The 59110-nt window shown below is 37.2% G+C and overlaps 3 protein-coding genes and 2 pseudogenes across 5 annotated transcripts; 2 read left to right on the forward strand and 3 right to left on the reverse strand.

Moving 5' to 3' along the window:
* Window positions 1-5044: 5044 nt before the first annotated feature.
* On the forward strand, window positions 5045-6377 carry LOC137719331 (fatty acid elongase 3-like pseudogene; annotated as a pseudogene). Its single transcript, XR_015956403.1, has one exon. The product of XR_015956403.1 is annotated as a fatty acid elongase 3-like pseudogene (transcript).
* An 11673-nt stretch (window positions 6378-18050) lies between these two features.
* On the forward strand, window positions 18051-22313 carry LOC137710008 (uncharacterized; annotated as a pseudogene).
* Window positions 22314-27541: 5228 nt separating this feature from the next.
* On the reverse strand, window positions 27542-30294 carry LOC137714751 (calcium uniporter protein 3, mitochondrial-like). The gene is made up of 2 exons (XM_068453890.2): window positions 29626-30294; window positions 27542-28279 (listed from the first exon to the last, which is right to left on the reverse strand). Exons 1-2 carry the CDS (start codon window positions 30199-30201, stop codon window positions 27782-27784), a joined length of 1074 nt encoding a protein of 357 aa, XP_068309991.2. The 5' UTR covers window positions 30202-30294; the 3' UTR covers window positions 27542-27781.
* Window positions 30295-33875: 3581 nt separating this feature from the next.
* EMB3111 (Tetratricopeptide repeat (TPR)-like superfamily protein) lies at window positions 33876-36767 on the reverse strand. The gene is made up of 2 exons (XM_068455081.2): window positions 35922-36767; window positions 33876-35301 (listed from the first exon to the last, which is right to left on the reverse strand). Exons 1-2 carry the CDS (start codon window positions 36676-36678, stop codon window positions 34298-34300), a joined length of 1761 nt encoding a protein of 586 aa, XP_068311182.2. The 5' UTR covers window positions 36679-36767; the 3' UTR covers window positions 33876-34297.
* An 863-nt stretch (window positions 36768-37630) lies between these two features.
* LOC137740712 (UPF0496 protein At4g34320) lies at window positions 37631-40243 on the reverse strand. 2 transcript variants are annotated; one of them, XR_015957080.1, is made up of 3 exons: window positions 39995-40243; window positions 38419-39855; window positions 37631-38116 (listed from the first exon to the last, which is right to left on the reverse strand). XR_015957080.1 is itself a non-coding variant. In XM_088686543.1 (3 exons), the coding sequence occupies exon 2, from the start codon at window positions 39705-39707 to the stop codon at window positions 38535-38537; it is 1173 nt and encodes a 390-aa protein (XP_088542669.1). In that variant the 5' UTR covers window positions 39708-39855; window positions 39995-40243; the 3' UTR covers window positions 37631-38116; window positions 38523-38534. The 2 variants fall into 2 exon arrangements, 1 of the variants encoding a protein (XP_088542669.1); XM_088686543.1 differs by having other exon boundaries at window positions 38523-39855.
* Between the last annotated feature and the right edge of the window lie 18867 nt (window positions 40244-59110).

Raw genomic sequence — 59110 nt, forward strand, 5'->3', positions numbered from 1 at the left:
GTCATAGAAGCTGGGGACTCTGGAGAAAGAAAAGAGAATCAAGCCAAAAAAACTTCTTTTTGAGCATTGGGAAACTGAAACAAGTCTAATGGTGTTGGGCACCCCAAAACACATGAATTGGTCTAATAAAAAATAATAAAATGTGGGTTGGGAAAATTTCGGCGGGAACTAAAAAAAAATTTTGGCACCAAATTGTCTATTGATTGACTAGAAAAATTTGGCTTGTTTATAACATAATAATTTTCCAAAGTTAGAGTCATTATTTACGACATGTAATTCCTGTCATAAAAGATAGGGACACAAATATATGAAAAATTCACATTACAACATAACGTGAAGCCTTAAAAGAGAAGGAAAGTGTGTCGTATAAATTGTCAAATACGACACACAACACTTAAGCCGTAAATATTTGTGTTTAACGACTTGCACGAAAGTATTGCCGTGAATGTGAGATTATGCACAAGTATTATAACATGAACTTTATGAATGTCGTGAATGATATTATTTACGACATACCAGTACTGTATGTCGTATTTGCCAAGTCGTAAAAGAACTAAAATGTTGTAGTGAGGGTAACATATTTGGACATGCATGCATGATATGTATATCCAATACATAACCACACCTACATACATATGCATGCGAAAATATCATTTTTATTATACGATTCCCTCGGTCTATTTCAATAATAAATCGGAGAGCTATTATTCTAACAAAACTTGAGTCTCATAGGACAATATATAGTAAAACCATGGCAACCACGCAAATGACCTAAATATTGTCTTTGAAGAACCTTCGATTTTTGTACGTATATATAATTCGGCCTACGTAAGTACAATTACCAAAAGTCTCATGCATTTTCTTAGTTCGTGAAAAGCAAGCATATATATGATATGGCAATATTACAGTCACGATCTGATTATGACCATCACTTAGAGCAGTTCCATCGTGGGCAATAGCCCGGTGGACTGGCTCTCAAACAGGGTCAGAAAGTCCAAGTAACTTGGTCTAGCATGTGCTTGTGATGGAGCCCGAGCGGGCCTGAGGGAGAGGCCCGGTAGGAGTTGCCAGCCCGAGAGCCCAAAGGGCATATGAAGCAAGGCTGACGTTTGGGCGACGTCAGCCACGGGGTGGACGGACATGGATTTCCCTTTCTCTCTCTTAACCTTCATTGTTCTTGAACGACGTCGTCGTCTCACGTTGTATGGGCGACGGCGACGACGACTTTCCCCAATGCCTCCTCCTTCCTTTGTAAAACGATGCCCAACCGGAGTCCTCCGCATCCGCGACACGTGTCCCACAAACTTGCCGGAGTTTGCTCCGATGAGGTGACCAAAAACTAGGCAAGGTTTTAGGGAAATTGCAAGGGGTTAAACCTCTGGTTTCAAACTGGAAAAACACCACAAATATTGTCCCAAGCAACATTAAGACATAATGAAACAAGATTTTCATAGAGAACCTCACCTGGGTTCGAGTTTTAGATCTTGAAGCTCTCGGCTTCAATGGTGGTTTACACCGTGATGGTCCGATGACACTTGCAACAGTATAGCTAGGATCCTTTAGTCCTAGAGATTAAGGTTTCATGGTTTTGGAGTCTGATTTGTATTTTCGAAGAGGAAAGTGGGTGAGAGCTCTTGGAGCTCTGAGAGAGAGAGAGAGAGAGAGAGAGAGAAATGAACTTCAGAAAAATGGAGAGAAGTGAGAAAGATGAGTGGAAAGAGAAGGAGTGACGTGAGGGAGTGGAGAGTGCACAGGAAATTCCAAGCAAGTTGCAAAAAATACTATTATTTTATTTACCTATTGCCAGGGCTATTCAAATGTAGGGATGGAGATGCAAAAGACAATTACTGTTCATTAAGGACAATTATTGTTTACTAGGTAGATTAAATAGTGGATAGCCCTAATGGGCTTTCCCACGGTAAAACTGCTCTTATGACTAGACCCCATATATATTCAAACTTTTTGACCCACAATTTGATCGAAACTTAGGAAAGTTGTCACTCAAGAAGTTGGTTTGGACATTAGCCAAATGCCATTATTCCCTTAATTTAAGTCTCTACTGCTCTTCTTCAGGATATATTCAGCAACTGCATTTGTAGAGACATCCACCTGCCAAATTTTCAAGACACCGAAAGAATAGATGGCTGGCGCACCAATATTTGTAGCCATAAAATTGGAAAACTAATGAAAAGGGTTTGAAAATTTGAGTTTTAGAGTTAAAATGTGGTTTTTCGTTAAAATGAACAGTATCGGGAGTGTTTCGTTAAAGTTCCCGAAAATTCATTAAACAAGACAATTGGAAATGATTTGAGTGCGTTGGTACGATGATAGTGTTATGGTGAGTCGTCCACGAATGCATCAATTGTTGTAAATCGTTTAACGTGTGCGACTCACGAGTATACGTACTGCGTGCAATATTTTAATGATTAATTAGACGTTTAATGCATTTATGGTGAGGAAAAGTTTAACGCCCCTATGTTCTTATTGATATATGATTTCTTAAATATAAGTTGGAGTATGATGATCCATCATAATTCATTCGTGATTTATCTACATTACATGATTAATATTGGACCTTTCCGGATGAGATATGATTTTGATGATCCATCATAATTCATTCGTGATTTATCTACATTACATGATTAATATTGGACCTTTCCGGATGAGATATGATTTTGAATCCCTAAAGCAACCAAGTAATTGAGAACTAGGAAGACATTTGGTGTAATAAAGTTAGTGGCACCACCATATATCGATATCTTCCGCATGCAGCCACACCAAACAATACGTTGTAGAGGATGGTTTTTCTCCTGATGGCTTTTACCATTGAAAGATGACGAAAACACATAATTAGATGGAAGTCCAATGAATTTTCTTACGAACATTATTATCGTCTTCCAAATCAGTAGATATAGGGTTTTTAAAAGTTTAGGGGAAGATTGATTACTCTAACTATCAGTATTAGAGTAATACTCACAATCTTGAGCCAGATGAATTTACACGTGGCATTTAAGTGTGAGTTGTCACCGTTATGTATTTATGTAGGATTTACAAATTGCGCAACAACAATGACTGCTGGTAGCAAAAATCAAACTTTGATGGGGCGACACACAAGGCTATGAATTTACCAACTGAGCCAATCCTTGTTGGCTTCAAATTATTAGATGTTTATTGTAAAGGGAAGTTATTTTCACATTTTTTTTTACCTTATATTCTTTTGTTTTATAATGTTTCTTGATTCTTTTTTAATTTATTCAATCTAATGACTAAAAATTCACACAAAATATAATAAGAGATCATAAAATGTACATAAATCACTCCACATAATAAAAATCTTAGTGTAGGCCGGAATCTGAACATAGTTGGCCTGATTTAAGTTGAATGCACCAACGCGGAAATTTTGACATCTTTGGCCTATTGTTCCTATACGTGCTTCTCATCACAAGTGTAATTAATTAAGGAGTGTGTGGATTGTACCCCCTTTTTTACTTCTCACACATCTCTTGTTAATTTATGTCATTTGATTTTCTTCAATTCATTCGATCTGATGACCAAAAATTAGAAAGATGTATGAAAAGTAAAAAAAGTGTGTAGATATCACACCCCTTAATTAATAATTATTTTGGCACTACGTGTGAAATTTGTTGAGAGCATATATACAACCTCAAATGTATACACTATATAGAATCAAAACATCATATATCCAATTTTTTTTTTTAACAAACGATATTATTATTATTATCTACAATAAGAATGTAGAAAAGTGGACTAAGTCTCACAATAGACTATTAATAATGTGGTTCAAATTTTATCACATATATCCCCCGTTATATTAGATTTATGTAACAAGAGAAGGGGTCCTTCTAAGATAAAGCATGATCATGACGATGAACAGTCCATTTCCTTTCCTATTTGCATTGTTTTATGTAATTAATTAAGTTGTGGAATTTTAAGCTCCAATTATACCAATACGTTCACGACAAATGTTTGATTCATTGAGCTTAAGAAAACCTAAAGCCTAATTTGATAAATGGTCCACGTGGTAATAAGGAATTCAGAACATAAACTCTATGGTAAAAAAATTCGGATTTAAACCCCTGTAGTGAAATCTGTTAGGATTTATACCCAAAACTCAAACTTCCATCTTTCCCCATTAGTAGCCAGCACATAAGGGTCACATGTGAGGCTAAGATGATCAATTCATCGTTAGTAGTGTGCCCATAACTAAAACCCTCATTCCTGGCGTTCCCAATTCTGAACCACGGAGAAGAATGCATGGCAAGATGGTAGGAATGAGTCGCGGGGATGGAACCAGATGGGGGGACAGTATCACTCCACCAAAGGGTTGGGATAATGGTGTCAATCCTTGGGAAGGAGGCTGTCAGGATGTTGCCTCTATGACAGGTAGTAGATGGGCTGATCAGAAAATTAATTTGGGTCCTGTGAAAATTGGGAGTATGTTCTTAGTCAAAACAGCAGATCTCTAAAAGATAGAGAATGGAAAGATCGTGGGGTAGATGAATGGGGTCGAAAACAGTGGTAGAGCCATAACAAATGGGACAATAATTTGGATCTTGCAGCACTAACATTTTCAAAATCCATTTTGATTCCTGAGGGTGATTGCGATTACGATTTCACCGTTTCACACCGATTTCTAATGATGATTGCGATTGCGATTTCGATCTCTAAAATCGACACTGCAATTTTATCACCCAGCTGCAGAAGGGATGGAGAACAACTATAGAAGGCATGAAATGATCATTTTAACCTCACACGTGACTCTCGCGTGTAAACTATTAGCAGAGGAAAAACCAAAGTTTGAGTTTTGGGCATAAATCCTAACCGAATTTATCATAAAGGCATAAATCCTAATGGAAGGATGAAATGATCAACAGTCCATTTCCTTTCCTATTTGCATTGTTTTATGCACACAAACAAACCTACTTACCAAAACAAACCTTTATTTTAGACATCCCACACGTGCGGAACGAAGAATTCACACGTACCGCCAAGCAAAACCCTGGACGTGTCCTCCAAAAGTGCAGTTTTTTCCCACACTATTTATTGGCTTCATGCCGACCGGTCATTTGATTCAGTTTCCAACTTCTACTTGTCCATCCACTTATCCATCCATCCCCAAAAAGACTCAAATTAAAAGACCCCTAAAATTCCCAAACCATAAAAATAAATGTTGGAAGCAAAAATTGTGAATGAATGATTCGATGTGAGCCAGACCCACCAGACCCACCCGCCACCGCGTGAAGGGCCGTCTCCCGTCGTTTTCTCCGCCCCCTAGAACGACGAGACACGTCACTTCTACCGTCTGATCCGTCCCCAGCCCGGCAAAAAATAATGTCGGGTATCCAGGCCCTCACGTTCTGGCTCTCGGAGCACCCCACCATCGTCGGGTTCCGGTGGTCCCACACCCACTCCTGGGGCTCCACGTGGTCCTTCCTCTTCACCGCCATCGCCGTCTACATAACCCTCTCCCTCCTCCTCCACCTCTTCCTCCTCGCTGTAAACCGGTCGGGTCGACCCGTACCTCTCGGACCTATTCCCGCCGTCCACAGCCTAGCGATGGCCCTAATATCGTTCACAATATTCGCCGGAGTCACCCTATCCTCCGCCGCAGAAATCCGCGAGACACGGTGGTTCTGGCCGCGGTCCAAAACCCCATTCCAGTGGCTCCTCTGCTTCCCGCTGGGGACCCGGCCGTCGGGTCGGGTCTTCTTCTGGTCCTACGTGTACTACCTCTCCAGATTTCCCCACATGCTCCGCACATTCTTCACCATTCTCCGCCGCCGCAAGCTCGTCCCCTTCCAGCTCTTCAACCACTCGATCCTCACCGTCATCTCGTTCCTCTGGCTCGAGTTTTCGCAGTCGATTCAGGTCATGGCGATCCTCTGCACGACGCTCGTCTACTCCGTGGTTTACGGGTACCGGTTCTGGACCGCCGTGGGGCTGCCGGGCGCGTGTTTTCCTGTGGTGGTTAACTGCCAGATTGCGCTGCTGGTCTGCAACGTGGCCTGCCACGTCGGCGTCCTGATGGTGCATTTCATGAAAGGCGGGTGCAACGGGATTGGCGCATGGGTTTTCAATTCCGTCCTCAACGGTGTGATTCTGTTGGCTTTTTTGAATTTTTACGTCAGAATTCATCTGGGGTTTTTTAATAAGAAGGGAAAGGGAAGGGGTGTTAGCAGCGGAGCTGGCGGGGCCGACGCGGCGGCCAAGTCTGTTGGACTGAAGGACAAGGAGCTTTGATGGTGTAGGATGTAATTTTAGGGGCGGAAATTTAAATTTTTGGGGGAGTGAACGTTTTTTTTGAATTTGTACAATGTCTACAAATTAATACAATTACGATCACGAAAATTCTATTATATTCAAGTGTATAATATGTGCTTTGAAAGAATAGAGTGTGAATATGCAGCTAAGATCATTCCTAAAAGAAATGTTAAATTATAAGAATAAAATTACAATTGATAGTTGATGGTTGATGTGATAAGCTGAAGTTTTCTGCCAAATTTCATACTTCTTCAACCGAATGATCAAATGTTATTTTATTATTTAAATAGAATTTTAAATGGTTGTAATTATTAAAAAAATATTGACACAAAATATTTATTGGTTGATATGTTAGTGGAACAAGAGATCCACCATTAAAATGAATTAAAAATAAATTTAATGTTAATATCAAATTTGATTCCAAATCACAAAATCTTTAAATTCAATCAACAAATAACGCTTCAAGAAAAAAAAATTTAATATTAAATGTGCATAATGACATTCTACCTAAGATTTTGATATTTCATTTAAAAACACTCTGACAATCCAACAATCAAGAATCCAACTATTACAGATGTTGATATCTAGTATCGGTAGTATCCACACGTGGTAGCATCAAACCGCATCACATTGTGACAGAATACTCTACTTCACACCATTCCTTTTAACTATTAGATGTGACGGGTTCATCTTATCCCTCTTCAACTTTAGATTGATACTTATCACCAAATATGCAACTTTATGCTTCTTAAAAAATCCAACTAACACAAACATTAACGTTCGGTAATTGTATTGTTTAGTACATTAGCGAAATGATCTTTAATTTGCTGCTCTAACTAACACTATTACAATATTAACTTTAGATGGCGAATGATAGTGGCAGATATTAGAAAAATTATGTCGGATAAATTATATCCGACACATCATTTAATTAGTGACGGATATTAGAAAAATCATGTCGGTTATATCTGACATAAAATCCTGGCGGATATCTAAAAAGTCCTGTCGGTATTCTTGAATCTTTTTTTTTTCTTTTAATATTTTTGAAGATTCTGACGGTTTTTAAGTTAATGATGGTAGTTATAACCGACAGAAATTGACTATTTTATTATTTTACTTTCTACCGGTTATTATTTTAGTATTCTGACGGTTATAACCGACTTAAATGAAAATTTATTATTTTAATATGTTATATTGATTAAAAATAAATAAATAAACACATATTTAAATTTTTTTTTTCACCCATGACCCTAAAGTCTAATGCACCAAATTGTCACGAGCCATAAATTTTCTGAGAGAATAATAACAACAGACTACAATCTGAAGCTCTATCATTTTTGTAATAAGGATTACGCTCCCTCACAGGCAAGTAACAAGATACAAAGAAATTCAAACAATTTTTTTCAATGCGCCACAAAGCACATTGTCTGGCATATAAACACACATGAATATCTGGTGTACTCTATCATGTCTTATTTTATTATTTTAAAATATTATATTGATTCAAAATAAATAAATAAACACATGGTTTAAATATTTTTTTTTTTCACTCATGCCCCTGTCGGATATAACCGACACGAACAAAGAAAAATTTTGGACAATTGCCAGAATAATCTCTGAATGTTTTTTCTTTTTTTTTTTTTTTTTTTTGCGATTTTTTACACATGCTATCTCGGAGTATATACAAACATATTTGCCGGTTGGATCGTTGAAACTAGTTTCGTAGAATGCATATCCTATCAAATTGATAGATTTAACAAACACTTAAGAGAAAATGTTATACGTCCATTAAGTATAAAATAAGATTTATCCACTAGTGTAAATATTTTAAATTGCAGATCGAATTCATTCATTGCATTCTTACAGGGTTGAGGAGTGTAGTTGTAAAAAATCATCAAAATCGGAGCTAAAATAACCGTTAAATTGTGATTTTTCGTGTATAACCGTTGAAAACTTTTGTTCTGTTACCTAATCTCTAAATGTTTGTTTTTTGTGATTTTTTACGTATGCGATCTCGGAATGTGTACAAACAAGTTTGATGGTTAGATCATTGAAAAAAATTTCGTAGAATGTGTTTTGCGTCAAATCGGTAGATTAAATAAACACTTAAGAGTTAATGTTATACTTCCATCAAGTATAAAATAAGATTTTGTGGTATCCTCTAGTGTAAATATTTTAAATTGAAGATCAAATTTATTATTGCATTCATATAGGGTCAAGGAGTGTAGCTGTAAAAAATCATTAAAATCGGAGCTAAAATAACCATTAAATTATGATTTTTCGTTTATAACCGTCGAAAACTTTTGTTTCGTTACATAATCTCTGAATGTTTGTTTTTTACAATTTTTTACGTATGCAATCTCGGACTGTATACAAATAAGTTTGACAGTTGGATCGTTGAAAAAAGTTTTGTAGAATGCATATCGTGTCAAAACGGTAGATTAAACAAACACTTAGAGTTAATATTATACTTCCATCAAGTATAAAGTAAGACTTGTGGTATCCACTAGTGTAATATTATTTGTTCAATGCATTCTTATAGGGTCGAGGAGTGTAGCTGTAAAAAATCATCAACATCAGACCTAAAATAACCGTTAAATTGTTATTTTTCGTTTATAATCGTCAAAAACTTTTGTTCTGTTACCTAATCTCTGAATGTTTGTTTTTTGTGAGTTTTTACATATGCGATCTCGGAGCGTGTACAAACAAGTTTGACGGTTAGATTATTGAAAAAAAATTCGTATAATGTGTATCGCGTCAAAATAGTAGATTAGATAAACACTTGATTGTTAGTGTTGTACTTCCATTAAGAATAAAATAAGATTTTGTGGTATCCACTAGTGTAAATATTTTAAATTGAAGGTCAAATTTATTCATTGCATTCTTATAGGGTCAAGATGTGTATCTGTAAAAAAATCATTAAAATTAGAGCTAAAATAACTGTTAAATTTTGATTTTTCGTTTATAACCGTCGAAATTTTTTGTTCCGTTACATAATCTCTGAATGTTTGTTTTTTTACGATTCTTTACGTATGCGATCTTGTAGTATCTACAAACAACTTTGACGGTTCGATCAATGAAACTAGTTTCGTAGAATGCATATCTCCGTTAAATTTGCCTAAATTTTTAAGTGGGAAAAGTAATTTGTGCTAAATTTTTATTTGTGTTTTTCAAGTGTTGATTAGACAGTATTTAGTTTGTGTGATGACATTTTCATTGTACAATTATCTTTTTGTTTCTTTATTGCATATTTTACATGGGCTATTATCTATTAAACCAAACAATTATTTATTTAATTTTTAAAAATGTGTTCTATTTAAATACATATTATTTATTGATTTATTAAACCAAATAATTATTATTTTATTTTTTTAAATTGTAACAATTTTTTTGGGGGGGGGGGGGGGGGGGGGAATTAAGATTTAAGATTTTGGGAGGGAATTTAAAATTTTGGGAGGGAATGTTGGGGGGATTTTTGCCACCCTTTTTATTGATATCGGTTATAACCGACATTAATGAAAATGTTTCTGTCACTTTTATATTTTAAAAAATGTTTCTGTCGGTTTTAACCGACAATAATGAAATTTTTCAAAATAAAACCCCTCAATCTCTTCCTTGCACCGGTGCCTTCTCCCTTCCCTTCCCCATTTTCTCCTCTCCTAATTTCCTTCTCCTTTTCTTCTCTCCTCATTTACTTCCAGTTTAACACTTGCAACCAAAGTTCAGAAACCCTAGCTTTAGCTATCTCGAATATGGCGAAGCGCTCTGATGACTCCACTTCTTACCGTTGTCGGATGAGAAGAAGGTAACACTCTCGCTCTCTCTTTCTCTCTCTCTCTCTCTCTCCCCTTCCCTCTGTCTCCCTCTCTCTCTCTATGTGTCTCATATAGGGAACTGTGTTTCCGAATTTAAACTTGCTAAAATTTGTTAGTAATTAGTAGTTACCCGACCGAGAGGTGATACAAAAACTTGAATAATTTTGTGTTGTTTGTTTCAGTGGGTTGGATGTTGTTGGTGATGGTGTTAAGAGAGGATGTCGTTGCTCAGAATGGTTAGCACAACATTATGGTGTTGATGCTGCTTGAGACACCTCAAATATGGCCAGCGAGGTCACAAAGTATAGGAGGAAGCAGAGGAAAATTGCTGCTCAAGGTATATGCGTGTGCTAGACATGGGTTCAAGCACATTTATTTAAGATAACTGTAAGAAGCAAACAATAATGGATGTTGTTTAAGATAAATAGTCCATACAAATTCTTCCCCTGTCAAACATGTTGTCATCAGAGAGGAAGGATTTGAAACATGTTGAATATGGAAAATGCAGTGAATATGGAAAATGCAGAAAGTGCAGTGAATGTAGTGAATATGGAAGGATTTGAAACATGTTGTCAAACAAGTTGAAGATGCAAAAAGTGGTTTATATCCGACAATGCAGAAACAGGTTGAAAATGCAGAAAGTGCAGTGAATGCAGTGAATATGGAAGGATATGGATTATTAATATATTTTCTACCGGTTTTACCCGACAATAATGCTTTTATTTATTCTTATTAATAAATTCTATGTCGGTTATATCTGACACAAGTTCTGTCGGTTTTAGTATTTTCTATCGGTTTTAGCAGACAGACATGCTCTTATTTATTTATTATTAGTATATTCTCTGTCGGTTATATCCGACACAATTTCTATCGGTTTTAGATTATTTTCTGTCGGAAAATTCATTTCCTGACGTAGGCAATTCTGTCCCTTAGGCCATCTCCAACCGAGGGCTGGCCAAAAGGCTCGTTTTAGCCCTTTGGCCCTCCAAGATTCTCCAATATATTAATATTTTAATGAACAATACATGGCCATATTTGCCTCCGTCTCCAACCGAGAGCCAGAGGGCCAGATGGCTCGTTTTAGCCCTGCCACAAAAACTGTCTCCAACCGAAGGCCAAAGGGCCATAGGGCCAAACATAATTTATTATTTAAAAACTACAACTTAAATTCAAATCCAACGGCTAAGTGACGTCAGCTAACCATTGAATTTGAATTTTTCTTTTGCTATAAATAAGGTGGATATTGGGCTATAATTCACACAACTTTGAATTCAATCTATTTCAATTCAATCTCTTTCAATTCAATCTATTTCAATTCAAGTTTGCAATGAATTCCATCTATTTCAATTCAAGTTTGCAATGAATTCCAACTTTAGATCCTTTTCAGATTCCAACTGGGGGTCCTCATCCAATTTCAAATTGGAAGCAAAATGGGCACAAATGAGACGAGAAGATAAGGAGTGTGATGAAGAAGTTCAAGTAAGGCGCAACAAACAAAACATAGCAACAGCCATGGCTGCGGCCATGGTGTGTCAGCCAACTGAGGAACAACCTCAATGGGGTGGCTCTATTGCTGGTTGCTCTTACAAACCACGAAACAGAGCGATGTCGCATACCAATATGATGAACAACTACTTCAACCCTAACTCGATGTACACAGAAGAGGATTTCAGACGTTGCTTCCGGATGAGGTGACATGTCTTCGAGCGTTTACTTCGTGATGTCCAACAAGTCAATCCATACTTTCAACAGAAGCTGGACAGAGCAGGCCGCCCTAGTTTCTCACCTCATCAGAAGGGTACTGTTGTACTTCAATGATGACCTATGGCTCCCCAGCTGATTCGATGGATGAAACCCATGGTATGTCTGAGTTTACATGCCTTGATACTCTTCAACAATTCTGTGACACGATTGTTCAGGTTCACAAAAACGAGTACCTCTGCGAGCCAAATCAAGAAGATCTGAATTGGCTCATTCGCAAAGCTGAAGACCGTGGGTTTCCGGGCATGATAGGGTCATTAGACTGCATGCATTGGGATTGGAAGAACTGTCCCACCGAATGACAATGAGGCTTTAGCAGAAGGTCGAGAAAGCCAACTGTTATGTTAGAGACGGTTGCCTCATATGACACATGGATTTGGCATGCTTTTTTTGGAGTCCCTGGATCCCAAAATGACATTATAGTTCTTGGGCGTTCACCCCTCTTCAATAACTTGACGGAAGGTAAAGCACCTCAACTTCACTACTACATCAACAACCGTCAATACAATATGGGGTATTACTTGGTAGATGGCATCTACCCAAAGTGGGCGACAAAGCAATTCCAAACCTTAGGAATGACGCAGAAAAGTTGTTTACCTTACACCAAAAGGCATACCGGAAAGATGTTGAGAGAGCTTTCAGTATTCTACAAGCACGGTGGAAAATTATTAGCGAACTGGCAAGAGGGTGGAGTTGAGAAAATTTGGACTCCATCATGATGTCTTGCATCATATTACACAATATGATAGTGGAGGATGAGCGAGATGAGTATATTGATGGAGAGTCCGATGACGACCAAGAAGATCCAAATAGGTCAAGAAGGGCTCGTGCAAAAATATATGATAGGCCTAATTTGCCTTTTAATCCAAGAACTGGTAGTATCTCTATAAATGAGTACATGAGGCGCTATAGAATGATACGTTCTCGTGCCACAAATAAGTACCTACAACATGATCTTGTTGCACATCTTTGGGCCAAAAGAAGCATAAAGTAGGCGTTTGAGTTTTATGTTGTTAAATGTTTTTTAAAATATTGTTTAAGTTTCATGTTGTTAAATTTTTTTTTTTTTATGTTGTATAATTTGTATGTTGGTTAATGTTATTTCATATTGTTTAATGTTGTTTCATGTTACTTAATTTAATTTAATGTTGTATAATGGCTTAGGAAGTTATAGGAAAAAAAATATAATTTAAAATAAATATGAAACAAATTTTGTGAAATAGAAGTTATAGGATAAAAATAGAATTTAAAATAAAATAAAGCAACTATGTGAAATAGAAGTTATAGGAAAAAATGGAATTTAAAAAAAAAATGAAACAAATTTTGTAAAATAAAAGTTATAGGAAAAAATAGAATTAAAAAAATATTAAAAATAGAAGTTATAGGAAAAATTTTGTAAATAAAAAATAATAATAAAAAAAAAATTCAAATGCAACGGCTAGCCCTCTAGCCCTCTCCGATTACGTGGGGCCCTCTCAGATTCCAGAGCCCTCTGGTCTAGCCCTAGGTTGGAGACGGTTTTCGGGCTATTTTCAACCCTCTGCCCCTCTGGACCCTTCGGTTGGAGATGACCTTATTATATCCGCCACTGCATCCATTTTTTGTCGAATTTTGCTTAAAATCCAACAGTAATATACGTTTTTTGTCGATTTTTGGACCACCAGTTATAAATAATTTTATAGTAGTGTAAGACCGATGATATCTTCTAATGCGTATAATTTTGTAATACTGATTGAATTGATTTGGCAAATTGGCATCATCGATTGAATATATCCTAGTTCATACTTCATAGTAAGATATGTGCTAAACTTAAATAGGCTGGAGACAAATTATGGCGCGTATGAAACCCATCACAAACAAATTTTATCTACGCACACATACGTGGATTAGATTTTTTGGCCAAATTAGTATTATTGTATCTTTATTCTAAGCTTGATATTCTTTTCTTGAAAATTAAAGTAATTTCGAATATCGTTGTCACACAAAACAAATATAATTCAAGATTAATAGATTAGCAAAAAAAATTAATAACAAAATAGCGTTTATGTAAAGGGACCTGCACCTCTTCCTTGTTAGACAATCTGGTACGTGCATGATTAATCAAAAGCCCCGATCTGGTGATCCTTTTATAAGCCTTGTTAGACAATCATTAAGCTATTTGTGCTTTTCTATACAATGGTCTACTACTATTTGAGTGGGGGAAATCCGACTTAAACCACACAATGAACAAACACTAACAGTGAAATATTGAATTCATTATTTGTGTGAGTCGAAGTTGAAATCTCTTAACGAAAACAACTAAATCATAATGCTAATTACTAAATTATCAAAGTTTTGAGTACAACGCATTGTACAGATAACTTAGTTTTATTTTGTATTTGGGCTGGTGCGATGTAAGTCGAGTCATATATACTTGTTGTATAACTATATATTTTGATTAGGCCTACCCAAATTCATGATTGCGAGAGCTCCATTAGTTATGTCTTCGTTATTAGCTAGTAGTCATTTTAGACCATATTGCGTTGGATAATGCATGCCCTTATAATGGGACTTATTTTTCAGTTATGGTTAACGATTTTTAATTGTCCGAACATTATAATCGGAACCATTTATTCTCTTTATCATCATCTAAAAATTATGTACACAAAAAATTATTTAATTTTGAAAATCGTTTAATCATTCATATGTGTTAAACCAATCAACAATTTTGGTGGCAAATAATATTCTCATGATAAACTGTCCATTTGTTTTATGCATATAGATGACAAAAAGATCTTCAAATTGAACAATTTTTCGCATATTTGATCTAGATCTCCAAATTGAATAATTTTTTTTGCATATTTGATCTTTAGATGATGATAATGAAAAGAACGAATAATTCCGTTATAGTATTCGGACTGTAAATATTTGTTATTCATTAGTGGAGAGACAAGTAAGTCTCCTCATGGAGGAATACGCAAGTATTATCCTGATAGTCAATCTCAAAGGCGGGAGTTTGGATATAGAATAAGGAAATTTACGTGTCCCTCCACTCACAATAACGTATGAATAACTAAAACAATCTCCACTTACAATTAAATCTCTCATTTTTTTTTTTTCTGCGCCATCTCCCATCTGAACCAATGATCGATACATGTTTGTCAACAAGGGAATATTCACAACGTAACAGCTCGCTTTCATGAAGGACTCACAAAGTACAGCATATGATATCCTTCACATCCTGATCAAGTCCAAACTCTAATTTAAAGAGACTTTGTACCACATTGATATAAAATTTAATACATGGATAATGCATCTATTCTTTCCTACTTGTCCATCAACTTATGATTAAAGTACTTTTATCCTAAAAACATTATAATCGGAACTGTTCATTTTCTTTAACATCCTCCAAAGATCATGAATGCAAAATATTATCCTCATGTGCGTGGCACGTAACTCATTTTAACATACATTCTAATGAAGTTGACGAAAATGATCATAGTTGCACGTTTTGATGAGTTAAGAGACCAATGGTCATAAATTTTTAGTTGAAGAACCTTTGCTCAAATTCAGTTAAAGTCGATGGACCATTACTACAATGTCCTCTTATCCATGTGTTAAATTCCAAATCAATTTGGTGCAAGGTCACTTTAAATTGGAGATTGGACTAGATGAGGATGAGGATGTGAAGGATGTCATATGCAATAATTCATACTTCGACCTCAAGTTTTTGAGTCCATGATAGCGAGCAATTTCGCTGCGAATGTTCCCATGTTAATAAACATGTATCGATCAGAGCTTCAGGTGAGAGATGGCACAGAAACTGAGAGAAAAAGTTACATTTACATTTTGATTTGTTTGAGATGCTGAGGTTACCAAGCCCATGGAATTTCATAAATTGTTTAATTAATTGAGTAGTTATTTCGTTGTATGCCCCTACATTTTGTCTTGGTATTACTATTTACTTAAACTTTCACTCTGAATTGACAAGTGACTTACTCGGTAATGAAAAGGTGTAGTTGAAAAAGTTGGACCAAAAATAAAATAATGACTGAGGCTCCGACCACATGAATGTATGGAAATTTCGTGATCGTTCATCGTACATTGTAAGGTTAGAAATCATTTTAAATTTTAAATTTTAAATTAAATATAAATAGTATCTAACGAAAAAGGATCCGGCGATGATCATTTTCCATTAAGATTAAACTTTTAAATTGGTCCCTGAATTTTTATAATTTTGGTCTCTAAATTTTATTTAACGTAGAGCATTTGAGTTTGACTTAATATATGAATGCATGCTTTTGCATAGATGAGGTTACCAAGACCATGGAATTTCATAAAAATATGAACGCATGCTTTTGCATAGCTGAGGAGAATATGGCATAAAATAAGAAGGCGAAAAGAAAGCTATTTGAATGGGGAAAGTTCATATCTGAATGAAGAAATAGGGCTTAACCTTAGGATTGATTTTGGGCGTAAAATGAATGGGTTGGACATCGTATTTGTGTTTTGAATATATTGGGCTTAAATAAAGTCTCTCCAATTTGTATTTCTTGCCAACCTTTATCAAATCCAATCAACCATATATCTAATTCCACATTATTCTGTATCAAATTTCGCAATTGTACTATAATCTAGTAATAATTCTCTCAATTGTAAGTGAGAGGTTTTAAGTATGATTAATGCGACTTTAATACTAAATTATTGTTGACTTATTGTGCAGCTTAGCCCCCCCCCCCCCCCCCCCCACCTTTATATCGTTGTATGAAAAAAAAAAAAAAAAAAAAAAAAACTTCACCGTCCATAGATTTAGTTCCAACTTTTTAGGGCCCCTTTATTTCAATTATTTTTAAAATGGCTGAAAATTCCTCTTGATAATAAATTTAAAAAATGTTTCTAACAACATTCAACAAATTATTTTGAAAGCACTTGTCGAAGCACTTTCTGGTGAAGTCCATAATCAAGAAGCAAATTCAAGTGCTTTTCTAGTAAGTCCTTGCATCTTCAACAAAAATTTCAATATGTATATATGAAAAGCAATTTAAAAATAAAAATGCTTCAAAATAGAAGTGTTTTCTTTAAAAACAGTCTCATCTGGTACGAGCCCTTAGCCTCCCTCAAGTTCATATAACAATAAATTCATACCATCTCACTAAAACTTGAAGAAAACAGAAATCTTTTGTCTAACGGAAGAATTGGAGCCATAACTTTCTGTTTACTATTTTTATCAATGTGACATGCGGGAGTCGAGTTTGAGAGCTCGTACAATGGAGAAACGACGGTCCAGACTACATGCTTCATTACTTTTGTTATGAACAAGTTCCAATCATTTATCTTACTTTAAATAGGTAAGTCATTTAAACCCTACTTCTAGCATGGTAAGGGTAGAAAGCAGAGACAGCCGAATAACAAGGAAATTAAACAAAGGTTTCGTGTCTGTTTTAATGGCAGAGATCTCGGCCGGCACAATCCCTCTGATCCCTCTGAACTGCCAAACATGAACATGGTAAAGAAAGACATCAACTGCAAGTGCAGGGAACATTGTCAAATATATGAGGCCATCCCCAACTGATCTGGCAAAAAGGTAATAGACCAAAAAATAGCCCGTTTTGACATAAAAATTGTCTCCAACTGAGGGCTAGGCCAAAGGACTCGTGAGCCCCAACCGGCCAAGGGGCCGGCAAAGAGCAGCCATCCAGCTAGCTCTATAGCCCAGCCCAAACACATGTTACCTCACATCGTGCTGACGTCAGGTTACTGTTGGATTTGACTTTTTTTTTTTTTTAATACGAAATTAAATATAAATACTTAAGCCATTTCTACCCTATTTCTCACATCTTTTTCACCATTTCATACTATCATACCTCATTTTATTTCAATTCTTCACCAATTTTTCACATCCTTTTCATTATATAAAGATAAGAAATACATGTTGAGAAGTCAATGATATCATTCCTGATATCTTGGCTTAGTTTTAGGAAACTATCTTGTAAATTGTTTGTAATTTATTTGTGATTATCTGTAAACCCTAGAATGTAGGATAGGTTACTTCTTCGGCAAGTACTCTCTTTGTATAAAGTCTCTTAGTATCAATTGAAGAAATTAATCTTCTGCAAAATATTCTTTGCACTTTTTACATGGTATCGAGAGCTAGGCTGAAAACTTAGTTCCTTCCGCTGCCTTTTGTTTCTCTGTTCTTTTCCGTCGTTTGCCATGGCTACCGACGCTGTTTCTGGAAGCAATTCCGATGCAAAGGCTAATGTTTCCAACCCTTTTTTTATTCATCATTCTGATCATCCAGCCATGATGCTGGTTTCAAAGCCCTTGAATGGGGATAATTATTCAACTTGGTCTCGTGAGTGCCAAAAACAAACTTTGTTTTGTTGATGGCACTGTCCTTCAACCTTCTGTCAAGACCAAGCCGGACGATCACGCTTCATGGCAGAGATGCAACGACATGATTGTAGCATGGATTATTAATTCCATTGACTCGGATATTGCTGACAGTATCCTTTATATGACTGATGCTCATGCAATTTGGGAAGAATTACGTGAGCGCTATTGCCAAAATAATGCTCCTCGAATTTTTCAACTACAACGGGACATTGCTTCACTTACACAAGATCAACTCTCTATTGCTGCATATTATACGAAGATGAAAAGTTTATGGGATGAGTTGTCGTCCTACAGTGACTTCGTTTCTTGCACTTGTGGAGCACATAATGAGAGGAACAAGTTGATGCAGTTTCTCATGGGACTTAACGACTCCTATAGTGCTGTTCGAGGGCAGCTTCTGTCGATGAATCCTCTTCCAACTGTTCGTCAAGCCTATGCATCGATTTCCCAGGAGGAGAAGCAAAGAAGCCTTGCTTCTTCCCGAGTTACTACAGGCACAACAGCCATGGCTGTGCGTCACAGTGGTTCGAAATCTTCTAATCGCAAACCCTTGCATTGTACTCATTGTGATCAAGACTACCATACCATTGATACCTGCTATCAACTTCATGGGTATCCACCAGGACACCGTTTGCATAAGGTTAAGCCACAGAAAGGGAACCATCGTCCTAAGACGGAGCGGGGTTCTTCCTCGGCAAATCATGTCTCGGAAAATGCAGCCACCAAAGAGGAGATGCAGTCCGTTATGTCTGGGCTCTCTGATGCCCAGTTTCAACAGATTCTTCAAATCATGAATGGTCAGGGTAGTGATGAACAGCCACAGGCCAATGCCAATGCCGCCAAGACAGGTTTGTCGAATCCCTCTTTGCATCTTCATCGATGGATAATCGATAGTGGTGCAACGGATCATATCACTTCCTCACCAGAATTGTTAACTAATGGTGTTGAAAATAAGAAACTGTCACCTGTTTTGTTACCTAGTGGAGAGACATCCCGCATACTTTCCACCGGTCACATTCCTTTGAGTTCTACTTTTAGATTGCAAGATGTGCTATGTGTGCCTACCTTTAAAGTAGATTTGATGTCAGTAAGTCGTATTACGAGTGGATTGCATTGTTCAGTAACTTTCTTTCCTTCTTGGTGTGTTATGCAGGACCTAACGACGAGGACGGTGATTGGTTTGGGTAAGCGAAGAGGCGGGTTGTACTACTTGGTGGCCTTGGCTCCTGCGCAATCTCAGCATCCTCGGCGATTCTGCAACCTTGTGCTTTCACCTACGGAGCTATGGCATCGGCGTTTAGGTCACTTGTCAGCCCCTCGTTTAGATTTCATGTCCAAACAATTGTTACATTTCCCTTTTGCATTTAATATGCTTGTGATGTTTGCCCTTTAGCCAAGCAACATCGATTACCTTTTCATGTTAATTCTATTTCTTCTAATAAACCTTTTGTTTTGATTCATTGTGATATCTGGGGACCCTTTAAAGTTGCATCTACTTCTCGAGCAAAGTATTTTTTAACCATTGTAGACGATTATTCTCGCTTCACATGGATTTTCCTTATGCAACACAAAAATGAAACACAATCTATTCTCAAGAATTTTTTTTCATTTGTCAAAACTCAATTTAACACTTCTATTCGTCAAATCCGTGTTGACAATGGTGGGGAATTTTTTTCTCTTCGTGACTTCTTTAAAGATCATGGAGTGGTTTACCAACATTCTTGCGTTTATACGCCTCAACAAAATGGGGTCGTAGAATGCAAGCATCGCCATATACTTGAAACCGCTCGTGCCTTGCGTTTTCAAGCTAATCTTCCCCTCCATTTTTGGGGTGAATGTGTGCTCACAGCCGTTCATCTCATTAACCGTCTTCCCACACCCATTCTTTCCAAGAAAACGCCTTTTGAACGTTTATATTCTACACCTCCTACTTTTTCACACCTTAGAGTCTTTGGTTGCCTTGCTTTTGCCATTGATGTTAATGTGAATCACAAATTTTCTCCTCGTGCCCACAAATGCATTTTTATAGGATATCCTATTGGTCAGAAAGCCTACAAGTTATATAACCTCACCACTCACCAAATCTTTACTAGTCGTGATGTTGTCTTCCATGAAAACATATTTCCTTATCAAACCTCGCCTTCTTCTTCCCCTCAACCTGTGTCTTAACCTGTCCCACTTATTTCACCTCACTTACCTGATCCCGTGTCACCCCCCGACCCTATGATTCCACTTGAGTCGTCCCCTTCCGCTGATGCCGGCTCTCCCACGCCTCCTGCACCGCTTCCTGCATCTGCCGTTCCTGACCTCCCAACGTCAACGCCTGCTCCTGCCCCGGTGCTCCGTCGCTCTAGCCGTCATTCTTCTCCGCCACCCAAGTTACGTGATTATGATTGTCCTACTCTCAAGCTTACCCAACCACATCCTCCATCGTTTTCGTCGTCTGGTCACACTCCAGGTACACGGTATCCACTCGCTAATTACCTTACTTACCATCGTTTCTCACCTGCACAACAATCTTTCCTTGCCCATATTACTCAACAGGTTGAACCCCGGAGTTACGAGGAAGCTGCTCGTTTTCCTCATTGGCAAGCTGCCATGGCTTCTGAATTAGAGGCATTGGAAGCTAACCAAACTTGGTCTCTTACTTCCCTTCCCCGTGGCAAAACTCCCATTGGCTGCTGTTGGGTTTACAAGATTAAGCACCGTTCTGATGGCTCCATTGAGCGCTATAAGGCACGTTTGGTTGCCAAGGGCTATACCCAGCTTGAAGGTGTTGACTTCCATGACACGTTTTCTCCTACTGCCAAGATGGTCACTGTTCGGTGTTTATTGGCTCTTGCTGCTTCACGGCAGTGGTCTCTTCATCAGTTAGACGTTAACAACGCTTTTCTTCATGGTGACCTTCATGAAGAAATTTATATGACTCCTCCTCCAGGTTTTCGGCGACAGGGGGAGAACTTGGTTTGTCGCCTCAGCAAGTCTTTATATGGGTTGAAACAAGCTTCCTGTCAATGGTTTGCAAAGTTTTCTGACTCTATTCAATCCGCTGGTTTTGAACAATCCAAGGCTGACTACTCGTTATTTACCCGGAAACAAGGCAAGTCTTTTACAGCCCTCCTAATTTATGTTGATGATATTTTGATTACAGGGAATGATTCGAATGTTATCGATGCCCTAAAACAGTTCCTTAATGGTCGTTTTAAAATCAAAGATCTTGGCAATCTAAAGTACTTTCTTGGGATCGAAGTATCATGTTCTAAGAAAGGAGTCTTTATTTCCCAACGAAAGTATGCTTTAGAAATATTAAAAGATGAAGGTCTTTTGGGAGCTCGCCCCGTTGAATTTCCCATGGAACAAAATCTTAAGTTATCAGACAATGGTGCAATTCTCAAAGACCCGGCACAATATAGAAGATTGGTGGGGCATCTGATATACCTAACAATCACTAGGCCGGATATAACCTATTCCGTGCATGTGTTGAGTAGGTTTATGCATGAGCCTCGCACACCACACATGGAAGCAGCCCTTCGGATTTTGAAATATATCAAAAATACACCTGGACAAGGTTTGTTCTTCTCTTCTGAAAATGATTTGGCCTTAAATGCATATTGTGACTCGAACTGGGCAGGTTGTCCAGCAACACAAAGATCAACTACGGGGTATTGTATTTTTTTGGGCTCTTCATTGATTTCTTGGAAGTCAAAAAGACAAAAAACTGTGTCTTTATCATCAGCGGAGGCCGAGTATGGAGCCATGGCTGGAACTTGTTGTGAATTATCATGGCTACGATATTTATTGAAAGATCTAGGTATACTGCATCAAAGACCGGCTCTGCTCCATTGTGACAATAAAGCAGATCTTCACATTGCTGCTAACCCAGTTTTTCATGAGAGAACTAGGCACATAGAAATGGACTGTCACTTCATCCGGGACAAGATACAAGACGGTTCAGTTGTTACGAGATTTGTTCCTTCTTCCAATCAACTTGCAGATGTACTCACGAAGCCATTAGGGAAGGAAACTTTCTCAAAGATCATTCACAAGTTGGAAGTTCTCAATATTCACTCTCCAACTTGAGGGGGAGTGTTGAGAAGTCAATGATATCATTCCTGATATCTTGGCTTAGTTTTAGGAAACTATCTTGTAAATTGTTTGTAATTTATTTGTGATTATCTGTAAACCCTAGAATGTAGGATAGGTTACTTCTTCGGCAAGTACTCTCTTTGTATAAAGTCTCTTCCTATCAATTGAAGAAATTAATCTTCTACAAAATATTCTTTGCACTTTTTACAATACAGAGGCTTATGGATTTAATGACAAGTGGCACTCAAAATACGTTCGAATACCTTATTTTAATATGATAGTTTAATTCAATTAAAATAATAAATTATTGAGGGGGTAAAAAATAGCCTCCTTCGGTTGGAGATGAGTTTTTTGTTCAAGGGTTATGTTTTGACCTATGGTCCTTTGCCCTACTCGATTAGAAATGGTATAAAATATGGTCTGACACTGTTCATTAAAAATAATTTGTTGCAGGACTATAGGGCTAAACATGACCCTTTAACCTTCTTTCGATTGGAAACGGCCTGAAGGCCGCATAAAGTTGACTAAAATATAAATGACACTTCAACATTAGCTGCATTGCCACAAAACCTTGTTGGCATATATGGCCCTTAATATTGCATGTCATAGCACCATCACATAAACAATTTCACACTTCGTTGAACATAAATTTAACGTGTAGAACGTGAAGAAAAAGGAGGAGAAAACAAAGGGCTACAAATCATGCATAGATTACCTACTAGTTCACCAATTTGTAAATAACGTAGTTTGATGTACAAATATCATAATCGAAACCTTTCGTTGTCTACCGTCATCTAAAACAATCACCTATGAAACGAAAAAACATTTAATTTGAATCTCGCTTAGTCATCTATATTGTCAAATAAATCGAGTTTGATAACAACATCCATTTTCATGATGGGTTCCATTTATTTTGTATGCATAATGAATGACTGAATGAGTTCAAAATTAAAAGTTACTTTATTTTCTAAAAATTATCTTTAAAATAAGATACAGAGAATGAACAGTTTTGATTATGATGTTTGCATAGAAGAAATATGTTAATCATAAGTTGGGTAGATGGGTAGGGGCATCCATGCGGTGAACATGTACAAGTATTTTTCTTGATGAAAACCAGTTAAGAAGAAAAACACTTGGAAACAGTCATAACTTGTGTTACAATCTGAAAAGTGTGTTAAAACTTTTAATTTTTGTGTTTTCAGAAATTATGTATGTTTGGATCCGATTCTTATATCTAAATAAAGAAGAATGACTTCTTATCGATAAAGAGGAAAATCATGTTTGTGGAGAACAACATAAATTATCATAAAGCAGGGGTTAAAATTGAATTGAAAAAGAAGACCTAACTTACACCCACATGCCTATGTCATGACAACTGTGGATTGGACTATATTTCTCGAGAGCATCTTGGGAGGGAGTATCTCATTTGTGAGGATAACCATGGACAGCCATTATGCAAATCCAAACAGAAGAATCGTATATTATTTTGAAGGAATAATTTCATATGGCAAGCAAAAATATTAAGTCGGTGGCAGGCACCATATTTAAATGGCTACAATGCCAAGAACTGGATAGGACTAAGGAGGTCGGTCTGCGGAACTTTGTCACCCACCATACTGGCAGTAAGCATAATAATACGAGTGCCCCAGCTCCTTGGATGTTTCTTGGTGCTCTACCACACTTACTGCATCGGACGCTGCCGAAACTTTTTAGGAAAGGGAAATCAGATTTGGATTCTCCTTGTGGGAAATGTAAATGAGTAATTTGGCTACTAAGTTGTAATTATTTTAAGTTTTAATGCGAGGGTTTTGGAGTCTCTGGACCGCCAAGTTTGATGTTTCGTTTCAAACTATGGACTAGTTACAGATAAAAAATAAAAAACCGCGAGTCTGAGAGTAAAATTAATTTGAGAGCTCCAAGAAAAATATTTTTGGGGTGTAAGTTTTGATTCACGTTGGTTTCGTGGGGTGTGTTAAGAAATCAAAGTCTTAAATTTTGGGCCTAAATAGTCATCTTAGTATAATATTTTAATATTCAATATTAAAATTTTAAATGGGGTGTCGACAAAACAACTTTTTATTATTCTTATGTCAAATGGGAATGTTACTTGTATTCCAATAACTTGCATATAGTCTACTCTACACATATCAATGAAATTTTTTAGTTGAAATTTTTTACATGGTATCAATCGTTTAGATTCTTTTCAAGGTTTAATTTTTCTCTCGGCCCCTTCCCCTTCTCACTACTCCAGGTTACACAAGTTTACATATCTCTGGTTTAAGAAAGAGAGATAAACTAATCGTACACAAACTTGTAGTTTTCAAATGCATAAGTTTTTTTTTTTTTTTTTTAACAATTATCTACGGGGTGGGGATGTAGGCCAAACCTCACAATGAGATAGTGATAATGTAGAACAGGTACATAAGTTTGCATACAAAATGTTCAAAGTAATTTTTTTTTTCTTTTATGTGATTAAGACATGGATTTAATGATGGTATACATTTCGCTTTTTTTTTTTTTTTTTTTTTTTTTTTTTCTGGTCAAGTTTACAGCCACTAAAATTCCCACTAAAATTCTTCCTCGACTTTCTCCATTACTGGTGGTTGCTTGAAAATAATTTCACTTGAATGTCATCATATGTGCATATTTAAAAAAAAAAATGATATTATTTATATTAATGGGAAGAGTGGTGGGCTTAACCTCATAATGAGCTAGCAATAATATGGTTTAAATTCGCATTTGGCGAGAACTGAACCTAAAACCTATTACTTACAAATCAAAAGGAATACCAATACCACTAGACCGTAAGTGGCTATGTGCATATTTTTTTTTATCTTTATTTCTCTACTCACATAATTCATTATCATGTGAGAGGAGAAATAGATAAAAGTACTATGTAAGATAACTAATAGTTTTTCTCCCCAATAACATAACATGGCCCATGAACTTGGGACATTTGTCTTGGCTAGTGTGAATTTGGATCGAGTAGTTTACATTATGAACGTTTCTGTCTAATAATATAATGTTATGTAAGAAAAAAAACTTACACAGTATTATTATTATTTATTATATTATAAAATTAGATCATGAAATAACGAGAACAGTAAACACATAACATATATCATGTATGTCATTATCAAATTTGGGACCCGAACGGTTCATCAGTCAATGCATTCATAGATATATAGTCCAAATGTGACATGATCAAATCCCATATCAAAAAAGCTAAAGACAATGAAGACATGGCCTGTCCAAATAAAACCTCCCCTGGCCAAAGGGCAATTCCCCGGTCACCAGGAAGGCACATATCAAATTGGCAAGAGGGTGATGCATGGCAATCGGTCATTTCAAAACGAACTCACCTTTATTTAACGGCTTGTAGGACGAAGAGTAACGTTTTAGTATAAAATGATTGATTTTGTTAGGGTTGCTGATGCGTGCGATTGATTTTTAATCAACGACGAAAACGTGAATTTCATTTAAATCATTCGTTGGAAGTTGTTCGACTCTGTAAACCTTACAAATTAGGGATTGAAGTTGAGAAAAGATTTTGGTATCTAGATCCTTAGAGGTTGGTCTAGAAACCGTCCCTTAGAATTTCTCTTTGAATTGGGTGTTTTTTCTGGAAAAAATCTTAGTTGGCGAGAGCAGCCTGCAACTGTTGCTAACTGAGACTTTTTTTGTTTGTTTCCGTTTTCTTTTTCCTTAAAAGCACATGCAGCCGATACATTTGAATGACCTCTCTCCTTTTGGAAATATTTTAGAGTGGAGTGGATGCCTATTCTTTTATTCATATGTTATTCAGTACAAGGATTTAACCATAATTATACGAAGACGAATTGAAATTAAAATCTCGAACACAAAGATAACCATTCAAATTATGAATTAGCTTCTTTAATCAAAATTGTATAGGGAATTTAGCCAGTAAGATTGTCAAGGAGGAAATTTGAGATAACTTCAGTGTATTTTTTTTCTTTCTTTTTTTTTTCTCGTACCAAAGTGATTTTTTCCACACATAAAAAAGAGCTTAAATGATTGTAGTAAACATTAAGCCTCATATATTATCGTAAAAGTTGGAAAAAAAAATTAATTTCCAACTTCGTAGTGACTTAAACAATTAAGTTTTTTGATTAAAAAAAATTTAAAAAAATCTATTAAAAAAAAAAAAAAAAAAAAAAAAAAAAACCTCTTTCTAAACAGGCTTAACTATAATAGCATTTAGGCAGGCTCACGTAAGCTCACGTATAAAGTGCTTTTAGTTTCCAACTTCATAAACTTTTGCTGATTATGATAGAAATACAAACATTATCAAATTTTTTAATTTCCACTAAAAATTACTTTTGTAATGAAGGGGTTTACTTTCTGTCAAATATTATCAAATTTTAAATAGCTCTTATTTTAAAAGTATTTTGAATTTTTGGCTATTGTTAAAAGCAATTCATAATCGTGAATATCTTCGTTTGTAAGTGAGAAATCTTAACTTCGATTCTTAACAAATGCTAGTTTGATCGACATTATTATTAGCCAATTGTGAGGTTAAATCTCCCCTTCATTGTAGATAATATCAAAGGAAAACTAATGAAAATAATTTGAAAACTTTGAGGGTTAACGATAAGGACAAAATACAGGGTAAAGTGAATAGTATCATGATTGACTTTTTAGTGTAAAAATGTAGGTTTTCGTTAAAGTGAATAATATTATGGGCTTTTCGTTAAAACTCCCTAATATCAATTCTTCAAAATAAAGATTATGGAGTGTATTCAATTGGGAATTTGAGATATTTTAATGGATTTATAAATCCATAAATTTTTATAGAATTTAACTGATTTGCAGAGATTTTATGTAAAATTTTAATTCAATTCCCTCAAAATCTCATGAGAAGAGGTGAGATTTGTGAATGCTTAAAATATATTCCAAAATCTCTCTAATTCCTCAACTTTTCCAAATTCTTTAAATTAAAATTCTAATTGAATACATCCGGATTTCTAAAGATTTTAATAAACTATCTTAAAATCTTGATTGAATATCCCTAAATTCATTAAAAAAAAATAAAATCCTCAAAATCCCAATTGAATACACCCCTAAAATTAAAAATTAAAACGCTTCTTTAACACTATCTATGTGTGGAAGTGCTTTTGGTGATTAAGTTTCAAAGTTTAGATACGTGGAGCTTTTCTTTTACTTTCCCATTTTAAATCTACCCAAGAAAAAAAAAAGGCAAATTAAATAAAAGTATTACAACTTCAATTCACAGTTGTAACTTGTAAATCATGATTTCGGGTAAACTGATCAAGAACTACAGACCTAAACACTCTCCACATCATTGTTTACATAAAGCCGGTCACTAAATTGGTAAAGTTAAATTCTGTGGGGGAAGGGAAGGGGGGGTGTTAGAACAAAATTGGGGTTTTCCAATCATTCATATTGTTATTTGTTTGTTCAGTTGCTTATGTATTTTTCATTTAACTATGTACTGAACCAAATTGCATCCTCTTTGGCCCATCAAAAGCAGTTGACAGGGTCATTTCTGATGAAGCCGACGAGTAGGGACAACATGCTTTACGAAGCTCGTCATACCTTCCGACATCGAAGTTCTCAAGCTTCATGAGGCGCTTCTGCTTAGCCTCAAATCGAATCTGGCGAAACCCTTCGAAAGAGGGCTCTTTCCGGGTCCTGAGAAAGAAGGCGTATCCGGCTATGAAGTACATTGAAGTAACGAAGAAGCAAATGGGTTCCATGACGTCCCATGAGAGTTCCCAGAATGTGAGCCTCATGAATCCGGCTGTGGAGACAACCAAATAGCCAAGACCGCACAAAAGCTCCTTTTGAACAAGGGACTCCGCCTTTCGGTCTATCTCAAACTTGTGACTCTCCATGTCTTCCAATTCCCTAATCCTGGGATCATTGGAGTTGGTTGTTGTTCCTGGAATAGGAATTAGTTCCTGGATTGCTTTGGCTATCTGCAGTAACCAAACAGTTTGAAAGAATTGGGTAAAGCATGCTCAGCCTATTACTAATTAATCCTAAACATCTGCACGAAAAAAATTACTTGGACAAAACACTGCTCAAAATATAATCAAAATAACACAAAAACTTCTATGTGTTATACTAATTTCTTCAAAAAAATAAATAAATAAATAAAGAGGGAAATTTTTTTAAAACAATATTTCAAAGTATGTTAAGTTGGAATTTTTCTCCAATGCACCGGAATTAGATCTAACGGCTCTAACTGATGGAATATTGCCATACATACTCCGGTTTATTGTAGCCTGATCCATTAAGTTGATAAGATATGCAAGCAAAAAGATAGAGAAAGATATGGGAACAAAATGGATAACCCCATACCTAATTAGGTATGCATGCCAAATGCAAATCCATAAACAAAAAGCAAATCCAAGAAGTAAATCTGCAAGCCATCATTACTTCATAAAAGCACTTATTTAAAATCACTTTACGCCAACCAAGACACTAACACCCACTAAATTTCTCATTTGAGGAAACTATTTCTCTTTTTTGTTTTGTTTTTTTAATTTCCTCCTATTTTCATCTATACCCTAACCTATAAGATACAGCAGAGTATAATAGAATTTTCGCTAATCTCCCATAGTAATGACATCCGATGAAATTTCCTAAATTTCTCATTACCACCACCCCCAGAAAAGAGAAAAAACTTTATGCCAACCAAGACACTAACACCCACTAAATTTCTCATTGGAGGAAACTATTTCTTTTTTTTTTTTTTTTTTTTAATTTCCTTCTATTTTTCATCTATATCCTAACCTATAAGATACCGCAGAGCATAATAGAATTTTCGCTAATCTTCCATAGTAATGACATCCAATGAAATTTCCTAAATTTCTAGGTCCATCAAGAACAACCCACCCAACAAAAATGTAATTTTGCTTGTTTTCTTTTTTGTTAATTTAAATTTTTTTAATTCACTGTAGTCTCCCGAAACAGTGTAGGTATGAAATGGGATTTTAACAGCCCCAAGGGTGAAAAACAAAAATCTGCCACGGTGAAAGACTGACACCCTTTTCACGTTTTAGGTCTCTGCCTGTTGAAGAAAACAAAATAATCATAAAAAACTATATCAGTTTTCGGCATTTCCCATATCACAGTAAAATAAATTCACTTATCGTAAATTTAATTCTACCCTCTCGGCCAACCGACCAAGACCCATCACAACAATTATCTGAAAACACCACAAAATTTTAAACGTAACAACAACAATAATTCATTTAAATTCGAATAAACTAATTAACGATATTTAATTTGGATTAATGAATTAAGATATTAATTTTACCTGTTCAGGCCTCAAGCAAACGGAATTTCCCAATACGATCACGGAACCGTTTTCGTCCAACGATTTCGCAAACCCGAGACCCATATCCGGATCCGCACAACCTTCCCGGCAGATGCCAACAAACTCCGGATACGATACCCAGCCTTTCTGGACTTCTCGAAGCTTCGATTTCACAGCTTCCAGCTGGCCCACCCTCAGCAGTTTCTTAGTTTCCTCCGTCGTCAATCCCGATTTCTCCATCGGCGGGCTCTTCGACTCGGGTTCCGGCGGGGCCAAACCGTCCAGTCGGATCCGGTCCCGGCCAATGGCCACGACTTTGAGTTTCTCCATCAGGTTTGCCCCCATCGGCAAAGACCAGATCTCCTGCTTCTGGAAATTCCCCGCCGACGATCTTTTGTGGAGGAACCTCCGGAAAATGGCATTGTCCCCAGGGTCGGGGGCGATTCTGGTCTCGCGGGGCTTGGGAGCGGGTCGGGTGTGGACCGCGGACGACGAAATCCGGCAGTTTCTGAGGGTTTGGGTCGACGCCTTAGAGATGTTGAACAGGCGCTCGGCTAGGGGTTTCTTGAACGCCATTGTAATAATCTAGAGAGAAAATAGCGAGAATTATAGAGAGAGAGCTATTGAAGCTTTGTAATGGTTATTGAGCGCATCAACGACGAAGGCATCTGGTTCTTTATATAGGTGTCCCAATTAACGGGACGACCACGATTTTTTTAAACCCTCACGAGTTTTTTACGAGTCACGAGATTACAAATCGGGAGAAATTCCGATTTGCACGGTCCCGATGAACTTATGCCTTACGTTCTGGGCATATTCTTTTTATGCGTACTCCCGAGTTTATCTCGCTCGTTCAAGTTTCTCGTATGCGGCGAAATGCAGCCGCGTTCACGGGTGATAAGATCAGGGGTTGGTGGATCAATCACCGTACACGTGGATGGTTCGCTTCCAGCGACGCGACCTTATCGACTTCTGACGGTCGGATTGGATGACTTTAGTTAGCTGATGGATGTTGACTGGTGTTTGTGTGGACTCGCGAGGTGGAGTGGCGTAACGAACACGTGGAAGCTAGAGAGGCGTCGTTATCTTCGGAGCCCATGGATCAAGACTAGGGTTGGCTGCACTGGATAATAGTTACTATTTTTTTGGGTGCCCCAAAAAGCTGGATGGCACAGCTAGGAATTTAGAAACGTTCACGCAAAACGTGGCGCCACATAGGCTTACGACCGAGGTTTTGTTCATATCAAAAAAATAAATAAATAAATAAAATAAAATAGAGGAGAGAGCTGGCAAAATGGTAGTTTTATGGTCGAAAATATAAGTTGGGATTTTCCTTTTGACCAAAAAGGATGGTGTGATTAGTTGTGATTAATGTGAAGTTTTTCTCTTTTTACTTGTTATTATCTACTAATCAATTTTGGTTGGTTTGTTACTTCGTTTAGTTTAAAAGTGCACAAATAATTTAGATCGTCAATGATTAGTTGAGATCGTAAGTTGAATTTATTACATACTTATGTTTGTTAGAAGAAGTAGCTATGAAATCTAAATAACATAAACAAATGCTAGTATATTAGTTGATAAGTCTATTTCATCCGAAATCAACTTGTGTGATGTTTGCCATATACGTGGTGAGATTGCAATCTCAACTAATCACCGACCTCAACTTATTGGCACTTACGAGTGAGTCAATAAGTCTATTACATCGGAAGTAAACTTTAGTGTTGCTTGGATATAGTACCAAGCAGTAAAGTAGTGAGATCCAAACATGAGAAATATCCGTATGCCAATGGTTAGCTGATAAGATTATTTCAACCGAAATCGAGTCTTGTGGTTCTCGGGGACATTACCAGGTAATTGTTGAATCATTCTAAAAAAAAAAAAAAAAATGTTTAAAGTATGAGGTAAATTGATAGGAGTAATTGGGGGTGGACATTTTCTCCATACAAGATATGTCAAATTCTATGTTTTTACCCGTCCTTCGGATCATTTGTTGTAAACTAGGTTTTGGTCAAATTTTTTATGTCTCCCACACGTCCTAATCTCCATCTTAATTAGTTTTTCGTAAATTTATTAATTAGTTCACGTAATAATTAATATGTGCTTATCCAAACACTTATAATACTACAAAATCACTCATATTGAAATACTTATAATTTACGTCAACATTGGTGAGCGACATGTCAGATTCATACTCGAACACCTCGTTGTTTGATTATGATTATTTGAATTATACTACAAATACATGTGCCTAATACTCCATGTATTAGGCAATTTTCTAGTCAATGCATTGCATATTATTAACCACGAGTTGCAAAATGGTGTTTAATTTACTCAAAACCTTCATTTACGTGTGCGACCAAATAAATCGTCACGTATCAAAACCCTTTATTTTTGCAACGAAAATAATGGTTAGCTTAATCAAACTACGTAATCATGTTTGTCCACAAGCCTAACAGCTGTCAAAGAGTCATGAACCACACTATTCAATTTGCTTTTTATATTTTGGTACCTTGATTTCGACCAAATAACGTATATGAGTTCCAGAAGATGCACACACATATAAATATAGTTGTACATTTGCAGCTTTTTTAATTCAATAATTTTAGAGTATTTGATTCTCTATGGTTTAGTTTGTTATCCTTTCTCCACTTGGTACACTAGCATCCCTCATTGGCCAAATTTTTTGCCCCGTGCTAAATCTACTTGCATTTGTAGACTTTATTAGTTCTTCCCTTGATGGAATTGGAGTCAAAATATTGGTAGCACCCAATGTTATGGTTTTGTAACAAGTTTAGTCTATGTTTGGTTGGAAAGGTTAAAAGTACTTTCTTACAATCAGAACTCTATGATATTACATTTGACATGAAATTCGAACATGAAAAATCACATGCGTTGTTAATAAAAATTTAACATTTCTCTAATACAAGCACATAATTTATGAGTCGAAGTACTTACTATAAAGGCAATCTCAGATGTGCCCTTACTCTTTAATCTTGTTTGGTGTCTAAGACTAAACATAACATGACCAATTCAAAAGGATTAACTATCTTTTCCTGCTGGCGATGAGTTTAACGACGGGGGAACTAGATTGATCAAATTAGACATTGTTCAACATATTAGTTACAAAGTTCCCCTCTCAAAGATGAGTGGACTCAATCTCAATCTTGTTCAATCGCAACCACCAAACGAGACGTGATTAAGCTCATTTTGGTAATGCTACATGCTATCCATGTATCAATGTCTTCAACTCCGAAGGGCAATAACGAAGCTCCCTTAATACCAAAAACTCGATTGTTACAACAGAATCTAATTCCTTGTCAAATCCAAATCTCAATGAATATGCTTTGATCTGATATCAAAATCAAGTATTAACTCACCAAAAATAATGAAATAAATCATGGGAATATATAGACCAGCATGGTTGACATTATTGCTTAATGAAAATGAGAGGCAAGAAAAAATATAACCCCATTATTTGTATAGAATAATATCCAAATTTTGATTGAGTACATGATGCTTTATTCCTTCCCTTATTTGCACTTAAACCATGTAACTTGTACATAAAATAAAAGTGACAGGAACAATACCATATGGAAGGAACCTCAGCCTCCTAACAATATTAGTACAAATAATTGTCTCATTGATAGAGAAACCAATTGGATTTTCTTATATTGGACAACATATATTCCTGAAAATCTACATTCAGGAGAAGATGAGAGGGTTTAAATTTGGAACGCAGTTAGTTGTTTTATTCACCATGGCAACCAACCGCTTTCCCAGACAAAAATATGTTTATTCTCACAATTTTATTCCCGAAGTTTAAGCAATGCCAGCGAAACCAATGTTGCCGCAATATTGGTTGACCTGTGTTGACCAGGACACACTACCAATCATATTCGGTACACGAAGAACATAGGAGATGATTGAATGACAATAATGACCTTTGAAACATGACATTTTACAGCATGAAAATGTATAGCTGAACGTATTGAATTATCTAATCTTTTTAGCTTTTATTTTATGTTTTTTTTTAACACAAACCATATTACATACCTAATTATTATATTCAGTTCTATAAATTTCTTAATGTTGTGGTACTTAAAAGTTCTTGAACTTTGCCTTGCACATATTGTTTTTTTAATTAAAAATGAACGGTTGAGATTTAGCTATATTTCTATTAGTAGGATTGAGATTTAACTAATCTCACTTGTAAAACAAAAATATGTGTGAGAGAAATAAGAAAATGCACGAAATCCAAATAATCCCTCTCGTTAATGTACATGGATGTAGCAAAATAACAGATAAAAGTATGTTTACAAGGCCTTAAACCTTAACCTACATACAAGGCTAAGTGCCCATCAAGACAACTCAAAAGTGCGTGAACTCTGCATCACGTCCAAAAGACGATAAACCCCTGTTGCTTGGCCATCTGAGCTAACCGGCAGAACTTCTGCCTCGATGTAGCAACTGAACACCGAGTCTTGCCCTCGCAAAAATTTGATTGCTTCCATCGTATAGCTTTCTTTCCATCGACAACTCTTGTAGCTATCATATACACGACCATCATGTTTACAGGAGAACTGCTTCCTTATCTACGACATTTTCTCTCAAGCAGCAAGGCAATTTTTTACATCGCATGATCAGTATGGGAGTCCCAGCATGCCGAATAGGATCAAGAGACAACATCCCCAGCAAACAGAAGGTCACAAATCTTTTGCTCAACGGGGACAGCATCCTGAAACTCACCATCAGCCTGCAGACTCTTCTTTTCCTTCCTATACATTTCAACTTCACGAACTCTACCACATTTTTGGAGACCTGCTAACAACACATTGTATGTGCCCAAGAAAGGACGGAATCCTTCCCCTCGCATTGCTTTGAAAATTTGAAGTCCTTTATCAGCACTCCCAGCAGAGAAGTAAGCCCCAATCAAGGCAGTGTAAGTTGCAGTGCACCTGTGATCATCGGGTAGTAATTTAAAGATTTTTGCAGCACAAGGTGTCCTTCTAGCACGCCCGAGCCTATGTATCAGAAGTGTACTAAAGTATATTCCGAGAGAATATCCAGCCCTAATCATCTCCGCAACAATCTCCACCACTTTTGGAAATGACTTTGATCTGATCAAAGCTCCTACCAAAGCAAGATATGCATTCCTCTCAAGGATTATACCCATTTTCACACTATATTCGAAACCCAATAAAGCACCATCAAGTCTGCAATGTCCACAATTTACCTCAATGATGGTTGAGGTGATAGCAGAATCCAATTGTATTTTCTTTTCTCCATTTCCAGAAAGTAAGATGTCTATGGCAACAAGATTTTCCTTTTTCAAAAGAATCAGTACAAGCCCTTCATCAATTGTCACAAGAGCATCAACAGCAGGTGTTCTAAACTCACTTGCCTCCTGATTGCCATAGTCAACGAAAAAGTGCGGATGAACTTGCCTGAGGAGGGAATCACTCTCGCCAACAATTTTGAAAGTTCCGACTGCCTCTAGAAATACAGGGTAACGAAGGGCAAGGCGATTCTCTTTCATAAACAAAAGGATATGGTTCATTGTCCATGTGTCTCCCGCTTTGCACAATTTCTGAACTAAAATATTGCAAGCCGCTTTATCAGGTTGTACTCCAGCGTCTTGCATTTTGCCGAAAATGTCAAGTGCCTCTTTGCATTTGCCTGAAACCCATCACAGATTGAGTAACTTTATCTATATTTCGGCGGGAAACATCACAAAGATGAGTCCGCGTGTATCCCACCGAGTGCATATGTGCATAAATATCATAGCATGATATGTCCATTTCTGAAACTATTAATATGAAAGTTACGTAAACATAATATATTTTCCTAATACGCCTAAGCGACAAAGCATTTACACATCATCTTGTTGTGTGGTTTTTTTTTTTTGGGGGGGGGGGGTGGGTGGGTGTGTGTGGCGGCTATCTTTTCCTAACACGCCTAAGCAACGAAGCATTTACACATCATCTTGTTGTGTGGTTTTTTTTTTTTTTTTTTGGGGGGGGGGGGGGGGGTTGCGGCGGGCTTTGGCAGCAACAACCGTAGCATAACTTATTGAAGAACAAAACCAATAACGAAAAATCTTATCTTCCTTTAGCAAACAACACACCATGCGTAAACAACTAGTATAACCATATACACAAAATGGTAACTTTCAGTGTACATCCGCCTTTCCTAGCAAACAAAACATGCCTGACAGCCCAACATCGAACAATCACCCATTCAGACATTATAACAAACACATAGAGCGCACTATGTATGCGACAGCAAAAGCTACTCACCAGTCCCAATCAGGTAGTCCATCAAAACAGTGTAAGTATGACAAGTTGGGGAACATCCAAAGTGGATCATTTCCCTGTATACATCAGTAGCCTCCTTCACTCGGTTATCACCAAACAAAATCTTCATATAAGCAGTGTAAGAAACAACAGTGGGAGCACATCCCTGTGCTCTCATCTCCTCCCAAGTCTGCACAGCCCCATCGACATCTCCGGCATTCGAGAGCCAATGCATCAGAGAAGTGTAAGTAACGGCATCAATCTTGATCCCCTTTTCCTGCATTTGCTTGAAAACATGGGTCATTGACGAAACCCTCCCGGCTTCTCCGAAAATGTCCAGCATTGTCGTGTAAGTGAACTGGTCGTGCTTAAACCCTTTAAAACCAGCAACCCAGTTGAAAAAAAGCCACGATTTTTCCATCGGAGGGTGGGTTTTGAGCACCTGGCTCACAGTGTAAGAGTCCCATCTTATGGGAAGGTTCTGCAGTTGTTCTTTAGCGGAATCCCATGTCGAATATTTGAGGATTTTGTATATGTTTGTGATTGTTTCTCGCATGTAAGTCTTCGGGTCTAAGGGTTGTTGCTTTGAAGTGGATTTGGGATGGTTTTTTGTGTTCTTTCTGGGAATTCGATTGTTGGGTTTGTGGGGTTTGAGGAAATGGATGGATTTGGTGGAAAATTTTGGACATTGGTGATCGTGGACGGCGGTGAAAGCTGCAAGGCGCTTGAGAAATCCATGGAGGTTGTAGAAACTGCGCATGGGAGGAGCGATTCATTAACTATAACTGCGTTCGGTCTCCGCGCTCTTTTGCGTCGCTGGTAGCAGATGAGATAGTGCCGTTTTGATACTGGTTTTATATTTGGGCCCAATTTGAATTACGGTGTTTTTTACATTTTCTTTTATCTAGGATATTCTCTGCTAAATTATACATACTGACGAAGAAAAAGAAGTACACTACTCTAACCATCTAATCAACTTGACGAAACCCAATTTTGCCAGTTTGGTTTAGGGTTTAAACTTGCTTGATTAACGCATAATATTGCAAATGTGAGTTACGCCAGGGCAAAATGCACCCATTCTTTGGGCTCGAGTTCAAATCCTTATTCTATTAGAGCAGCCAGCTTAGAATAATGCAATCATCAACAAACAAATAGAAGTTTAATTTCCCTTGTGCACACCGTTGTTCGTTGATACATCAACATAGAAAACGATCGTGGTTATCAGTAAATTTTTGAGTTTCAAGTTGCCTCTATATTCATAACGTGTTAACAATACCAGTACCATTCTACCACTATTGATCTAATCAGAACATCATATAAACTAAAAGTATTGTTTTCACGATTAACAGATTCATCAAACACTTTGTCAAGACCATACCACTTTTATGTATAGACCATCCATACGATGCTAACTACAATTTTTAACGAACTAATTATATCTCATGAGCCACTCCATTGAGAGCAAAGCGTTCGAAGAACCTTCGACTACCTGAAATCATCTACAAACACTTTGATGAATCGAGACATCCAACGTTCTTCATCTTTTACATTCGGCTGGTTAACTCGAATCTTGATCACAGTATCACTAACTATTTCAAAGAGAATCTAATGCAATGAACAGAAATGTCAAAGGCAGTTGGTGTAATAAGGATTGGTCCTCACAAACACATATCATCTCAACACGTTTCAAAGATGGCAACTGAAGAAATCCGTTCACTTATAAGTTCTTAAATCCATTAACCATGTAACTGTTGAGAACCATAGAATAATCTGTCCCCAAAATTTCACAGATGAAGTGATGTAATCAAATAAAGCAAAATCATGAAACAATTATCTTCGTTTCAACAGTGCACAATTTCTCAGCTTATTGACTAATAAAATCAAGTGTAACTTCAACTCCTTCATTATGCATCTACTATTCAACCGTTGGACCCATTAGCCCGTCCAATATATATCAGACTGAAGATGGACGATCTTTATCTCTACCTATGTGATAGAGAATCAAGAAAAATACCTATTCTTAAGCTCATCTCATTTTGCGTATCAAATTAAGCAGGTACTGATTTGAATATCGATAGAGCGATGAAAGAGAGCTCCAAATTCCAGATGGTTATAATGCTTGCAGAGGTTCCAGCAATGAAAGAATTTCTTTCACGTGCAAGGCACATGGCATCTTCCTTTCACTGTGGTGGGATCAACTGCACAACAGCGAAGAAAACCACTCTTGTGAGAGGGTGGCGCAGTGTTTGCACGCACAAACTATATGAATGTCTTAAAAGTAATCCCCTAGTAACCATCACATCCAAATGTTCGGCTTTTCACAGCTAAGTAAAGTCTATCAAGTTCTAGTGCATAGTGCAATAACAAAACAGATGAGGTAGTAAGTAATCCTTTTGATTTAATCTTTCTTTGAAATTTTAAACATAAAGTATAACCCTGCTTAACAATGTGACTCCTTCAATCCAAAAGATACAAACAAAAATAAAACTGTGAACTCTACCTTTTGCCTTTAAGAAATGCCATATAGAATTCATTTGACCCAAGGTGGTGCATCTGTTTCACTAATAGACCACCAGGAAGAAAACAGTGATCAGAAACACATACCAAAAGGGAACTTCATTGGTTGGGATGCCTAATTATTCTCTGTAAAATCACTGTCCTTGCCTTCCTTATATTCCGGCTACACTTATCAGCATGTTGGCTTAGATTCTCAATGGTTTCCACGAACACATCAAGCTTTTTCTTGATCTCATCTATCACTAGCTTCACAGCTACGCCCTCTTCTCTAATAGCAAAATCAGCATTTTGCAACAGCGATTCAATCCCAATTTCAAATTTGTCAACAAGCACTCGGATGCTGTCCAGGTCCTTCAATGTGACGAACGTTCCAATCTGCATTGAGCTGATTATCTCCCTCTGCCCTTTCAGTCCCCTCTCGTAGTTATTCCAAAGCATATTACACCATTTTCCAACTGAACCTATTGGAACAGCCAACGCTCCTGCCAAGGCCGTTACAAGTGGTGGTGCAGCAATGGCAGCTGCCACTACAGAGAAAACCAATACAGAGATGAATGTGGCAACAAAAATAACATTTGACACCCTCCTCCAAGCTTTCACTGATTTCAACTTCTTATCAAGTTTTCTCTTACGAAGTTGCAGTTTCTCAAACATTGATGCCTGATTCTTATAAACTGCCTGAAACAGTATAAAGAACTCGTCCGTGAAAGGATCCCCAGCCGCCTTAAATGCCCTCAATTCTTTTAAGGTTCTCGCACACCCATTCCCATCTGCCCCAGCCCCTACTTCTTCCTCAAACTGCTTAACTGCAGCTTGAATTATCAGCTGGTTATTGAGCGCACGCTTCAGACACTGCTCAAGGGAAGTACAAAAGTCCAATGTTTGAAGACTGTTCTCAAAGTATTCCTCTACAAGAGAGAACATTTCTTTACTCTTCCATATATCCTTCTTGCATTCTAGAATCAACTTGACCACTTCCTGGTTCATGTCGAGCAAACAATCGGTAACCTCCTTGAGCGAGTCAAGGGATAGGGACCGAACTTCCAGCCCATCTGAAAACGAGTGAATGACACGGCTTGTCCGCTGCTGGAGATTGACATCAAACGATTGCAAGGCCGGATCGAGCTTACAGGCTGCCTCATAGGAGCTCAAATCGGCAGTGTCCTGGGAATTGGTATTGCTTTCAAGGGTTTCAGGTGGTTGTGGGGGTGGTGGTGAGGGTGTTCCTGAGGCATCAACACCCTTGTTTTTACTGAATTTTCCTCCCATCATATGGGTGAAATTCCCAAAACCTAACTATGTTTGACTAGTAAATCTAAAATCTAGCAAAAGCATTGAAAATGCAGCAAACCAAGTGCTCGCCAAGCTAACAAAGTGCTCTAAAATGGAATCCAATCCAATCGATGATTCGGTCGAAGAACTGCAAAATTGACTAAAAAATTTGAGCTTTGGCTAGATACTAAGCAACCCCAGAGCTAAATTTTTAACTTGGTAAAGTAAAAGTAAAAACCCAGATGAAATTTCTGCACAAAATATGAAACTTGATGGATTTTGCTTACCAGATATTCAGCTTAAAACGCAAAGAAAAATACGAACTTGGCAGATTAGATCTCTCACTTCAATCCTCCACACCCTCCAGAAAGTTAAAGATTTCCAAAACCCAAGCAAAATCCAATAGAAGGAGCCAAGCCACAGATAGAGGCTTTGCAAGCCCCACAAGTCAATGGTGCAGAATAATGCAGGAGAAAGATGAAATGGGAAAAGGAAGGTGAGATGAAATTGGGAAAGTGGCTTGTCATTCAAGAAGTGACATATTACTAATTTTAACTAGAATTTAATGCTGAATAAAGTGACAGGGAGTCGATAGGAAATGCATTTTGACATACTCTCTTTACTCTTTCTCTTTAATGCGTGGATTATGTTTTTGTTTTGTGCTTTCTAAAAAGAAAAAAGAACATTATTATTTGATGTCTATCAACCAAGTCGCTCTCCCTCACATATGGTCGCATATGATGCAATGGGATTTAGCCTTTAGTTGAAAATTGGAACATTTGAGGTGGTCAAATTACCTGCTAACAATCTAATAACGCCATTTCACATAACAACTCTGGCCTTTCCTTCCAATCTGAGTTTAATTCATCGACTCCATTCCTAATGATGCAAAAAGAATTTTTGTGGAACGAATTTACTATTACTATGACATTTTGTTTAATTTTATGTACAATATTTTGAATTGCTAAACTACTATAATGCTAAACTTATTTTATGTATGTACCTACTATATGAAAATTTTGGGTGTAAATAAAGAAAGTCTTTGGTGCGGGATGTAATGACCAAGACACAAAATGTAGGATCGCAAGGAGGGTGCGTGAGGTCGTAATGCAAATGGGGTGAGCAAGGCCAACCAACTAACATGTTTCTTAATTTGGCGTTAAGACTCATGTTGGATTTAAGATTATATGAACAAAATCAACGTCAAGTTATTTCTGTCATAACGATTATGAAGTGGTTTTTGAATAATTTTTAGAAAATTCATCTCGTGTCAAGTAATGTAAGAAACTCTAAAATTAACAAAATCAGCATCATTAACATTATCTGTCAATTGATTCCTTAAGAATTAGTTCCAAATTCAAATGGTTTTGCTGAACATGATTTCAAATAAATTGGAAACATTTTGGAACGGTTGTGTGTATTAATGAGCAATTGTGATTAGAAATGTATATATACATCACCCAATAGGCAGGTGAAATTAAATAGTAATCATCCAATGGAAGGTTGCAATTAAATAGTAATCACCCCAGGTCGAACCCTCGTTGGCCCTTCTCCATCCAGAAACTCTCGCCTGCAAATCACCCTAGTCGTCAGCCCCTTGCCATGGCTTGGGGCTGGTGGCAGCCCATCCCTATCTCCTCCGCCTAGCTTCCCTTTCCATCCTTTCTTCCCTTAGTTTTTCCTTCTCCTCCCTTCTGTTCCACCACCCTTTTCTTTCTCTTTGTGTTTCTTCACCTTTTTCCTTCCCCCATCCACGTTTTGTTTTTCCCTTTTCTTCAACCATGTGGGCACTACTCTCTCTTCCCTCCCTTGACGTTTTGTGCACTACTTTCGGGCCACCATCCCAGATCCGTTTTGTGCCCTTATTAAGGCTTTCTCTTTGATTTGGGTCCTATTCGGGTTTTGTGTTGGTTTGGAGTTATTGGAGGGTCAGAGCCACTTCTGTCATTCTTTCCCGATGCTGAGATTTTCAATCAAATTTTTCCATTAACTTTTCTGGGGAACAGTCGCCTTCTGCGCCCAGATCTAGTGCTGCGCCACTTGGGTCGTGCAAACTTTGAGGTTGGTCAGCCTTAGGCGTGATAATCTGGCGTTGCACCGTTTGGGTCGACTTGTTTTGGAGACCCTACCACTTGAGGTTTCCAAATCTGGACACTCCATTGTCTTTTCATCTACTGTGGGACTTGTTGATGGTGCTAGTCCTATTGGTGCTTGTCATTGCAGGTTGCCTTGTCTCAGAATCATCCTATTTCTTCATTGGAATATGCCGGCTTGTGGTTCCCTTCTCGGATTTTTTTCCTTTTTTGTTTAGTTTCATATTAGTTTAGTTTAATTTAGTTTATCGTAGTTTAATCATGTGTGTCTCTTCTGGTGAACAACGTTGGCTAGATATAGTTTTCGCATTGAGCGATGTGTTATGTGATCTCGTCTACCGACGATGACCTTATGTGGTCTCGCTTCCGCATTAACTTTATGCGGCCTCACTCTTCAGCGATGACCTTTTGCAATTGCTGATACAAATCTGTTATATCTATCGTTCCATAACAGTTTTGTATGGTGGCGTGTGAAGTTTTCACACATGTGGTAGTCGTTTAGAGGTTTTATTATTGTTGTCTTGCTTAGCAAATTCACCTCCAGATCATTGTTTGGTGACTGGAGTATTGTCTCTAATTGGCATCTATGTACTGTTTTAAGATGATGAATGAAATACCAATCTATTGTTACTTGTCAAAAAAAAAAATATATATATTAATTGGTGCATCTTTCTACTCATATAACTGATTGGGTATAGAAATACTGTAGGGTTACAATTGCTCATGAAACATCACATCATCGAGTTATGTAAATACAACGTGAGTTCAACAATCAGATTATCTTTTCTTCTTCTTTCTTTCTTGTCTCTAAAATTCAGATTGTTCTTAAATTGTGCAAATTTTAAGAAATAATATCAAGTGAGCTTTGAGTCCATAATATCCTGGAGACAATTTGTTTTCCAATTCTTTTATGCACTAGGAAAGAGCGACAAATTGGTCTTAAAAGAAAGCGAATGCAATTCGTGCCTTTGGCTCAACTATCTCATTTCTCTTCTTCAATTCCTATTGGTTTCACTTCACGGTTGGAAGCTATAAGCATATAGAATTAATTTGAGCTGGGACAGTTGTAGGAAGATCGTAAGGTTTGTTTGTTATGATTTGATTAATTTGTTTAACAACTGTGATTCACAACCTATTAATACCTTGACAATATTTTCATGTTTTACTTTCAAGCAGTGGCAGTGGCACTTCCCTCTCAAACTTTTCCTGGCCCTGGTTTTGCGTGGCGGCTTAATTTTTACGGCAACACGCTTGGATTTGTATACGAGTGTTTTTCAGAAGGATTGTTAACAATAATTTAAGAGAGAAGAAGTTTTGAACCCGGGATGCATGAATGGAAACCTAGCACTTTATTCAATAGAATATTATACCACATGTGCACATGCAATTTATTGTTATTTCTTAATATTTGGTAGTGTTGTAATTTTTATCCCAAAAATCCCAAACGGACGAAAAATCCTGAATTGAGTACCGAAAAATCCAACAAGAAATTGGTAGCCCAAAATGAAAAAAAAAAAAAAACAAACCCAAATAATTATGTACCGGATCGGTTCCTCATTTTTTTAATATAGAAAAAGAATATATTAAAGCGAAAAATCCTTTACACAGCCAGTACCAAGTAGTTTAGATTAGAGATTAAAGCTTAAAAATTATATAAAAAAAAATATTTTTATTATATAATTTTTTATCTTTAATCTCTAATCTAAACTACTTAGTAATAGAACTTTGTTAACCAAAACTCTAGAAAATTACTATTCTAACTCTCTTGTCAAAACTAAAAAAAAATAAAAAAGTGGACAATTTGATAATTACATGCAACACAAATTTTTCTTTTTTTACACAGACCCTAAACATAACACTAGGGATGACAATTCTAACTGTAAAACCCGATAACCGTGAATAACCGTCCGAATTGATTGGATTTGGGTATGAAAATTCGAGTATATTTTGGGTATGGAGAAAAACCGTGATTATTATTTGGTTATGGTTATAGGGGTTCCCAATCCATATCTATAACCAAATCCGAACTGAATAATATATATTATATATAATATTAAAGTATTAAAATTATATATATATATATATATTTATTTATTTATTATTCACCGAATCCATTACCTTGAAGATACAAAAATTGCTTGTGTAAGTTGCATTTTGTGGAAAAGTTCAAAAGTTTTAATATGAATCAAAACCTATGAGAATTCAAGGGGAAGATATCAAAGATCAAACCAACATTATCAACGTTTGGCTTTAATTTTTATGCTTCACAAGATACATTCATTAAATCATTTTATACGTCTAATATTTAATGACGAAATTAATATTTACTAAATTATCATGCATCAATTGAATGAATATATTTTGTTTTTATTGACGAAGATGGATATAACCGTTAACTGATGGTGAATCCATTACCCGATGGGTATGGTTATGAATAATATCCGATGGTTAATTTGCGGTTATGGATATGGTTAGTTTTCGTGGTTATGGAGATGTATATAACATTTCCGTCCCCAATCTGGTTGTTCCCTGACCCCTTCCCTCCTTCCCCTTGTCCTTGCAACCCAAATCCAAAACCTCTCCTCCGCCACCTCTTCGACTCAAATCCTCCTCCCTCTGTTCCTCTCCTTCCCTCCCTCCTTTCATCTCCTCCCCTCCCTCCGTTCATCTCTGTCCCTCCCTACAAACCCATCACCCCACCCCTTATCCCCATCAAATTTTTTTCTAGCTTGCGTCTTCCCCCACCTTCCCCGGCCACACTCATCCCACTCCCCCAATCTTCTCATCTCTACCCAGAAACAAACAAATTAAAAAATAAAAAATAAATAAACCAACAAAATTCCTCAGCACACCTGCTGCTCTTGATCAAAATCTCGACATCAGCGACATGCGGTCGAGGCGGGTCAGGAGAGGGAGAGTTTGGGGTTTGCTTTTTAGAGTTTATAGAAGAGAGAAATGAGAGAGAGAGTGTGGGATCGGGTCGGGTTCGAGCCTGTGAGAGGCAGGGAGGAGAGGAACAGAGGAAGGGAAGGAGAGGAACGGATGACGGGGGAGTCGAAGAGGTGGCGGAGGAAAGGTTTTGGATTTGGGTTGTAGGGAGAAGGGAAAGGGGGAAATGGGGAAGGGGTAGGAAACAGCCTGGTTTTTTTTTTTTAAGGGTAAATTATTATTTTATTAATTTTTTAATAAAAAATGGCCCTGCCTTAAGCCACGTCAGCATTTAACAGAGGAATTAACAGACAACTGACATAAGGTATTACATTGCAACAATTTCGAAGATAAGGTATGACATTGAAACTTTTTAAAGATGAGGTATGAAACTGTTAATGATCCAATAGTTGAGGTAGTTTTATATAATTTACCCTTATTTTTGTGTTTAAAGCATCTACACAATTGACATCCTCTATTTTGAACACACGATTCAAACTATTCTAAGTTACAACAGAAAAATAATAACAACTCATTTATGTTTTTTTTCTCTATACGTTTTTATTTATTTTGTTTGTCATTTTTCGTTTGATTTATTCAAACTAATAGACACTGTATTAATTACAAAATTCATCCTACTTATTACCCCTCTTTTACCAGTGGAATTGTGTATACATTTCCATTTTTCAAAACTAGAATTCTTTATGGACTATCTGCTACCTCATAGTTTAACATCAGTTTTCATTTCAATTTTATAAAAATTGTAGCAAAAACATACGGTGAAAAGTCCAACTTTTGTGAACAAACGATATTATCCACATTAAGGGGGAGAGAGATAAACTTAACCTCACAATGGGCTAGCAATAATATGGTTCAAATTTGCATTTGACAAGAATCGAACATAAGACCTTTCACTTACAAGTGAAGAGGAATATCAATAAACCGTAGTACTAAGTGGCAAAAGTTATTAAAAGGATTCTCTAAGCATTAATCAAAAAAGAAAATATTATTTTGAATCTGTACAAAATTAAATGGCAACACCCATGAAACGGTCCATTTGCTGCTGAATAATCTCTTGTATTTGTAATTTTGTTAGAAGGAGGCGTTACATGTTACAGCGAGAAGAGCCGTTACATCCTCTTGGCGTTTTCCCAATTTCTATCATGCATGCATCTTTTTGTTTTTTGGTTTGGAAATTGGGAGATTCATAACTTGGGCAAAGATGCCAAACATAATAAGGAGAGCCTACAATGAGGCAAGCAGACAACAAAGCAAAAGAAATATATCGAGCAGTAGAGGGAGTTACAAGAAAGACGCATTAGCCAAGCTAACGCGTTGCCCCCTCCACTGCCTCCACAACATTAAGGAGGACAAGGTAAACCATCATTATGAAGCACATGAACTAACAAAGATGGGGGTCTATTGACCCTAGACCTGGCATTTTTCACCCGACCCGTTAAAATTAGTATTCAGGTGGGTAATAAATGGGTCAACCCATTAATCACCCGTTAAATAACGGGTCATTTTGGGTAAACCCACGAAACCCGTTAACCGCTCGTTAAGGCCCCGTTATTGAGGACTTTTGTGTAATTTCAACAATCCTAAGAGCACTTCCAGTGTAGGAGCCCTTCCCCCTGGCTATTCACTATTTGATCCACCTCATGAACAGTAATTACCATTAATAAACAGTAATCACCTTTTGTATCTCCACCGTTGCACTTGAATAGCCCCGGTAATTGGTAATAAAATATTAATATTTTATTTATTTATAAAATAATTTTATTTGCAATCCAATCCCAATTGGTAGCTCCTCTCTCGTCCCTCCCTCCCTCTGTCTCATTCACTTTCCCAAATCCAATCCCAATTCGTTTTCTCAAGAATACAAAGAGGAGATTTTCTCTGCAAATTTGTGTGAGCTTTGAGAGGATGAAGGCTATGGAGGAAGTTGTGGAGGAAAAAGAAGTTAAGCCTTTCCATTACAATTTCTCTTTAATACTACAATACAACTCGATATTTTCTTGTGAACGAGGTCCTGAAAGCTCCATGGCTTCAATGATGAAAGAAGACTCTTGATGCACATTACTACAAGTCCTAGAGAAATCATGAGCCCTGGCCTCAAAGAGGTTGGTTCCACCTTGTGGTCCCTCTGTATGTCCTGACTGCCCAACAAGGCCTTCCAAAATCTTCAAGACATCTGACATCTTTGGCTGGAGCTATACGAGTCGCAGTCCGAGTCCGAGTCCAAATCCGACGACAGCGTAGACGAAGAAGAGGAGGACGCCGACGAGGACGACGACGCGGATGAGGGCGAAGAGGACGACGATGACGAAGAAGAGGACAACGACGTCAGCCCACGTCAGACAGCCCTCGGGCGCTCGGGCTGGCAGGAATCCACCGGCCTGGAGCTCGGGCCTGCTCGGGCTCGCTCGCCAGCCAACGCTGGACTTCCTCCCTCTGGCAATCAGGCACTGTTCCGCAGCCTGTCCCTCGAGCGGTTGCTCCCGCTGGAGCTGCTCTAATAGAAAGCCCTCAGGGCTCAGCCGCTCAAGCTCTTCACATCTCTCTCTCTCGCACTGTCGCACGGCTTTGCTCTCTAAGACTGAGAGATCGCTCATCGGCCATCGTTGTGCTCCTTCCCTTCCGACTCCACCACTCTATCTCTCTGGTAAGCTCTGATTCCCTTCCACCTCTTCTTTCATGCGTAACAATATACATACTGAATTTGTTCATGGGTTGTGCTCCTTCCCTTCCACCTTTGGTTTTCTTTTTCTTTATTTTATTTTATTTTTTTAATTTTTTGGTTGTGTTTTGGATAATGGGTTTTGTGTAAAATTTGTTCATTTGTATATTCTCTGATTAAATTTCCATTTTTGGGTAATTTGGAGCTGTTAATTTACCTATTTCTTCACATCGATTAAAAGTAATGGATGACGAAAGAAGAAATGTTTTGCGATTCGTTAATGCTGAGGTGTGTAATTTGGATGATGAAAGAAGAAATGCTTTGCGACTCGTTAATGTCGAGGTGTGTAATTCGTTAATGCTCATGTTTTGGGATTCCAAGGCTCATGAAGTTAAAAGTATTGAGTTTGCTTTGTTTTGGTTGGTTTTTGGATTGGAATTGGGTTGTTGTTGTTGTTTGGTTTTATTGAAATTAATACGAACAACATAAGTTACTGCTCAGTAAGTTTATATATCCTCCCTGTGTAGGCATCCTACTTATACTTATATATTTCCTTCTATTTTTCTCTTGACCTTCGAAATGTTTCCCTTTTAGGTGCTTCTTATATTCATAGGTGCTTACTGCTTAGTAATTAATTTGATTGAGACTTGAGACTCTGTAGTGAATTACCCAGACTTGAGACTCTGGAGTTTGAATTGGATGTTTATTGTTTTCCTCTATTACATTGAACTTTAGTAATTAATTTGAAGTCATACTTTATATTTTGCACTGTCTCGTGATTGTGGATCGAGAACTGGCAGTGGCAATGGTATTTAAGCCATGAAGTTTTCTGCTCTCTTTGAGTACAGTAGTGTTTTCTTTTTTGCTCTCAAATTGCATCTCAGCTTGTTAGTAGTCATATGCTGATTTGAGAGAAGTAATTTTCATCATTGTGTTGTTGGTATTCACACAGTTTATTCGTTTATGGTTAGTGCAGATGTATATTGATGAAGAGAACATTGAGGCTACAATCAATCTAAGTGATATGCAAGGTACAACAAGTGCACCAAGTCCTTCAAAGAGAAAGGCTAAAGGTATACGAGTAGGTAAGATACGTCAAAAGAGATCCCGTGTTTGGACTTTGTTTGAAGAATTGCCTGTTAGTCCTGATAATAAACAACATGTTAAGTGTAAAAACTGTGGGATAGTTGATGCGAAAATTACTTGACACTCAAATTAAACCCTCGTTTGACAATTGTAGTAGAATGGATAAGTGAGGGATCGTTCTGGACCGGGGATTAGGAGGGATTGTTAATCTCTTGGAAACTGACTTAAAAACGTAAAAACAATATAAAACACTAAACTAGACTCAAAGAATTCAAAAATACTTTAAAACATAAACTAAACAGATTCTAACAAGTTCAAAAGACTCAAAACTCTTAAAAACACAAACTAAATTGATTTCTAACTAATTTGACATTAAAGTAAAGGGGGATTTAGGTTTTGACAAAATTAAACTAAATGAACAAATTGCAATTAAAACAGAATGTAAATATGAATGTGAATAAAATATGGATGATGGAATAGCCAAGGGGTTCTTCTCCACACATGTTACACTTGCATACAAGATTGATTCTCAGTTGGTCTTTCGATAAATTATGAAACTCAATGCTCCAAGTTAATTAGGTCCGCTTAAATTAACTTTCAGATTTCCCTAGATTCGTTGGATTGAATGGAATACGCATTACAACCAAATTATTCTTAATCAAAGTCCCTAACTATGGAATACGCATGATAGAGACATTCAACAAAGATCATTAAGTTCAACGGAAATCATAAACATCGACGAGGCATTCGTTACTATGGAATACGCATGAAACTTATGCCAAGAATTCGTTTAACGCGATTGTTTATAAGCAACCTCCACTACTTGTGAATATAAGTTCATTACGATTAGGTGAAATTCACTTATATTCTAGCGTCATATTTATGCATGAAAATTAAGCGCGCATTCTTAATAAACATTCATAAATAAGTTATCAATCAAACGGTTAAACAAATTGAATCCACAACTTATTAAATTCCAACCAAAAGTAATCAATTCATAATGCAAGCATAAACATGTATTTTGAATCACCCCCTAGCTAAAGGGGGTTTAGTTCCTCATAACTTTGAAATCAAAGAAACACCTAAACATTCCAACAACTCAAGCTTGAATTGTATGAATGTTTAGGCACTCTTCTCTTCCATTCCTCATACGTACAAAACAAAGAGAATTGAATTTAAACTTTGAAATCAAAGAAACACCTAAACATTCCAACAACTCACACTTGAATTGTATGAACGTTTAGGCCCTCTTATCTTCCTCGTTGTTGTAGCACAAGGTCTAAGGTGAGGTTTGGGGGATTATGGAAATGGATGAGGAGTGGTGTTTGTAATGTGTTGTGTATGAAATGAGATGTCTGGCTAGGGAAGGGAGAATGTGTTTGTAATGTGTTGTGTATGAAAATGAGATGTTTGGCTAGGGAAGGGAGAATGTGTTTGTAATGTGTTGTGTATGAAAATGAGATGTTTTTGAATGAATGAATGCAAGGGTATTTATAGGAGTAGTGGAGGGAACATATGGCTATGTCATTTGTAGGTGAAGTAGGTGGATGTTGTAGGTGAAGTAGGTGGATGTTGTAGGTGATTATGAGTGATAAGTGATAAGTGTATGATATGTTAAGTGATAAGTGAATGATTATGATAAGTGATAAATGAATGTATGATATGATAAGTGGTGAATGATAAGTGATAAGTGGTGATGATATGTATGGAGCATGTGAATTAACTAATGAAGGAAATGCATGTGCAATGACAATGTGTTAGAATGGATGTGTGTTATGCATGGCATGATTGGGATTAGGAAAGGTTTTAAATGTCCTAAAACTAAAGAGAACAAGGTTCCAACACTTTGGTCTTCAATTAGGTCTTCAATTTCGTCCAACACTTTGGCTCCAAGCATAAGCTATCCATCCTTAGCCCAAAAGTGCTCCAAAAGTCTCCAAAATGCATCTTTTTGCTCCTTTAGCCCTTTGGACCTATAAACACACGAAAATAGCTTAAAGTACTAAAATAACTAAAGAAACATAACGTAAATGCACGAGAACAAGCCATTTAAGTCGCATGAATATGCTCCTATCAAATACCCCCACACTTAGCTTTTGCTAGTCCTCGAGCAAAACAAAACAAAAGAAACCAAAAACAAAACAAAACGAACAAAACACAACCTACACCTTCCAACAATCGTCTCAGATTTCCAATGCACATGACAAGTTAAAAATCATTAGTCCCATAGATTTTTAGCCATCTTTACAGTTAAGTACATTCTTAATCATAGTCACCACATACTAGTTCACAATTAAGCATTTAAAACATATTTCGAAAGTAGTAACATGCCTTTAGAGAATTTCCTCAATTCCTTACTAGAATGCACTCTATTTTCACACAGATTTTCTGACTACACACCCTACACTAGTTATATGTGAGAGATTGATGTAAACATGTAGACGAACACTCACATATGTTATAATAAGGAAAGCATTTTCTGGAGTTAATAAGCATGTTTAGATATGATCTCATGAATGGAATGCTACTACTTAGACGCGAGAACCAGTGACACCATAAGCTCATACCAAGTTCAAACTCCACAATTGAAATACATAACACTCAAGATAGAAGTCAAGGGTTGTAACGGGGCTAAAGGTGTTTGGCTAACAAAGAAAGGTGAAGGATAAACAAACATTCTTAAAGCAATAGTGAGCAAAGTATTTGAATTAGGCACTTAGAATTCCCTTTAGAACGCAAAAATCAACTTTGAACACCCAAGGGAAAGTCACACAAAACTTAGGGCCATATTCAACTTTTTGGACCCTTTCTTCAACCATCAACGCTCGTGAGTTCATTCTTACTTATTTTCACTCCTTTTTTTTTTTTTTTTTTCTTTTTCTTTTCTTCTTCTTTTTCTTTTGAATCTCGAAACATACATATAAACGTAAGAACAAACTTTTACTCCCCCACACTCATTTTCTTGCATAATGTAACTCAAAAGGAATTCATTTAAGTCATGCTCACTATACTTTAAGAACAAGGGTATAGGAAAGTCCTACACTAAGCTAGGTAAGGGAAATGTGGGAAAACAAAGAATAAAAGCTAAACAAGGCTCAACGGGGTTAAAACTTACAACAAATACGAAGTATGGGAAGTAAGTTTATTTGGCTATGGTGGTGGTCACTACACAACTTCTTCTTGAATATGTGTTATGCAAATCAATAACATGCTTTGAATGAAAAGGGCATGAGTTCTAGCATTTGGAACTATATGATGAAACGCCTTCTAAGTAGTAACCAAGCAAAGAATAATGAGATCATGCAACGACTTTAGAAAACAAGAAATCACAGATTATACTCTCCAAAGAACGTTATAGGCTCAAGTCTCTCAGGGTTGTAGCGTTTGTTTGAGTTCCTTCCTTCAAGCATGTTACAAAAACGAATTTTTTTTCTTTTATGATTGCATGTGAAGTCATACATTATAACCATAACCAAGCATATACCAAGAGTAAATCAAACTTTTCTCTATGTTTATAACTCTTTCTAACCGTCATGCAATTATAAACCAAATCCTTATCATTGTGTTGGAAGGTACCCTAAGACACAAACACACAAAAACGACTCTTAAAACAACTCTTTTTGGGTTTTTCAAAACAATTTTTCAAATTTTTATGGGATTTTCGAATTATAAAACAAAACACACTAAAACACTCTAAAACAACTTAAAAACACCTTAAAACAGCAAGGAACAACATTAGAAGTTATGGTGGATAAAACCCTACGAATTTGCATCAAAACACTTTAGTTTAGTTACCCCCCCCCACACTTAAATCAAACATTGTCCTCAATGTTTTAAGCATAGGTTCACACAAAACATAAGTAAACACACAAAAAGCAACTAAACATATTAAACATGGCATAATGTAATTAACAAAGAGAAGAGTTTAGAGACGCAAATCTGGTTATAGAGTGTAAATTCCATCTTCTCCTTGGTAATTGCATTGAGGCTTTGATCTTTGTGATTCCACAGGCTTACTCTTGAACTGGTTTCTGCCCATCGTTGATTTTCCTTTGTGCTACTTCTTGAACTGGGCAGCAGGATGGTTCTTTTGGTCTCCTCCGAAGGTCTGAGCTTACTCCTTTGGTCTGTTTCTTTGTTCAATCTTTCCAATTCGTATTGAAAAGGGTTGGAGGATAACTCAGCCTAAGTTTGTCTCCACATGCTTCAATGTATCATTTTCACTTGCCTTACTCGCTCCCCTTTGCAGAAGTGGTCCCTTCTCTGGAAGTGTATCAACCGTTGAAGATGACTACTCGAGAGCAACGCTAGGTAAGCAATCAGGAATAGATTCCAGGCAGTTGGCTCCAGATCGGAAGACTGACTCCAAGTGCCGGCTGATTGCTTCTTTTACTTTGCCATGCGAGTAAGAACAAGGACAAAGAAAAAGACAGGGAAAGAGCATGATATGAGATACTTTTGCTTTTGACCTTGATGATATGAGATACCTTTGCTTTGAAGAAGCGGTGAATGAATCAGCACATGCTTCAATCCGCCGTTTCCTCCTGGGTCATATGTACTCCAGGCATCTGGTATCATCTTTGGGGAAGAAGAAAGAATTGAGTATTTTGAAAGGCTTTGTTGGGAGTGCGCCCTCAGAGGTGAGGGAGAGTTGGGCATTTTCTTCAGGTTTGCCCTGCCATAAAAGACGAAGGTCGACATATATAGAGATAATATCAAGTGATGGTACTTTTTACCCTTGTCGACAAACGTTTTGATCCCGCAAATCCGGCTCTTTGAAATAGTGGCGCCTCTTCGATCTTTGAATACGCCTCTTCGATTTCTGAGCAGGCGCCCCTTCGATTTCTGAACGACGCCCCTTCGCTTTCTGAACGACACGTGGCAGTGCAGATGCGGCTCCTTTTGACAAAGCTGCACGCGTCTTCTGAAAAGCAGAGAAAGCGTCGCCGAACTTTGCGCTTGTCGGCTAAAGATGTGTAGATGCGATGATGGCCTCCACGTGTTTTCAGCTTTGTCAGAAATCTTTTGACAAAGTTGAACGCGTTTTCTGAAAAGCCGAGGGAGCGTCGCCTAAATTACGCCGGAAATTCCGGCTTTTTGAATCGGTGGACGCGTCGCCTTGGCTTCTTATTGAGGTATCGATCACCGCCACAAACACACTCTGAAGAATTCCCATTCTTGAAAATCGTCTCCGGCCCTTCGAAATTTAACTCCATCCACCCATTCTCTTTGAACACTTTTGAAAAAAATGGCAAACTCATCGAACCTTAGCTTAGATTTGAGTCTCAGCAGCAATCCGGTTGCGCCCCGTCAAGGTAATGTATGGCGCCCTTCTTTTTTTTCTTCTAACGGTCATCTTTCAGGTGAAGACTCTGTGATGCAGGACGCCACAACAGCTACAATAGTAGCTAGGAACCTCCTCACTCCAAAAGATAGTAGGCTGCTGTCAGGACGGTCCAATGAGTTGGCCGTTCAAGAGTCCCTCGCACTTAGTGTTCAGTGTGCGAGTTCTGTGTCCAACATGGGCCAACGCCTGCTTGCCCGCTCCCGTCAGGTGGAATCATTGATGGCAGAGGTGGAAAGTCTCAAGCAAGAGATCCAGCAACTTAAGTATGAGAATAGAAGTTTGCATGTGCTTGCAAATAACTATTCGTCGGGCATGAAGAGGAAGCTTGATGAGCTGCAAGAGTCTGAAGGTCGGATTCACAGTGACCGTCAAAGGTTTTCGTCTTTCCTCCAGAGGCACATTTTTCCTGGCTCATCCAGCGCTTGGCCAAGTATTGAGGCCTGGAATGCTCTAGCTCCGATGCCTCCCGCTCCGATGCCTTCCGCTCTGATGCCTTCCGCTTCGACGCCTCGTAGTGGGGCTTCACGTAAACAACCTTTGTGAAGCACCACCTTTCTCCATGTTTAGTATTTTATTTAATATATGAATTTTTTTTTTTTTTTTTTTTTTACATAAATAAAATCAAACGGCATGGAATTTATCTTTGAATGGGCGGTGATACTTGAAATGATCCGGTAATAGTTTAAATTCCAGATTGGGTGCCTGAATCATTAACCACATGTTAGTATAAAAGAAAATTGAAATTCGGGGAGGTGGCTTACCTGTGTGCTCCAAAATGAACTCCAGAATAAACACCCCTTCGAAAGTTATGACTTGTCCCGTGTCATAAAATCCAACTTCCTTGGGAATTGTGGTTTCAAATATGTCCTCTTTGATGCCTTCTACATCTTCTCCAGCCACTACCTTCTCTTGAATCATTCTTCTTGGTGTACAAAGTATTTTGAAGAATTCAACACCATCTAAAACTTGCTGTGTTGCACCAAGAATTTGAATAGCATTTTGCACCTTTGGGAAGGCTTCCACGATGTCCTTTTTACTCTCTTCTTGGTTGGAAATCGAAAACCTGCTAGGAAAAGGGACATTGGGTGGAATAACATCAGAATAACATGGAATTGGGACGTCCTTACTGGTGGTGGGTGGTTTAGAGGGCTTAGGGGGCTGCGGCAAGGGTTGTTCTACCCTTGCCGTGTGCATGTCTTCTTCCTCCTCCTCAATTAGCAGCTCTTCATCCACTTCTAGGCTATGTTTGGACATTTTTAGGTCAGCTCCAACCTCCATAGCACTTCCCAAAGTGATAGCATTATGGATTTCAAAATCTTCCTTCGAGTTTTCAATAGTTGAGTTGGAAAGTTCACTTTGCTCTTGAATTTGTTTCATGAACTCCATAATCTGCCCAAATTGCTCGTCCAATTTACCCAACTTCTTGTCTTGATTTTGTTCGTCCTGCGTCAAAGAGGTTAGTAATTGAAAATTTTTATCATTATCCATGGACATACTTGAACTTGATTGGAATTGTTGTGGGGGAGGTTGTGGTGGCTGCATAGGTGTTGTATTGAACTCCTCATATGGTTGCCAATATGCTTCTTGTTGAGCCTCCTTGGCTTGATTTTGTGACCCCTGCGCCAAAGAATTTATTTCATTAAGAATTTGAATATAATCTATTGGCGAACTTGAATTTAATTGAGCATATTGCATATGAAGTTGTGGTGGCTGCATAGGTCTTGAATAGAACTCCTCATATGGTTGCCAATATGCTTCACGTTGAACTTGTTGATCTTCCCACCATATAGAGTTTGAATGATCCCTCCAATCTCTTTGTGGACATTGATTGGCTTGAAATCCTTGCCTATATGAAGCACCAAATGTAGGGACACTCTGCATTGTGGTCCTTTCGGCATACAGCAACAATTTAGAAGTAAGATTTGCCAATTGAGCTTGAATGCTAGCAAAATCCATATCTTACTTCTCTAGTACCTAAAATCAAAGAAAGAGAACTAAATCAAATATCAAAAGTAACAACAAACAAAGAAAACAACACTAAGTTAGAAACTAAAACGAAAACAACTAAACCAAAAAAAAGAAAAGAACCAAGGGATTAGCAAAGTTGCTAATCCCCGGCAACGGCGCCAAAATTTGATGCGAAAATTACTTGACACTCAAATTAAACCCTCGTTTGACAATTGTAGTAGAATGGATAAGTGAGGGATCGTTCTGGACCGGGGATTAGGAGGGATTGTTAATCTCTTGGAAACTGACTTAAAAACGTAAAAACAATATAAAACACTAAACTAGACTCAAAGAATTCAAAAATACTTTAAAACATAAACTAAACAGATTCTAACAAGTTCAAAAGACTCAAAACTCTTAAAAACACAAACTAAATTGATTTCTAACTAATTTGACATTAAAGTAAAGGGGGATTTAGGTTTTGACAAAATTAAACTAAATGAACAAATTGCAATTAAAACAGAATGTAAATATGAATGTGAATAAAATATGGATGATGGAATAGCCAAGAGGTTCTTCTCCACACATGTTACACTTGCATACAAGATTGATTCTCAGTTGGTCTTTCGATAAATTATGAAACTCAATGCTCCAAGTTAATTAGGTCCGCTTAAATTAACTTTCAGATTTCCCTAGATTCGTTGGATTGAATGGAATACGCATTACAACCAAATTATTCTTAATCAAAGTCCCTAACTATGGAATACGCATGATAGAGACATTCAACAAAGATCATTAAGTTCAACGGAAATCATAAACATCGACGAGGCATTCGTTACTATGGAATACGCATGAAACTTATGCCAAGAATTCGTTTAACGCGATTGTTTATAAGCAACCTCCACTACTTGTGAATATAAGTTCATTACGATTAGGTGAAATTCACTTATATTCTAGCGTCATATTTATGCATGAAAATTAAGCGCGCATTCTTAATAAACATTCATAAATAAGTTATCAATCAAACGGTTAAACAAATTGAATCCACAACTTATTAAATTCCAACCAAAAGTAATCAATTCATAATGCAAGCATAAACATGTATTTTGAATCACCCCCTAGCTAAAGGGGGTTTAGTTCCTCATAACTTTGAAATCAAAGAAACACCTAAACATTCCAACAACTCAAGCTTGAATTGTATGAATGTTTAAGCACTCTTCTCTTCCATTCCTCATACGTACAAAACAAAGAGAATTGAATTTAAACTTTGAAATCAAAGAAACACCTAAACATTCCAACAACTCACACTTGAATTGTATGAACGTTTAGGCCCTCTTATCTTCCTCGTTGTTGTAGCACAAGGTCTAAGGTGAGGTTTGGGGGATTATGGAAATGGATGAGGAGTGGTGTTTGTAATGTGTTGTGTATGAAATGAGATGTCTGGCTAGGGAAGGGAGAATGTGTTTGTAATGTGTTGTGTATGAAAATGAGATGTTTGGCTAGGGAAGGGAGAATGTGTTTGTAATGTGTTGTGTATGAAAATGAGATGTTTTTGAATGAATGAATGCAAGGGTATTTATAGGAGTAGTGGAGGGAACATATGGCTATGTCATTTGTAGGTGAAGTAGGTGGATGTTGTAGGTGAATTAGGTGGATGTTGTAGGTGAAGTAGGTGGATGTTGTAGGTGAAGTAGGTGGATGTTGTAGGTGATTATGAGTGATAAGTGATAAGTGTATGATATGTTAAGTGATAAGTGAATGATTATGATAAGTGATAAATGAATGTATGATATGATAAGTGGTGAATGATAAGTGATAAGTGGTGATGATATGTATGGAGCATGTGAATTAACTAATGAAGGAAATGCATGTGCAATGACAATGTGTTAGAATGGATGTGTGTTATGCATGGCATGATTGGGATTAGGAAAGGTTTTAAATGTCCTAAAACTAAAGAGAACAAGGTTCCAACACTTTGGTCTTCAATTAGGTCTTCAATTTCGTCCAACACTTTGGCTCCAAGCATAAGCTATCCATCCTTAGCCCAAAAGTGCTCCAAAAGTCTCCAAAATGCATCTTTTTGCTCCTTTAGCCCTTTGGACCTATAAACACACGAAAATAGCTTAAAGTACTAAAATAACTAAAGAAACATAACGTAAATGCACGAGAACAAGCCATTTAAGTCGCATGAATATGCTCCTATCAATAGTTTACGTATGTGATAGTAATTGTGGGATGAAAAACCTATTGAATCATATGGATTTGTGTAGTAAAAAGCATCACATTGATATGAAGAAATCTCAAGTTGGATTGCGTTCTCCTCAGTTTAACCATATTAGTTTTGTGAGCTATTGATTGAGGCTATAGTTAAGCATGATTTGCCTTTTAGGTTTGTTGAATATGAGGGCATTAGAACTTTGTTTAAATACATATCTCCTGATATCAAACTGCCTTGAAGAAATACCGTTAAGAAACATGTGTTGAGGATGTTTGAAGATGAAAAGATAAGACTTCGAGATTGGTTAAATATAATTGAGGGAAGAATTTGTTTGACATCTGATCTATGGTCTTCTGCTGCAACTGATGGATATCTCACACTCACAGCTCACTTTGTTGACAAAGAATGGAAAATGCACAAAAGAATCTTAAATTTTTATCATATGCCTCCTCCACATACCGGGGTTGCTTTGTCCGAAAAAATTAATGCCTTATTAGTTGAGTGGGGGATCGAAAAGAAACTGTTTTCCATTACTTTGGATAATGCCTCTACAAAGGATTGTTCTGTTGAGCTATTGAAGAAACAATTAAATTTTAGAGGTTTGCTATTAATGGATGGAAAATTCTTCCATGTTCGTTGTTGTGCACACATCCTAAACTTGATAGTCCAAGATGGACTAAAGGAAATTGATGGATCAGTGACGAAAGTTCGTGAGTGCATCAAATATATAAAGTGTTCAGAAGGGAGAAAAAATAAGTTTTTTACTTGCGTTGCACAAGTAGGGTTGGCATGTAGTAAAAGAGGGTTGAGACAAGATGTGCCTACTAGATGGAATTCAACATATACAATGCTTGATAGTGCTATTTTCTATCGTTGTGCTTTTCTCAATTTGGCACTTGTTGATTCTAATTTTAGTTCATATCCTTCCTTGGAAGAGTGGGATAAAATAGAGAAGATTTCCAATTTCTTGGGGTATTTTTATGAAATTACTTGCTTATTTTCTGGAACAAATTACCCTACATCAAACTTGTTCTTCCCAAAAGTGTTCAAAGTCCATTATTGTATTCAAAATGCTATGGAAGATTGTGATGATTTCATGAGACG

Source organism: Pyrus communis, chromosome 15 (assembly GCF_041283825.1).
Source record: "Pyrus communis isolate YQ-2024b chromosome 15, ASM4128382v1, whole genome shotgun sequence".
NCBI classification, from domain to species: Eukaryota; Viridiplantae; Streptophyta; class Magnoliopsida; order Rosales; family Rosaceae; genus Pyrus; species Pyrus communis.

What these genes read in the sequence shown, in the direction of transcription:
- LOC137714751 (XM_068453890.2), bottom strand. Translation starts at nt 30,201, where the DNA reads ATGGCGTTCAAGAAACCCCTAGCCGAGCGCCTGTTCAACATCTCTAAG. An exon ending in TTTGCTTGAGGCCTGAACAG is followed by an intron (nt 28,280 to 29,625) that starts GTAAAATTAATA and finishes TGGTTACTGCAG; the next exon opens with ATAGCCAAAGCAATCCAGGA.
- EMB3111 (XM_068455081.2), bottom strand. Translation starts at nt 36,678, where the DNA reads ATGCGCAGTTTCTACAACCTCCATGGATTTCTCAAGCGCCTTGCAGCT. An exon ending in GGACTACCTGATTGGGACTG is followed by an intron (nt 35,302 to 35,921) that starts GTGAGTAGCTTT and finishes GATGGGTTTCAG; the next exon opens with GCAAATGCAAAGAGGCACTT.
- LOC137740712 (XM_088686543.1), bottom strand. Translation starts at nt 39,707, where the DNA reads ATGATGGGAGGAAAATTCAGTAAAAACAAGGGTGTTGATGCCTCAGGA.